Raw genomic sequence first — 72,089 nt, 5'->3', positions numbered from 1 at the left:
ACTAGACATCTAACTTACAAAGCATTATAAGTGCCCTTGTGGTAGCTCAGAACCTCATCAGATCTTACCCTTATGCTTTGTTTTACTATCCATCATTACTCAGCTCAAATCACTAAAATTAGCTGCAAATTTTGAGCAAAAGCCAAGCTCAGTTTCACTCCCTGGTCCATCACACTTTCTGTAACTGCGCAACCTGGATGCATCATACCTCTTGTGTGTTGCAGGTGAGATGCATCCCTATTTCCCTGTGTTGCAGGTGCGATGATTGAGTGATACTGCTTTCTTCTCTAAAATTTGGTTTTTTCCTCTTTGTTTTCAGCTTTATTCAATAGTTTTGTTGTTCATGATCAGTACCTTCTTGCTAAAACCTTCTTCCTTCACATATTTTAGCCTCCATCAGTTGGGAATTGTAAATTTTTTTGTGTATTTGTCAATCATTTACAATCTTCCTTTGTCGAAAGTAGCCTAATCGAACTGTCGTTTTGATGCAAGTGTCGTAATTGTCATTTTAAATCAAAAGAAGAGTGTCGTAAAGTCTTCCTCTTCTAGATAGTTGATTGTACTTTTTTCATTGTACTTGATTTGAGTTATTAGTATTTGAAGTGTCGAAAAATATTTTTTATTTTGGAATCGAAAAGTGTCGTCTTAGTCTTCCTTTCATTTTGAAAAGAAATTGTTAGAAATGTCGCTTTGAAAGAAAATAGTTCAGATATGTACTTAGGTTTCCTTTCTTGACATTCACACATTAAGGAAGCAGAAAACAAATACATGCATGTGCATATGCATTTTGACTGCATGAAAAATTTGATTTAGGAAAGTGCATTTAGTGTGTGCTCTATTCTCTCTACTGAAAGAAAATCATAATCTTCTTTCCTTTGTAGCTAGGATTTTCATTGTGAAAAGAACATAAATGACTGTTTATCATTTTAGATTGCATATTTAGGAATTTCACATCTACATCATGCGGTGAACCTTGAAAGACAAACTTCTAAGCAAGATCAACTCTAAAATAAACCTCAATGAACATAAAAATGCTTTGGAACCTAACGCAACACATCTAGAAGTCTAGGCTAGAGATGTGTTCTGGCGTTGTAAAACCTGGTAACTATCATTTTCATCGAAGGTTGGATGATTCCTCCTCTTTGATATGAAAAGTGCTAGTACGGACTTGTGTTCCCTGTACCGTCGAGTATATATTAGGAGACCACAATAGGCTAATATCATTTATCCTTAGGAAGCCGTGTTTGCCGCCCTATCGATCGTAATGCACCGAACACAGCATTCAATAAGGTTGACTACCATACATAAGTCCTTGGTAATTTCTCTATCATTTATCACCAAGGTGTATTTTGCAGTTTTACGATCGGTTTGGTAAACCATCTGCCTACACTTCGAGAGCAGTCACTTTCATTCCTTTTCGACTCCTTAAAAGAAAAGGTCCATCTGATCACTTGTCACTTCACGCTCATTAAAAATCGAAGGCGACTAGAGTCACCTTTAGCTTTTTCTCGACTTTTAAAAATTGAAAAAGCAAGTTGCATCAAAGTGTCTTAAAATTCATTTAAATCGGAATAACATTTTTCCCCTTTAAATTTTTAGTTGATCAAGTAATCCACAATCGTGGAAAAAAGTCAATCAAAACCCCGTCATTCACGGAGGCTAGTGAGTCAACCGTATTTGACCCCGGAAATGAAACCATCCCAGTCAAAACAGTCTCATTTAACTGAGTCCAATTCACTTGATTTATTTGAAACTTGTGTTTCAACATCGTCAGAGACTACAGTTACTCCAATTATCTCTGGTACATCTGCCTTTACAGAAGAAGTTTTGCAGTTACAAGAGGACATTAGAACTAATCCTAGTGTAATGGTAGACACCTCTATTCCTGAAGCAGCTCCACCTAGGATTGATCCAGAAACTAAAGTTCACTTGCCTGAACATCTGGAAGTTGAGTTCCGGAATTCAGAAGGGTTCACCCCTCCAGTATCTATTACTATAGAAGCTACACTTTCTTCGGCTCCAGAAATTTTTTAGGGACCTGACGGTCTACCTCTTCCACCAGGATTGATTTCCATAGAAGAGAGTAGAGGATCTTCCACCTAGTACTCCAGTGCATTTTGGAATTGGGATCCACCTACATTGTTCTATTATAGAAGTTAGTCCTTGTAATCATCCTTCATCGCAAGTTCCTGTCGAATTGCTAGGAAATCTTTTGGATAGACTAAATATGTCTGATCAACCATCAACATCAAGGACTGTGTCAACTGACACAACTACGGTGGAGCTTCCTACTATCATTCCTACAATTATTGTTGGTATACCATCTGTCTTGGCTAGTTATAAAAAAAAAGCCGGAGTCCACTCAGGGACTGTTTCGACGACATGGTCCGTTCCTATTTCTTCATCTGGAGTCTCATCTGGTATTTCTTATGTTGAAACTCAACAAGTTGATCCAATATGTCTTCAAAGGCCGATCTACCCTTTAAGCACTGGATTTCCACCATATGGGGGACAATATGCCTTTTCATTATTCCCTCCTGGAGAATAACCATATGAGAGTTTACAACAAAATTCAGGTCAAACTAGAATTACATCCAGTGGTTGGGTACCAATACTGCCTCGACAACCAAGGGTTGTATATTCAATGTAACCAGTCCAACCTGTGTTGAATATTCCCACTACACTTGCTATTGTGACTATATCGCAAGTACAAGCGCTACCTGTTGTGTGTCAACCTCAAGTCTCTCAGGTTGCAATACAATAGCCTCTTGTCTCTGTGATTCAATCACATCCTCAGGTTAGTGCCGACTTACCTGGAATGACTCAGGCTCAAACAGGTACTATCACTCCGCATCTTGGTCAATCATCTAGTACTGGACAACAGAAAATGGTTCAACAACCATGGCTGGTACAATATCAACAACTGCAGTTCCAGCAATCTTACCAAGGACCTGAGCAACAAGGATTTGTAAGTAACGGGTAACCACATTTCCAAAATGGTTATCAACAGCCATACTATAATGGTTATGCCCATCAACCTTATCAAATTTACCAGCATCAGATACATTATGCTGGTATGCAAAGACCTACTGCTCAGGCAACTCCATCTTATCTTGGGTATGCTTCGCCTAACCTGAATCAACAATTGCCTTTTGTAGCAACTCTAGAATTACCAGATCTGAACCGGCTGACGAATAATCTAATTGCTTATGCCCCTTGGTGGCCAGTGATTCCTCATAAACTTCCCTCTGATATCCCTAAATTCAATGGAAATCCAGGTGAAGATCCATCGAATCATGTAATAACTTTTCATTTGTGGTGCTCATCTAACACCCTAAATGATGATTCGATTAGGCTTCACCTTTTTCAGTGAACCTAATTGGTCTGACAGAAAAATGGTATATTAAATTCCCTAGAGCCTCGTTTGATAACTTCAGCACCCTCACCACAACTTTTCTAACCCACTTTCAGTTACCCATAAGGTACGAAAGAGGAACAGAACTCCTTACCAACTTTCAACAAACTACAACCACTCACATATCTGATCATATTCATGAGCAGTGACATTGTCGTTGGATGGTAAAGACATATGTTCCTGATTAGCTTCTACTTGAATGGTTTATTAAGTCATTATTGCCTTCTATTACTGAAGATGTGGTGAAGGGAGGAGTTGTCACTGAAGAGCAAGTCATTGCTCATGCACAATATTTAGACTTGATCTATACTCAGTCTGGCATGCTCTACGATAAAATTCATTACGCTCCTAGACCAGAATTTTCCATTCCTGCCCCTCCTAAATCAAACAGGGACTCTCATGCCAGCAATGGTGTGATTGGTACCTCATGTACACAAACCGCAAGGGCTCCATCCAGTAAATCCCTTTCAGTTTCTAGTAGAAAAGAAAATGATAAACTTCTTGCCTCGGAGGTTAATGCCGTGTCATCTGACAAGGGCAAAAATCCAAAGCAACCAAGGGACAAGAATAAAGGGAAAAATAATAAGAAGAAACAAGAAAATTCACCTCCTAAAAAATCTTCTAAAAACCCAACTGGGCAAAAGAAACCTCGTTATCCATGTTACATATGCGACGACGAGCATTGGATGAAATATTGTCCACATAAAGCTGAAGTTATGAAATTTTTAAAAACTTCAAGTACTTCAGCGGTGTTGACTAATCCATTTCCAAGCCCAGAAACCAATTTGGTTGCTATCGATCATGCTTCCCCATCCCAAGTGCTTATGCTATCCATCTCGAAACAGAAAAATGATTCTTTGATATCAACAAGGAATAAATATTATGGGAATCCACAGTCGTCGAACAGCAAGGCTACAGATCAACCCAGTAGTTCGACAACAACTTTGCCAGAATTTGTTCCACCAATCATTCCTGAATTAACAATAAAACTACTTAAGGGAGTAGTACATAAATTGACGTTTAATCCTCGTGCTCAAGTAGCACAGAATTATAATATAGTGGAGGATCTAGCCCAATCGCCATCCGCTATGTTGACACTTGAAGCACTGCAGAATTGCCCCTCCCAAAAGCAGGCTTTGTTATCAGCGATAGGTGGGATTGATCCAACGGATTCCAATCTAGTGGCCTTTAATCATAAAGGATACGAACCTCAGTTACCAGCCCAGCTCGCTTTCCTTATACAGGTAAAAACCCTCAACAAAACTGTTCATCAAACAATAATTAATGAGGGGGAATCTACCTGTATTATGTCAATGAGTTGCTGGAAAACTTTAGGCTCTCCACCCTTGTCACGATCATCAACGACATTAAAAGCATTCGATGGAAGAACATACACGCCATATGGGATATTAAGTAACTTGCAAGTTGAACTAGGGGGCAAGACAGTAGAAATTGAAGTTGAGGTCATTGATGGAAACCTTGACTACAATATCTTGCAAGGAAGGCCCTGGATTTATGCTATGGCCGCTGTTATGTCAACATATTTTAGAAAGAGTGCATTTCCCTTCCAAGGTGGAATTAAAATTGTTGATCAACTAACCTTTTTCCCAAATAGTTCGCAACTTAATGGAAGCGTTCCATTGATCCATGAAAGCTCTCAATCGCTTCAACATGTCGGAGTAGGTCTCCTAAAAGACTCGTCCTTAATGGGTAATTTTTCCCTCCCTCCTCCAAGTAATCTGGCGGAAGTGGCCACACTGGAAAATTGTCATATGATATCTTCTACATCATCAAATATTAAGAAGGACTCTGACCATTCTGATAGTGTCGATCACAGCGAGGTTTTCATAGTTGAAAATCTGACTGACATGACTCAGTTAAGTGATGTGGTACAATATGTATTGGGGGCAATGGAACCAAGTCTTTCCTTCATGACCCCTTATGAGTTGTGATCAAAGGTCACCAAAGGATAGTTCATTGACTAGTGTCAACCTCATTAAAAAATGAAACAAAGGATGTGAGCAGAATTCCTTGCCTTGTGTCAAGATCGTTAAAAAATGAAACAAGAGCAAAGTTGCAGGTCGAGTCTTTCACTTGATCTCGTAAAGGAACCTTCATTCCATCCACCTAATTACCGCGAGGACTCTAGTGAATGTAACGAAGCTTAGGGGGCATGCACCCTTGTCTATTTTTCAGACAAACCCAGCTGTAGAGATAAGTTTCCCTGTAAGTTATGTGATCGGTCTGAGTGACCTTTCACCTTTGTCTATTTGGTGGACAAAGTGCAAGAAGTGTTTTGTCTAAGTATTGACAGAAAATCATCCTGCTTAACCACAGTAAGTTTCCATATGGTTACTGAAGACTTTTTTTATGTTGGGGGCATGCAAACCTTTTTATACAAGCAAAAATGACCAATTTCATTTTTTAGCTTTTTAGTGTTTTTAGCTTTTTGGCTTTATAGTTTGGTCGTTCCTATCTTACATAAAAAGGAAAATGAGCAATGTTTCTGCAAGGTTCAAGCTCATTAAAAAATAAACTTGCCTATGAGAAATGTTTCCTCAAGGTTCAAGATCGTTAAAAAATAAACCCGCCTATGAGCAATGTTTCCGCAAGGTTCAAGCTTGTTAAAAAATAAACCCGCCTAAGAGTAATGCTCCCGCAAGGTTCAAACTTGTTAAAAAATCAACTTGCACTGAGCACATGTTGGCACAAAGTTCAAGCTCATTAAAAAATAAACCCGCCTTTGGTAAATAACCTTTGTGATCACTTTCTTATCAGCCCTTTTTGAACCTTGGTTGTGTTTCTTCCATCACCTCCATTTCATTCGGCCGACCATATGCTTCCACTTGATTGTTTACCCTTTCGAGGAACATCTGCAACGAGTGATTCTGATTGCCACCTTTTTCACACTGCCATGTTTTGAGAAATTCCAAACTTACCTAGAACCAGTTGCTACCTAGAAATACCACTCATTCCTCAAAAATGAGTCTCTTTTAAACTCCTTTTAGACTCGTTAAATATAAAAATATTATCAAGCTATTGGCCTTTCCAGATCGTTAAAATAAATGGAACGCCATCCCTCTCATATATTTTAATCTTTTTGGACTTGATGGATTATTAAACAAAAAGATCGATCGCTTGTCTTTGTCAGCTCGTTAAAGCTATCGAAAAGTCATCCCTTTCATATTATTTTATACTTTTCCGGAGTTAAGGGATTATGCGATGAAAAAGGACTATTGGAGTCTCCTTTTCATCCCTTTTCAAAATCTCTAAACATGAAAAGGACCGAGTTATTTTTGTCGTTAAACTCGTTAAAACAATAGCGATAAACTTGTCCACCCAGACAAGAACGAGTCTCACTGATGCTAGGCTCGCTAAACACAAAGCGATAGGTTTGCTTGAAGGGAAAATTGTAGACCAAGAATATGTTATCCTCCTCAAGCTTGTCAAAAATAAAGAGGTACTAGTCAGTAATGACTAGGGAAAAATGGGAAGAAAACTTGAAGAAATCTATTTGTAGCAGGTCACTCTTGAACATGAAACTTTCACTCCATCACCGTGATTGAGTTGGGTTGGGTTTTTTCGTTCACCGTCACCATTGGTCCGCCATACCATCCATGGGGTTAACGCTACCAGTCCATGTTAGTGTTGCCAATATGTTCAAGAGAAGTCATTCAGAGAATTCACCATCCAGCAAACGCCTCATCCATTGCATTACATGCACTCTTCACTTTTCATGGCCACCACTCCTGAACCTTATATCATCAGATCGTTTTCACCTCCACAAAAATCATTTTCTTTGTTTCACGTCGTAGATATGGGATACATCAAGGAACTCCTACAACTAGTCACTTCTTGTCGAGATCAGCTCATTATCCAAGAAGTTGACTTAGAAACAACCCTTTCAGTACTTTGAAGCTTGCATGCCTCAATGGAAAGTTTCTCACTTCCGGTGATAGGTTTACATCAATGACCTTTGACCGAAAGACTTTGCATGGTGTTCGACATCAGCTCATATATTCACACCACGTGAATTGTATTGTAGTACCTTGAGGGTCATCATCATTATTGGTGACTCCTCTCGCATCTGTTAACAGCTTACATCATTGGCTAGTAATCAAGTGATGTCTTTCCATGTTAAACTTTTGAACATCTTTTCACATGGATCAACTTCTACACCTGGTGAAGACTGGACGAGTTTTGAAGGCCCTGGATCTAGTTTCATCCATCCGGGCTGCGATATATTTAGGAAAATAAAGACATCAATTCTACATAGAAGCTACACAGATAGTCATCTAAGTTAGGGAAGATGACTCTTCATGCGAAGAATCACCAGTCTGCAACAACAGATGATTGTCTGTCTTATGTAAATGAAAATGAATTTATAAAGCTGAGCATGGGAATGCCCGCCTCAACTAGATCATGAAAATATATGATGATGATGTATTGTATTGTATCTTATACAGGTCACCTTCCAATACAAAGGTATGCTTTAGGGGGTAGTTGTTATCGACATATTTGGGCACTGCAACCCCAAACTCATATGTCCATAAACTAAGGGCTCCTTAAGTCCCTAAAAGTGTTGTTTCATACCCTAAAGGATCATGGTTAGCTGATTACATCATTTCCCAGAAGTTCCACCTAAAAAACCACTTAGAACTGACCAAAACTGAACCATACAGACTGCTACATGGGCAAGGTTAGATGCATACTGACTGCCAAACTGGCTAGGTGTGATGCATACTAAAATGGCTTTCTGTGGGGAACGATGAGCGAGAATAGACAAATGACAGAGACATTTTGCAAGGTGGATGATCATGGAATCTTCCAAAAACTTGTCCTATGACACTTGCCTCTCTGAATTCGCCCAGGGATGAGTAAGAGATCATTGAAATATCCAAGTGGAACCAAGAACTATCAGTGGAATGATACTAATCAAAAACCCAGAGCTGACTCACACCCTTGCAAGACATCTATAAATGGATCCCTCATCTGAGAGATCTAGGAGGTTGGAATTTTGTATTTTGTAAGGAAGTGCTATTGGTTTGTTGGTGAGAAGAGACATTACCTTGTTGGGTGATTTTCTTGTTCATGAGGTGAAGAGGGCTTCTACAACTGGGAGGATGATGTTGGATCAGACAACTGGGTTGTAATCCTCTCTTACATTACTATTAATAAAGTTCTTTGAGTTTTACTCCATATAATCGCGTGTTTATGAATCTTATTGTTTATGAATGCAATTGTACGGTCAATGTGTTTCTGATTCCACATTGTTTATGATGTCTTAGATGGAGATGCTTTGATGGTTTTCTGTTACTTTGACTCTACAGGTACTCTTTGAAGCGGGACAAGTAGAAGAGCAGTGGCAAATTCTATCAAGGGAGAGAGAAATCAAGCAAGGATCCAAGTGAGAGATCTAGGTTGATCCTATTTTCTTCCCTCTAATCTATCACACTTAAAGGAATTCTTAAAAGGCTTTGATTGTTTGTTGCTAAGATGGCTACCCGTCTTAGTGGGACTAGTAGTTCGAATCAACACTAGTTTTCCCTGAAACACATTTCACATAGGATACCAACCTTTTTTATGAAATTCTTTATCAATAAAGAATCTAGTGCTCACTACCTTGATATGGGGCCCAACATTACCGTGTCATGCCAAATCTATCTTTAAACTAAATCAGGATACTCAATCAACAAAACATTTGATGCCTAAACTAACATCATCTAAGACCCACTGCCATGTCATATCTCTACCACTTTTCATACATCATATCTCTAGTTGGTCATCCAAAAAAGCTAGGAATGAGTGCCATGTGTTTTTTCTTAAGGTTGCCACATAATCAATCATATTAGCTATCATCCACATCACTTATGTGTTAACTGGGTACAACCTGTACATTCTCTATCCAGAGCAAGAATATGAACTTTAGGTAGTTTGGAGAAGTGTTTCTTTGTGTATGACTAGATAAATGAATCCGAAATCCAATTCTTGTGAGTACCTAGATATGAATGTGGACCTAAATGACCCAGATTCTTGGATACTAGGATAACCATTTATAAATTTGGATTCTTTCTTTCTATTAAACAACGAACAAGTGGAAGGAGTCCATAATCTATGTGAAATTATGAATTCACTTGCTGCATGATCTACCTACTAAAGTTGCAAAAAATTTAACAAATTTGAGGTTTGCACCAAATTTCCTCCTTTACATTTTTTTTGTTACTTGGTCCCCACCTGCTCGATCTCGAGCCAACGTCCTCTTGAAATCAATGAAAAAACTCATCCCACTCCATAGGTTTCACATAAATGATAACACATTATCCAATAGTTTGTGGACTCTTCCCAACAAATGTCACATTGCCTATAAAGGAAGTATATTATACACTGGGATCAACAAGAATCATATCATGGAAAATGCCAACAAATAAAATTTATATTACTTTGTCTTAAAGGTACATAAAAATGTAGAATTTCCCAGTGATAAGATCAATCAAATCGCATACTTAAAATAATATATTCTATTTTTTCCTAGACCAATCAACCCTTTACAATGAAAGCGGGTTATTATATATATTTGTTTACATAATGGATATGACAAATAGGGAGATTCCATGAATCCATTTTCTGGTGCATGGGATTCATCCAAACATATCAAGATTGATTAGAATAGACAATCTAGATGGATTCTTTTACAACTTTAGGATCAAACTCAACCATACAAACTGAAAATCATTTGTTTGCATGTTGATACTGGGGAATTGTTGTGTTGGCTTGATACTCTCTTTGGGAACTCCATTTCGGGGCTTATTGACCATTTTTTGATTATGAATATAAAATATTCTTGAAGGTGTTAGAAACAGAACCCATTTCATAGATTTCCCTGTTGAGACATGCAACCATATTAATTATGGAGAAGGATTATGGGATGTTGTGTGGGTTACAAGACCTAAAATAACATCGTCATTAGTGGAAATTAATCTCAATTAATCCCCTTTAACCAATTAATACAATGGAATCAATAATAAATAGAAATAATTTATCTCGAAGCCCCTTCAAGTTACTATTTTCCATTAACGGTGAGAAATGAAAGATAATGATCAAATAAGAGTGAGGTTTATAGGGTGAAAAAGGGCTGACTAGAAGTAATAATAATGTCAATTCATAGCCCTAAGAAAAATATCAATTAAAAGTATTCAGAGTCCCATTAAATGTAATTAGAATGCTATGAAAAATAGAGTGATACTAGATTTGTATTTTTCCTTGAATTGAAGTTACAATAGTGGGATGATGCACCTCTACAAACATATGCATGCCACTCCATTAAAAAATGGTGGCCTTTATATATTCAAATAAAAACATATCGATATATATGATGTATGAAACCCACTTGTGAAATTTAGCATATTGAATATTGGACTCGTCTTGGACAATAGATGATACATTTTTTGAGCAAGGATGACCTCACTTGTTAAGGTGTTTAAACTAAAATGGTTCACATTTAAATGTGAGGACATTCAAATCAATTTTTAAGCTACCACTCCATTTAATTTCTTTTTTTTTCCCTTTTGAGCTAAGGGAACTCTTCTTCCTCTTCAAAGATAACTCAAAACCACCCAACCCAAGGGTGAAATCATAATTCATAGTATGAATATTATTGGCATCATCCAAAAAATATTAAACCATACCAAATTAACTATCTAGTCTTGCTCAAACTAGCAACAAGACTGTTTGAAGAGGGTTTGAGTATCCAAGCAAATATTCCTTGGGAAAGTGAAGCCATTCAACATCTACATCAACATTTTGACTAACCATAACAAATTTTATCACATATGCATAAATGTGAAATATAACAACAATACTTATTATTCTCATAAAATCTCAAAGTCAAAATATTACAAGTATAACTAACGAATAATTCCAAAAAATGAGCTTGAATTGCAAGCATAAATTAAATTTGGAATCCTAATCCAATAATGGTTTTGGATCCAATGAGGGGAAATACAACTAATACCCCTTTATAGCATTCTTGCAAATGTTTCCATGAATACCCTGGGAAAACACAAAATAAAAATTTATGGATGTTAGGTGACCTGATACTTCTTATGATATTTACCTTGACTCATCACCCAATATGTGTGAAATATGATCTCATGAGGGCTATAATCACTTTCTATATTTTTTTCTTTCTTTTTCTACTAATGATTTAAACTACTCTTTCTTTTCATTATTCGAATATCCTCCCATTTCAAAAAATTCGTTGAACCCATAATAGGGGTCAACATTTTTTAGGAGGATGTGGAACATCTAATCCATCATATCAACACATTTTCTTCTTCTATTAGATGGAAAGCTTGCCTTCAACTAAATTTGGTATGAATCCACAACGTTATTTGTATCCTAATGGGCATGAGGAAAATATCACTAGCCTTATACCCACATCCCAAAATGTAAAAACTACGTTATTCAAGATATAACAATGTAAACTATCAAATGAGAACTATACCAAGTACCCATTTTTTGAGGTAGCAAAAAATCATCCAATTTTGAAAAGTGTTGATTCAGAATACACCTTTTTTAAGCATATTTTTGACACTTTAAATTTTCTTATGTATTAAGTATGAAAATTATTTTTAAAATGTTAGTGATTTTCATGTTGAGTTTAAAAAGTGTTGATGCAACATCAACCCTTTTCTTAGAAGACTTATTTTTGACACTTTAAATTTTATAATGTATTAAGTGTGGATAATTATTTTTTAAATTTAACAATTTTTGAAGTAGCCGTCTTCTTCTTCTTCCCTGAGATGTTTATTTTTAAGTGTTTTTTTTTCCATTTTTTTTTTGTAGTGAGATCTTCATTTTTTTGCATAGTATATTTTAAAGTTACGATTTTCTATCTTTTTATCTATCATTAATTAATATTTCAATGTCCATCAAATAATTGTCACTAAAAAAACAATAATTTTTAACATTTGACATCAAATACACATTTTGAATATAGATATAACAAAAAAATACATATTTTGAGAGCCTTTTGCTAAAAATGACATGTCAAATAAACAATTATTCTGGGAAAAGTTTAACAAAAAAAAAAAAAAAATAACATCTTTTATGAATTTATGTCAAAATAATAATAATCATAGTTTTTTTCAAAAAATAATGATTCCCTTAAAAATTAAAGTTAAAATCACATAATACAAATATTAAACATATAACAACAATAAATGAATACTTATTATTCTCATAAAATCTCAAAGTCAAAATATTACAATTATAACTAATGAATAATTCCAAAAAATGAGCTTGAATTGCAAGCATAAATTAAATTTAATCAAGAATATCATACAATCCATGCGCATTATCTTCTAGAGTTTCATTATTTTCCTCTTCCATAATATTTTACGCTTCAGTTTGGTTATTTTTCTCTTCAGACGGATCTTTTGATGTCTGCAAATATTACAAAGTATCCCTTTCCAATGGTTCCGTGTAATGGTGGTTGAGGTTCCTATGCCTTTTTTCCACGTGACTCCCTTTTCTCAAACCAACTTCTTGCATTGCATTTGGAAGAAATTGAATAACATTAATTCTTGGTTGAATAAAATTGCATTGTAGGGAGTATTTTTCAATGACAATGCAATTTCTTCCTTTTTGTAGGCAACATTCTATTGTTGTACCTAATCATCAAGTACAAAAGAAATAATTAAGTAAATTAGTATAAACAGATAATCTATTTTTTATTGAAATTCAATATTACATAATAAAACTTACATGAGCTTAAGAATACATCCAAAACCCAATCTCCTTCATTTGAACATAAATCTATAGGATAATTAATAAATGATTGTGGTTTTTGATAAATGTTAACTATATCTCCTTTTGCTTCTTTATCTTCATATGTTAGCTTTCTTATAACAACATCATGAACCAATACTTGGCTGTGACTCTTTTCATCTACCTAATTCAAAAGCATAGACTTATATCTATCATCTTTTGTTGAACATTCAATATGAATGAACTCACAATCAATTATAATTGATTGATCTCCACAACCAATAAGAATTGACTTTTGCCTATAATATGAAATAGTAAAAGTTCAATTAACTTGTACATGAATATTTTTTTAACATTTTAATCAAACATACAATTTTCATGTCTTACCAAGTAAGTTGCATCCTTGAGTTTGCTTTTCCTTTGAAGCTTGGTAATAACCTTGCAAATTGTGTGTCTGAATGAAATGTCATAAATCTCCAAAATGGTGATGTTGTGACTTCTAGAAATCCTGTAACCACTTTACTAAAATCTTGATAAGTATAAGGCTCACTATTTTATGCAATGTTTGAGATATTGAAACCATGAGGAATATCTACAATAACTAGGGAATAATTCCTTTTAGATATGAGTTTTGCAATGCCTTCATAATCTTGTATTATTTGATATGGGATACTATTGAACCCATTTTAAATGAAATGATTAAGACTAGGATAAAGTTCAACATTCCTAAGATGCTTCTTCTCAAGCTTTCCAACTTAATTTTTTCAATAAATCTTTTGAAACTATCTGGTACTCCATTTGCATCCTTCTTCGATATCTTCAATGAAATAAACAAATATATGTATAAGTTATAAAATAAAAATAGTATACATATGGACAAAAATGAATGTATAAATCAATGGGATTTTTAAATGCAAGATAAAAACCATTTAGTGTTGATGTAGAACTTGAATCTGGGTAGTTGCGTACAAAATCATCCCAATTATCTTCATTCAAAATTTAACCATATGTTCTTGTATTTTCATATAAACCTTGTCACTAAATAAATAAAGTAAAAAATGTTAATATAATGATATGTATAACAAATACTATGAACAACAATATGTTATATTTAAAAAAAATTATCATTGAAAAATATGTAAAAATAATTCAACAAACTTACTTTTGAAATTCCTTGCACATTTTGTCTAATGATAATTCACCTGACTTAACACAAGATAATATTGACTTGACAATTTTTTAATCCTTCACTCCTTGCATTGTTATCCAAGGTGTGATAGTCATGTCATTTGGACGGTGCTTGATTTCAGGACATGATTTACTGTTGTTATATATCAATGGTTTAGACTTTTTAACCTTCTGGATTTTTATTGCAATGTTCTCCCACATGTCGAAAATATCATTAATCAATTCCCATATCTCTCTAGTTCTAAATGCCAACTCGAAAATGTTATCCATACCTCTGAATATCTCCGAATTTGCTTTGCCATCTTTTGAATTGATTTTTTCTTCAATTTGATAACCTATTTCCATACAACATTCATTCCGAAAGGCTGGACTAACCTTTGTCTTATCCCCATCACATTTTTCTTCAAATTCAGTATGAATAAATCTAACCCTTTGGATGCAAGTCATAGACATCCTATACTCATTATCTGTAAAATGGCTCCCTCCAATTACATAATATTTGTATTTAAAACATTTTGAATTCTCAAATACCTCTTTGTTTGGAACTTGAATTGGATCAACAAGAACCACATAATAGACCACATGTGCATATGGATTGCACGGAGCAATGTTTTCAAGTTATGAACATGCAGGTGTTGTGGCTTTCTAATTTGATATCTAAATTGTCCTTCATTTGGCTTATAAAATAGGCTGGCATTAAGTTGAAATGTACATCTACCCTCAATTAAGTTTGTCTTTATCAACTGATTTCTAATGGAATTCTGTTTTGTTTTCATAATGCCATCCTATAAATCAACACCTAGTGTTATGATTTCTCTACTTCCTTTTGAGCTTTCACTTTGATCTTCACTGTTACCCATGATTTTCTCAGAATGACCAACTTTTGTTTTCTTCCTCCTATCAGCTATCATATTTTCTTCTACATAAGCAATCTCTTTATCATCAACTGGAAGAGAGATATTCTTGGGCATATTTGTTTTTGGTCTTTTATGGCATTTCTCCTTTCCAATATCAGTTCTAATCCCATTCTCAGTAATGGAAACATACTCTTCAGCTTCAAATTTCCCATCTTCAAAAGTAACATGTATAGATTTATTAGATTGATCCACTATATGTATTCTTTGCTAATCCCCTATATGTAGTCTTGTATCATCATGAAATAACTTTTTTTCTTGTTTCTCCTATCTTCTTCTGACTCTGTGTGGAAACCGCCAACCACGTTCATAATATCTCGCTCTATAAAATAAACTCCCCGCAACATAAGTCAAACACCCTCAACAAAATCCTATCAAATCTAATATGTCAATAATGAGTAAGTTATTAAAAATATAATGATACAGTTACAATAACTCAAAACACATAAATATAAATAAGAAAACTTACGTTGTTTTGTGCGATGTTGCTTATGATTTGTTTACATATCCTTGTAGGATATTCATCTGTGTCATACATTGACAATGCAAAACAATATCTAATCTTCTCGTGTGACTTGCGAGGTTTTGTAAGCACATAAAAAACTATTGTATTTGGCCCAAGGCATATGTATAGTACTTTTCTCGGCACCAAATAACTTCCACCATCGTAAATCATACCAACATATAGATATATCTGCATATCTTCTTTCATTTCTATATCTTTCACATACCATGCAAATTTTGTACAATTCATTTTACGTGATTTCATCCAATATGAAATCATATTCCTTTCCTTTGAGGAGCCGCTTTCTAGATTTTTACCATGTGGCTTAGGTCAGTTTCATTCAACAATGTTTTTTTAGGATCCACCTACAACTTTAGATGATGTAATTGATGGCTTTGGTTTAAAAAGATCCACAAATACCTTCCTTGATGTCATTTTCCTACAAAAAGGATATATATATATATATATATATATATATATATATATATATATATATATATATAGAGAGAGAGAGAGAGAGAGAGAGAGAGAGAGAGAGAGATTTGAAAAAATACCATATCTTAAGTAAACAAAAAAACACCAGAAACAAATAGAACAATTAAGAAAAAATTGTTAAAAAATAATTAGAATTTAATTTTAAAATTTTAAACTTAAAAAAAAAACAAAAACTATTATAATTTAACTTTAAATTTCAAATTGAAAATTTGAAAAAAAAAAAAATTATAACAAAAGAATTAGCCCATACTCAAGCCTGCGACCCACGAGGCCTACAGGGTCAAGTCTGATTCCAGAAATTAGACTTGGCCTACCCACCCAAGGCATGCAGCTCGCTCCCATCCTACCTATGCCAAGACTACAACGTAGGGGCTCTAGGCCATGTGCTTGGGTAGGGGCGTATCACCTGGTCTGGCCAAGGGGCCCCTGGGCCACGTGCCTGGGAAAGGGTGCATCACCTGCCCATGCCCAGGGCTACGACGCAAGGGCCCCTAGGTCATGTGCCTCGGCAGGGGCACTTCGTCCACCCATGCCCAGGCACACAACCCAGGGGCTCTCGGTGCCTAGGGCCCCCGGGCGATGTGCCTGGGAGGGGGTGCCATGCTCGCCCACATCCAAGGCTGCGTGCTTGGGTGGGGGCACCTCGCCTGCTTGCACCGACGGCCCCTGAGCCGTGGTCTTGGGTTAAAGTGCCAACCTATGCCTAGGCCTATGACCAAGGGGCCCTGGCCACCTAAGAAAGCGACCCAGGGGCCCTTGGCACCCAGGTTCATGGCCTAGGGACCTTGGGTTCCTAAGGCACCTAGTTGTTGTGCCTCACCCACCCGCACCTAGGCATGTGACCCAAGGGCACATGAGCCACATTCCTAGTCAGGGGCACCTCGCCTGCCTGAGCAAAGGCATGTGGCCTAGGGTCCGGTTGTGCTGTAAAACAACCCCCCATTTCGTAAAAATCTTAACGAAAATATTAATATGAAATGGGTCCCCTTTTAAATAAACTTAGGCAGATTTGTGTGTCCACAAATAAAACTGGTATTAACCTCATAATAAAGAAAGTCTTCATCAAAAGGCCCGACGTAAATAAATCATTTTATAAAACCTTATGATTAAAAACAAAGTGTTCATTTAAATATTATAAAACAATTATACATTGCGATAAAGCGATCGGAGATCGTATATCACAATGACAAAGGGACAGACACAAAACAAAGCCCCATCGAATTCTCCGATCCGAAAAGGAAATTGTAATCGGCAATCAGGGAAACCAAATGCCAAAGGTACACACACAAGGGCTCATCATATCTTCCAATCCGATATCACAATCGGTAATCGGAGATATTCATTGATAAAGAGACATACGTAAAAGGCTCATGATGCAATAAAGTAAAATCGCAAATCGGAAATCAGCGGAGCCATATGACAAAAGGATAAAAGCTTAAGCCAAGCCCCTACCGCAATCAGTTAATTAGGCGCGCATCTCAAAAGGTAAATATACGTTGAAAAACGGTTTGCATGCATAAATACCCCTCTCCATTATATTGTAATATTATCTTTTGGCAATCTGAAATAGTCATTGCAAGTGTTGAAGCCCTTCCCTTTGACACTCCCAATTGCGATTTGCGATCTATCACCTATCACTGATCGATGAAATCTAAAGCACGCATGAAATAATCATTCAGTATACGATTGACAAGATGGGTATTTATGATATTAATTCACCACAATTGGCGGTTCGAACAACTGTTTAATATTACAGTTAAGGATAGATCCTTTAAAAGATTTCATCCATGGTAATTCTTAACTGTATTTCATTTATCATATGTCAATCACCACAATTCTATTCATTATCATATTAGCTTGCGGCAGCACTATGTCTATGTTACAATTTGCAACTGTTTGTGCAGAGTCTCTCTGAATCCAGGAATCCAGAGAAAATGGGAAAGAAAACAAAGAAATCCACAATAGTTCCTGCAACCAAAGATCTAGGACCGAGCAAGAAAGGATTAATCTCAAATATGACATGCCTTGGTCTAGGAAATACTAGCTGGGAAAGCATTTATAATCTGATAGAAGTAGAGGAGCTCGAAGAACTAGAAGAGGAAGTCACTGCAGATTCAACCAATAAGTCAGAGGGAACTCTAAAAGAATTGGCTTGTTCTTATCTTCATAGGATAGCAGCGCGAGCTAAAATCCTGCCATATACTGATGTGGTGAGATGGGTGGTAGAAAAAATTCCAGCGTCAGATAGAACATTTTCCATGGTAGATGGAAGGATATTTGGCTCATTCAAGCCTGAAGATCTCAGGAAAATGTACCATTTACCTCCGCCCGAGAAGCGATACAACAAGGCGTTCCTAGAAGCATTTGCAAAGGAAAATGACTCAGAGTTAGCCCCGATAAAGCAATGGAGGCATTTCCCGGAGAAACACAAGCACGAGTCATCGGGTAAGTACTCTGTTGACTCATTAGCTTCCCCTTATTGCTATGCTAGAGCTATGATGTGTAGATTATGGGGACAACATGATTCTGCCAAATTCACTATAGATATGGTCCCGCTAATGGAAGCAGCAATTAATGGTTATGTTATGGATTGGGAAAATATTTTGTCTGATAGACTAGCCACAATGATTTTAGAGTACAGAACAAATGCATATAAAACTTCCCGGACCATTCCCCCTTTCTACTACAGTGCATATATTATGGATACTATTTGTTTTAATTCTGAATACCCGGTACTCGGATGGAAATTGACTGTCCAAACCCGATTCATATTTGTCATAAGCAATTGTGGAGAGCAGACTACAAAAATCACTTGTACAAAATTTGCAATGGTTTTGTTCTACCTGTATATTATTCTATATTCAATAAGCCTACCCCCAGGATATCCCAAGAAGCAGAGATTGACTTGACAATAGTAGGTAGTTGGTTCGGGGAGGAGAAATTTACCTATGTAAGGCTTTTTGTCAGCCTCACTAAACCTCATGTCATCCCCTTGTATGTTCCTGATAAATTGTTAGCACGGGAATTATCATATCAAATAACTATTGAAGGGACATCAAGAACCCTTAGGGACTTCAAGAAACAAATGTGGCCTGTATTTCCCTTACGATGTGGCATTTTCACCCTACATGGCTATAAGCATGGTGAGAAAGAGGCAGAGAAGATTCAAATGCTAAATCTTGCCACCATTCCTAACAGGCAATATGACCCAATAAGGTTTCCCATAATGTCACCTCTCAAGCTAAATTGGCCAAATTCGATCATGAAGCGGATGACTTTGATGATTTATTTTCTTCGGCTGATACATTTGTTTAAGTTAAAGGATTGGCAAGAATTAGGTATCAAGAATAAGGGTTAGAAACGTTCAATAGGCTGAGAGACCAGAGGTTGAAAAATCTGCCTTTAGACCTATTAGCTACAACCCCTACATTTTAGCCACCAAGTCAAACTGAACAAAGAGCTATTGATAAGACTCCTGTAGTGGAAAAGATCTCTGAAAAATAAAATACGCCAAAGCAGGAGCAGGGACAAGGAAAATGCAGTGAACTCATTGATTCAGATATTCATATTGACCCCAAACTGCTCAAAGAATGGCAACAATTTGACTCAATCATCAGTAGTACTGAGAACCTACAAGCATTCAACACACCTGAGGTGACAACTAGTCAAAAGACAACAGCTAATATAGTTCTGACTGAAGGAACTAGTGGCCCACCCATGATTGAAAATGATGTAGAAATAATCCCCGAGAATCCATCTGATAAAATTGTTCTACATATAGAAGAAATACCACTCTTGGATGTCTTCTACAGCCTTAAGCATAGGGCTGTAATCAAGAGACAAAGGAAAAAGAGAAAACTTGATCAATCTTCTCTTTTTCCTTCACAAATGGAGATAACAAATGTGGTATGGAGAGAAGAAGTCAACCCTTCTGAAGATCTCACTAAACTCTCTCAGTATGCTGGAGCATACACAATAGCTACTATGGACAAAGCATTGGAGGTAAGCAATTTGCTTAAAGAAAATGATCAAGCAATTATTTTGCTAGAGATGCAGGTACAAGAGAAGCAGCAGAGGATAGAGCAGTTGGAACAGCAGTTAGCAGCCCAAAGGCAGTCAAATGATCAATTAAATGAGCAATTTCTCAAAGAAAAACAAAGGATTGATCAAAATGCAATTTAGAAGCAACAAGAACTATCACAAGCATTGAGCAAGCTGCGATTATTAAATGAACAGTTGAGTAAATCAAAAGAAGAACAGATCACTCAACTATCACTGCAAATAGAAAGATATAAAGGATATCCTCAAGTGGAAGAATTCAAATCAGAAGCCCTCCAAATTACCAAAGCACTATCTAATCAGTTGAGCTTATTATGTCACAATATCTCTCTCGTTTTTCCCTTATGCAAAATTTCCTCTTCTATGATTGATAAGTCAGTAGATGCAAGACATAAATTGGAGCAAGTAGATGAAAGACTAACAGAGTTTCTCTCTTGGAAAGACACCAAGGAAGGAAACGCTGCAAATCTACCCCAAATTCTTGAATTGCATAAGGAAATCCAATTCCTTGAATGGCCATCTCAACTGATGAAGGTAGAAAGGGCGATGTCAAGATGTAGATCGACAACTAGTAATCTAGTTGAATTAAATAATGATACTCTTTATTTATCAAATTTAATTTCAGAATGTTCTCCAGGGAAACTTCCATCTGTGAAAGCATTGGAACAGACATGGAAACATGAGCTGGAGTAGAGGGAAAGATTGATCGCAAGTATTCAAACTTTAAAATGGGAAACCTTTTGGTTCTTCCTTGTTAAGCCTCATAATCAGAGGACAGTGATGAAATGCCTCATCGATGCAATCAGTTACATGATTCCCGAAATTATTGATGCCACATATACTGTCCAGTTACATTCGTGCATGAGTCATCCTCTAGAACTGCAACTGATGCTCTCCATTTGCCAGCTCAAGCCACAAGATAGTCAGCCGAAACAGTGACCATTCTGACCGACTGCAAGCGTGCCTATTTCAAGGAGATTTTCATATATTTTTTATTTGGTTATACCAGCACACAACATTTTTATTTCATGGTTTGTTACTTTAGATAGTATTTATCGACCTTTTTATGTTTTAGAAAGGGTCCTCAAATTTTGTATTAAGACTGGCATCGGAGGTTGCACTACTGTGCTTCCGATATATATATATATTATAAAACTGGACCTGAATTCTGAATTCTGTTGAAGAATACTTTTATGTGACATGCACTATTTCTTCTTGTAAAAGAATTTCTATGTTGAAAGGTGGGATCTGAATGCAATTCATCAGAGGAGATTCAAACACATATGGTACTATTATCTATGTTCTTGCTTCATGCTTTTATGTGAATCAACATTTATTCGTTTTTGCTATTATGGATGTATGTATATGCTTTCTTTTAAGTTATCACTATTGAATGTTTAAGAGTTGTTATTTTTATACATATGTATGTCAATGATATATAAAGAATAGTGTAATAATGTTTTAATTATTACTTCGTTCAACTACTTGAACAAATTAATTATTATATGAATGAATATATTTGTTTATGAGTAGAGTCATCTGTATGCCTACTTGTCAATAAGAACCATCAAAAGTTGCACTAAGAGAAATACTTCCCGGGATAGATTAGTTATTTATGTTATTGCATTTTAGAATAAATCATCCATCATTACCATTAGATATTAGAATATCAATCACTTATCCATCCCATTTATAAATTACTGGGAAACTGGTCCCATTATATCCAGTCGGAACCACCACACCAAATGGAAAAGGAGCTGCTTTTAAGGTCTGGACCGGGTGGTTTTCCCCGATGTTGATGTAGTGATTTTCAAGGCATCAACATTTTTGGCACTAGAAGGAGAGAATGAACTATGAATGGCAAGAAAATCCAAATCTACAATCCATTCTAAGAGTAAATCTTCCTCCACCTCACCTCCAACTTCTCCCTTGCATTCTAAAACTCCAGTGTTCAAGCCAGAAGTTGAGGAAGCAACCACAACTGCTCAAACCGAAACCTATCAGATAAATCAACTCTAGAATCTCCTAAAGTACAGTCTCTAATCCACAAACTTCAAGGATTCTCCATATCACCGCAGAAATCTTAGTCATCACAAGGCAGTGTGACTTCGCAATTCATTCATTCTGACCCCCTCACCAGACTTCAGAGTGAAAAGCTTGGTATTGAACCTACTGAGTTACCTTTGCCTAAAAGGAAAAGGGCAAGGAAGAGTACTGAAGGATCTGATAGTGAAATTTTCTCATCATCATCCTCCATTTCATATTCTCCATTACAAGACAACCATCCACTCCTCCACTTCAGATTATTGTTCAATAGGGAATTGCAACTTCAACATCTGTTTCACATCCATCTCAAACTCCAACATCTATTTCCCAACCATTTGGAACTTCATCTGTGCTATCATCCATTAGTAGCTCAACAATGGCACAAAACCCATGGAGAAACCCTGTTGCAGTTGCCATGCTTGCACCTTTGAATGCATTTCTAGCTCATCCTGAAAAATGGTTGCCAAAATTCATTTCAAATGCAGGCATACAAGCAGATGAACATATAAATAATTTTATGTTGTCAGTCAACTTAAAAGGAGTTACTGAGGAAGATGTGGTTGTAAAACGTTTCCCTTATACCCTACAAGGATCAGTTGGGTCTTTGTACTTTTCCCTTCCATCAGGATCCATAGCTAGTTGGAATATTTTCCAAGAACAGTTCTTAACTAAATACGGTGATGACAAATCTGTAGCAATGTTAATCAATGATCTTTCAAATCTTAAAACGGAATCTAGAGAACCAATTAAAGAGTTCAATTCATGATTTAATAAAATCTTAAATAAGATTCCTACTACCTCTAAAATTACTAAACAAGTTAGAAGTGAAATGTCTATAACAACTTTACCTTCAAACATAGCTATCTTTGTAGATAGAGCTAGAAAACCTACCCTAGCAGAAAATATGAAAGAGGCAATTGCTGTGGAAAAACGTATCATCGCCTTAGAAAAGAAAGCTGCTCTTGAAGATAGAAAATCTAAAAAAGTCTCCTTCAAAGATGATTCAAAGAAGAAAATGGCTAAAGATCCATACGATATGGAAGGTCTCCAAAAAGTTCTAAAGACTATGTCAAATGAAATGATAGAAATCAAGAAACAAGTAGCTGAGACTTCAACCAAAAAGCCATTTAGAAACTTTACGAAGCCAGAATCAAAACCATCTAATGCTATATCCAATGCAGAGTCAGACCCCAACGATGATGAAGAAGAAGATACAGTCTTATCATCCAAAAAAATCGAAGAAGAGGCAACAGTAGAATGTCATGGGATGTGGGACTTCATTTTTCTCAATTCCGATATATAAAATGAACATGAAGCTTTTCCAGTAAGTACCAAGAGTAAAGGCACTCCTGAACCTATTCAAACAACTCAGAAGAAAAAGAACATGGGTAATACAACTAAATAAAACGGTCCCACAAAGAAATCTACAATGACACCTACTCAAAATCAGCCATCAGCTTCCAATCCACCTTTAACATCTAAAACATTAGTAGTTGCAGATTCTATGGATTACAACATTATTGAAGACATGAAGAAAATGAAGGCAAATATCACTATGTTTGAGCTTAGTAAACTCAAGCATCAACAAAAATTGCTGCTCAAAGAATTAGATGCAGTACCTTCTTCTCCTCTTCCAAATGTTGTATTGTCCAAAGCTGCTAATGAGACAGGTAAACCACCACTTGGTAGAGTGGAAGCCACTGATACTGTTCTAATCAGAGATAGATCAAATTCCCATACTCCTCATTTTCTCTTGACCTATGAGATTTATAATAGAAATCTGCACAATTGCTTGATAGACTCAGGGGCTTCATCAAATATAATGCTGGCCTCGGTTTGTTCTAAACTAAATATTGAACCCCAAAATTTTGATGTGCATATTGTTAAGTTGGATAGAACTAAGGCCCAAGTCTTAGGAGAAATCAACTTAGTTACCATCAAGTTATCAGCTAATGCAAGAGTGGTTCAAAGAAATGACATATTGATTGCTGATATTCCTGAGTTTTATGGTTTGATTTTAAGTAGAGACTGGTCTGAGAAACTTCATTGTTATATTTCTACCAATTGGTCTCACATGGCTTCCCTATAAAGGAAAGCCAAATTAGATTAAGATTGATCGAGAGAAGCATATGACTCATACTGTGATAGAGTTTAAACAAGAAAACCAACCTATAGCATTCAGCAATAACATTCTTGGTAACTACTCATCTGAACCATTATTTCGTAATTTTATTGCTCAATCATCACCTTTCTCAGTTAATAATTTCACATCTCAAATTGAAATTTTTTCCCAAACAGATACATCAAGGTGTGTTAAAATTGCTGAGGAAATTGTAAATAAAATCGTAGATAAACCTTTATTTTGGTCATTATATTTTGATGGATCTAAAACTAATGAAGGTGCAGGGGCAGGGTGTATTTTAGTTAATCCCGAGGGAGGAAAAACTATGTTATCATGCAGATTAGAATTTGAATGTACAAACAATACTGCAGAATATGAAGCCTTGATTCAAGGACTTTATAAAGCAATTGGTCTTAAAGTACAATATTTGAAAGTGTTTGGTGATTCAAAAATTGTTATAAAACAAGTCACAAAGACTATACATTTTCTTTCTAGTCACCTTAAACATTATCAATCATTTGTAGAAGACCTTGTATCTCATTTTCTAGCATTTAATAGCTCCCCCATCCCTAGATCCCAGAATGCAGCAGCAGATTTGCTAGCCAATGTTGCTTCTAAGCTCTTTCCATCTGAAGATTACAGTCCTGATAGATTTTCAGTAGAGTTAATTTTTAGACTATCAATTCCCGATAATGTCATTAACTGGCGAGTATTCAACCACAATGATGATATTTTAAATTTCTTAACTTCTGATAAGTCCTATGATGATCAAATTATTGATGAAAGTGAGCATGATCTTCAAATGAAGGAAAAGTTTGAAGAAAATTCAATACCAAAACCAGTGGTCAAACTTGAAGATCTTTATGACATCAAAGATAGGTTTAAACAGGTTACTAATTCAAAGCTTCAAAGTTCTACTTTGAGATTTGAATTAATAAACCTTGGTACAGAAGACAAGCCACAAAACATCAATCTGGGATTAGGACTTACTTCAGAAGAAATAATTGCATTTATTAGACTATTGCATAGATATAAAAATGTCTTTGCTTGGAAATATGATGATTTGAAAATGTATGATACATCTATCATACAACATACAATTCCAATGATATCTGAAGAAAAACCAGTACAACAGAAATTAAGGAAAATTCATCATAACCTAGAGAGTCAAATAAAAGCTTAATTAAACAAACTCTTGAAAGCTAAGATAATTTTTCTTGTTAGACATTCAAATTGGGTGTCCAACATGGTGCCAGTAAGGAAGAAAAATGGTGACATTAGAATTTGTATTGATTTCAGAAATCTTAATAAAGCAAGTCAAAAGGATAACTTCCCTTTACCAACAATGGAGCAAACTCTCCATTCAGTAGTTGGTTCCGAATTAATGTCCTTATTAGATGGTTTTTCAAGGTATAACCAAATTTTGGTGCACCCCAATGACAGACTTAAGACTACTTTCAGAACTAAGTGGGGAACTTATGCCTATCAAAAAATGTCTTTCAGATTAATCAATGCTGGAGCCACATTCCAAAGAGCGATGGACATAGCATTCAAAGGTCTAATCAATAAATCAGTAGTTTTCTATTTGGATGACATTACTGTTTTCTCTAAGAAAAGATCAAATCATTTACATGACTTGAAACAAATTTTTGAGCGCTACAAAAGGTATGGCATTTCACTCAATCCTAAGAAGTCCTTTTTTGCTCTTGACCAAGGTAAACTCTTGGGCTTCATTGTTTCAAAGGATGGTATTTATATTGATCTAGATAGAATCAAAGAGATTTCTGATATTCCATTTCCACATAATAAAAAATCAATGCAATCATTTTTAGGTCAAATTAATTTTGTAAAAAGATTTGTTCCAGATTTTTCACAGATTGTTTTACCATTACAAACCATGATAAAAAAAAAAATTAGTGTTTAAATGGGGGCATATAGAAAGAAAGGCATTTGATTCAATCAAGCAGTCAATCATAAATGCTCCTGCTTTAAGCACTCCTAATTTTTCAAATTATTTCATTTTATATACTCTTGTATATGATTCATCTTATGCAGCAGTGCTGACACAAATCAATGATCAAAACTTGGAAGCACCAATTTCATTTTATAGTTCAAATCTTCAAGGTGCTGAACTTAATTACTCCGAAGTTGAAAAGAAAGCCTTTGTTGTATATAAATCCATTAAACACTTTAGGCCCTTTCTCTTAAAGTCTCACACCAAATTTATAGTTATTTTTTCATCAGTAAGACAGTTGCTAGTTCAAAGGGAATTGGGAGAAAAAAGGGAAAAATAGGTCACAACATTACAAGAATATGATTTGGACATTAGACCAGCAAAGATTGTCAAAGGCCAACGTTTTTACAGGTTTTTAGCAGGAGCTTCTAATATTCAGGAACATGAAGTTACAAACAAAATCGAAGAAATCAATGAGTTAAGTACCATTAATCCTGAATCCCAATATGCAGATTTGATATTCTATTTGAAAAATGGATATGCTCCTTCTAATCTTTCCTATAAAAACAAACGTGCCATAAGACTGAAAGCAAAAAAATTCATGATTGTTGATGATGTGTTGTTTAGGCGGAATTATGATTCAATTTTGTTAAGATGCTTAGAAAACCCTAAAGTGCAAAAGGTCTTGCAGGAACTACATGATGGTCTATCAGGAGGACATTTTGGAGCTAACACCACAGCCCACAAAATTATTCATGCTGGATATTATTGGCCTACATTATTTAGAGATACTCATGAATATGTAAGGAAATGTAGAACATTTCAAACTACCAGTGGAAGGCAAAGAAAGCCAGCTTTTCCTTTGCAACTAGTCAACATTGATCGGCCTTTTGAACAATGGGGATTGGATATCATTGGAGAAATTATTCCACATTCATCCAAACAAAACAGGTATATCCTTATAGCTATTGATCGCTTTAGAAATTGGGTAGAAGCAATTCCTTTGAAGACAACAAACTCTAAGGTGATCATTGAATTCATAGATTAGTTCATCGTTACCAGGTTTGATGTCCCAAAAGCTCTTATCTTTGACAATGCATCTTATTTTTCTGGTAATTCCATACTTGAATTTGTTATCAAAAGAGGATTCAAAATGAAATATTCTGCAAAATACTACCCTCAAGGTAATGGTTTAGCAGAATCCACCAATAAAAGTCTTATTAAAATCATTAAGAGAACTATTGATCGGAATCATAAAAACTGGCATAAATCTTTGATATTTGCACTATGGGCAGACCGTATAACACAGAAGGCCTCAATAGGTACTTCTCCATTTAATCTAGTGTATGGAAAGGAGGTTGTCATACCAGCAAACTTAGTACTTCCATCACTAGCCTTAGTGCAGTTTATTGAAGAAAACCCCTCATCTTCTATTCAATTAAGACAGAATTAGATTTTGAAGCTAGAAAAAGAAAGGGAAAAAGCCCGAATTAAACATACAAAACATCAACAAATTATTAAATATTCTTTTGATACAACTTCAAGCAGCTCAAAACATTTACAAGTCGGTGATCTAATTTTGAAATGGGATAATGCCCATGAGGATAAAGGAAAACACACTAAATTTCAAAAAATGTGGCTCAAACCATTTCAAATCAGCGAGAGGATAGGCCCATCAACATTCTTATTGCAGAATCTATCAGGAAAGAGAGATTATCTTCCTGTTAATGGGCTTATTTTGAAAAAATTCTTCAATTGAGGAGGTAACCCCTTCTCACTTTTTAAATATTCAATTTTCAGCTATATTTGTGTGAATAATTAGTTTATTTTCTGTCTTAGGGAATAAAGTTGTAAATAGTCTTATATTGGTCTTTACTATTTTGAAAAGGTTACTCAAAAGAAAATAATCTTAATATTTACTTTTGATAAATGGAAGCCTTGAAGGAAAAGGAAAAGTTCTAGGAAATTAGGTATAATTAAACTCTAAAAAGCCATTTTATTTTTGTGAAATCTTCTCAAAACTTGAAAATACTATAAATCATTCAAAGTTTTAGAAGCCTAAAAAGGTTATCAATAGAAAGCAAAAACTGATCCAATCTTAGCATCTTCAACTCTCAAAACTGTCATCCATGCTCTCTTAAAGAGAAAATTATTCATCTGATCCATCAAATTTTATACTTTCTCAGAATGTAATTCTAAAATATATTTGATATAAAAGATAAGAGGTCTTATCACAAGCCTGCTTACTATGGTCATAGGGGACTAGTTCAACTGACATTACCAACACTGCATACCAAAACAGGGTAATGGCTTATAATTATAAGACAAGGGGTCTCATCACGAGCCAACTTCTTGAGTTAAATTACAACCAATGAATGGCATTATCAACAGCTGGCCACCAAACCAAGACAAAGGCTTTTTATCTTTCAAAATAAAGAAATAAGGAAAAAAATTGCAGTACAAAAAATGTGGAAACATATCTTTTGGATTCATTCTTTTTAATTATACTCTGAAATGGATGGAACAATGAATGATTAAATGGTTAAAAGGTAACCCTGCCGAGACTATGGATGTTTGCTAGCAGCAGTGGCTCTACCTGTGACAAAGGAGTTATTATACACGCTAAGTTGGAGAAGTCTCTTGTTTTACCATTATTAACCAATTAAGGTTTACTTAAAACTTAGGATGTATTTAATTTTAAGATGAGAAAGAGATAGCATAAACACTTTTCATTATATTCAGAATTTATGATTACCTAGTTATATTTGATTTTCTCTATCTATTAAGGTTTTCAGATTAAGAAAGTTAAAGTATTATATTACTTTCTCAGAGATAACTGTTTCTCCCAATGAATCGCCAATTGTTGTGTTTTACAACAACCCCCCATTTCATAAAAATCTTACACAAAATCTTAATATGAAATGGGTCCCTTTTTAAATAAACTTAGTTAAATTTGTGTGTCCACAAATAAAACTGGAATTAACCTCATAATAAAGAAAATCTTCATCAAAAGGCCCGATGTAAATAAATCATTTCATAAAACCTTTTGGTTAAAAACAAAGTGTTCCATTAAATATTATAAAACAATTCTACATTGCGATAAAGTGACTGGAGATCACATATCACAATGCCAAAGGGACGGACACAAAAAAATCCCCATCCAATTCTTCGATTCAAAAAGGAAATCACAATCGACAATCGGGAAAATCAAATGCCAAAGGTACACATGCAAGGGCTCATCATATCTTCCAATCCGATATCACAATCGGTAATCGGAGATATTCATTGATAAAGAGACATACGTAAAAACCTCATCAAATCTCCCGATGTGATAAAGTAAACTTGCAAATTAGCAATCAGCGGAGTCATATGACAAAAGGATGAAAGCTAAAGCCAAACCCCGACTATGATCAATTAATTGGGTGTGCATCTCAAAAGGTGAATATACGTTGAAAAATAGTTTGCATGCATAAATACCCCACTCCATTATATTGTAATAGTATCTTTTGGCAATCGGAAATATTCATTGCAAGTGCTAAAGCCCTTCCTTTTGACACTCCTGATTGCAATTTGCGATCTGTCGCCTATCGTCGATCGATGAAATCTAAAGCACGCATGAAATAATCATTTGGTATACGATTGACAAGATGGGTATTTATGATATTAATTCACCATGATTGGCGGTTCGAATGGCTATTTAATATTACTATTAAGGATAGATCCTTTAAAAGATTTCATCCGTGGTAATTCTTAACTGTATTTCATTTATCATATGTCAATCACCACAGTTCTATTCATTATCATATTGGCTTGCAGCAGCACTATCTCTCTGTTACTATTTGCAACTGTTTGTGCAGAGTCTCTCTAAATCCAAGAATCCAGAGAAAATGGGGAAGAAAACAAAGAAATCCATAGCAGTTCCTGCAGCCAAAGATCTAGGACCGAGCAAGAAAGTATTTATATTAGATACGACATGCTTTGGTCTAGGAAATACTAGCTGGGAAAGCATTTATAATCTGATAGAAGCAGAGGAGCCCAAAGAACCATAAGAGAAAGCCACTACCGATTCAACCAATAAGTCAGAGGGAACTCTAAAAGAATTGGCTTGTTCTTATCTTCATAGGATAGCAGCGCAAGCTAAAATCCTGCCATATACCGATGTGGTGAGATGGGTGGTAGAAAAAATTAAAGCGTCAGATAGAACATTTTCCACGGTAGATGGAAGGATATTCGGCTCATTCAAGCCTGAAGATCTTAGGCAAATGTACCATTTACCTCCGCCGAGAAGTGATACAACAAGGAATTTGTAGAAGCATTTGCAAAAGAAAACAACGTAGACTCAGCCTCGATAAAGCAATGGAGGCATTTCTTGTAGAAACACAAGCACGAGTCATCAGGTAAGTACTTTGTTGACTCGTTACCTTCCCCTTATTTCTATGTTGGAGCTATGATGTGTAGATTATGGGGACAACATGATTCTGCCAAATTCACTATAGATATGGTTCCGCTAATGGAAGCAGCAATTAATGGTTATGTTATGGATTGGGAAAATATTTTGTCTGATAGACTAGCCACAACGATTTTAGAGTATAGAACAAATGCATATAAAACTTCCCGGACCATTCCCCCTTTCTACTACAGTGCATATATTATGGATACTATTTGTTTTAATTTTGAATACCCGGTACTTGGATGGAAATGGACTGCCCAAGATCTAAACCCGATTCATATTTATCACAAAGAATTGTGGAAAGTGCACTAAAAAAATCACCCGTACAAAATTTGTAATGGTTTTGTTCTACATGTATATTATTCTATTTTCAATAAAACTGCCCCTAGGATATCCCAAGAAGGTGAGATTGACTTGACAGCAGTAGGTAGTTGGTTCGGGGAGGAGAAATTTACCTATGTAAGGCTTTTTGGCAGCCTCACTAAACCTCATGTCCTCCCCTTGTATGTGCCTGATAAATTGTTAGCACGAGAATTGGCATATCAAATAACTGTTGAAGGGACATCAAGAACCCTTAGGGACTCCAAGAAATAAATGTGGCCTGTATTTCCCTTACGATGTGGCATTTTTACCCTACATGACTATAAGCATGCTGAGAAAGAGGCAGAGAAGATTCAAATGCTGAATCTTGCCACCATTCCTAACAGGCAATATGACCCAAATAAGGTTGCCCATAATGTCACCTCTCAAGCTAAATTAGCCAAATTCGATCATGAAGCGGATGACTTTGATGATTTATTTTCTTCAGCTGATACATTTTTTCAAGTTAAAGGATTGGCAAGAATCAGGTATCAAGAAGAAGGGTTAGAAACGTTCAATAGGCTTAGAGACCAGAGGTTGCAAACTCTGCCTTTAAACCTATTAGCTACAACCCCTACAGTTCAACCACCAACTCAAACTGAACAGAAAACTATTGATAAGACTCCTGTTGTGGAAAATATCTCCGAAAAAGAAAATACGCCAGAGAAGGAGAAGGGACAAGGAAAAGGAAGTGAACTCATTGATTCAGATATTCACATTGACCCCAAACTGCTCAAAGAATGGAAACAATTTGACTCAATCATCAGTAATACTGAGAACCTACAAGGATTCAACACACCTGAGGTGACAACTGGTCAAAAGACAACAACTAATACAGTTCTGACTGAAGGAACTAGCGGCCCACTCATAACTCAAAAGGATGTAGAAATAATCCCCGAGAATCCATCCGATGAAATTGTTCTACATATAGAAGAAATACCAACCTTGGATGTCTTCTACAGCCCTAAGCATAGAGCTGTAATCAAGAGACAAAGGAAAAAGAGAAAACTTGATCAATCTTCTCTTTTTCCTTCACAAATGGAGATAACAAATGTGGTATGGAGAGAAGAAGTCAACCCTTCTGAAGATCTCACTAAACTCTCTCAGTATGCTGAAGCATACACAACAGCTACTATGGACAAAGCATCGGAGGTAAGCAATTTACTTGAAGAAAAGGATCAAGCAATTATTTTTCTAGAGACACAGGTACAAGAGAAGCAACAGAGGATAGAGCAGTTGGAACAATAGTTAGTATCCCAGAGGTAGTCAAATGATCAATTAAACGAGCAATTTCTCAAAGAAAAATAAAGGATTGATCAAAATGCAATTTAGAAGCAACAAGAACTATCACAAGCATTGAGCAAGTTGTGATTATTAAATGAACAGTTGAGCAAATCAAAAGAAGAACAGATCACTCAACAGTCACTGCAAATAGAAAGATATAAAGGATATCCCCAAGTGGGAGGATTCAAATCAGAGGCTCTCCAAATTACCAAAGCACTATCTAATCAGTTGAGCTTATTATGTCAAAATATCTCTCTCGTTCCTCCCTTATGTGAAATTTCCTCATTTATGATTGATATGTGAATAGATGCAAGATAGAAATTGGAGCAAGTAGATGAAAGACTAACAGAGTTTCTCTCTTGGCAAGAAACCAAGGAAGGACAAGCTGCAAATCTACCCCAAATTCTCGAATCACATAAAGAAATCCTATTCCTTGAATGGCAATCTCAACTGATGAAGGCAGAAAGGGCGACGTCAAGATGCAGATCAGCAACTAGTAATCTAGTTGAATTAATTAATGATACTCTTTATTTGTCAAATTTAATTTCAGAATGTTCTCCAGGGAAACTTCCATCAGTGAAAGCATTGCAAAGAACATGGAAACAGGAGCTAGAGCAGAGGGAAAGATTAATCGCAGGTATTCAAACTTTAACATGGGAAACCTTTTGGTTCTTCCTTGTTAAACCTCATAGTCAAAAGACAACGATGAAATGCCTCACCAATGCAATCGGTTACATGATTCCCGAAATTACTGATGCCACATATACTACCCAGTTACATTCGCACATGAGTCATCCTCCAGAACTACAACCGATGCTCACCATTTGCCAGCTCAGGCCACAAGATAGTCAGCCGAAATAGTGAACCATTCTGACCAACTGCAAGCATGCCTATTTCGGGGAGATTTTCATATATTTGTAATTTGGTTATACCAGCACACAACATTTTTATTTCATAGTTTGTTAGTTTAGATAGTATTTATAAACCCTTTCATGTTTAAAAAAGGGTCCTCAAATTTTGTATTAAGACTGGGATCGGAGGTTGCACTACTGTGCTTCTGATATATATATTTTTTTATAAAAATGGACCTGAATTTTGAATTTTGATGAAGAATACTTTTATGTGACATGCACTATTGCTTCTTGTAAAAGAATTTCTAAGTTGAAAGGTGGGATCTGAATGCGATTCATATCAGAGGAGATTCAAACACATATGGTACTATTATCTATGTTCTTGCTTCATGCTTTTATGTGAATTAGCATTTATTCATTTTTGCTATTATTGATGTATGTATATGCTTTCACAGCAATTCTTTGACTTATCACTATTGAATGTTTAAGAGTTGTTATTTTTATACATATGTATGTCAATGATATATAAAGAATAGTGTAATAATGTTTTAATTATTACTTTGTTCAACTACTTGAACAAAGTAATTATCATATGAATGAATATTTTTGTTTATAAGTAGAGTCATCTATATGCCTACTTGTCGATAAGAACCATCAAAAGTTGCACTAAGAGAAAGACTTCCCGGGATAGATTAGTTATTTATGTTATTGCATTTTAGAATAAATCATCCATCATTACCATTAGATATTAGAAGATCAATCACTTATCCATCCCATTTATAAATTACTGGGAAACTGGTCCCATTATATCCAGTCAGAACCACCACACCAAACGGAAAAGGAGCTGCTTTTAAGGTCTGGACCAGGTGGTTTTCCTCAATGTTGATGTAGCAATTTTCAAGGCATCAACAGGTCCCTCAGTGCCGAGGACCCCTATGCCACATGCTTTGGTGCCCAAGGACCCTGAGTCGCGAGTCGAGGAAGTGCCCCCGCCCAGGCACACAACCCAAGGATTGATCCCCAGAATTGGCCTTGGGCACCCAAGACCCCTAGGTCGCATGTCTGGGTGCGAACAGGCGAGGCGCCCCCACCCAGGCACACAACCGAGGGGACCCAAACACCCAAGGAACTTGGGTTACGGGCCTATGCATGGGCATGCGAGGCACCCCTGCCTAGGCAGCAAGGGCCTATGGGCAATTGGGCGTGGGTGGTGCTGGGTGAGCCTAGCCATGATTTTTTTTTTTTTAATTTTTAAATTTTGAAAAAAAAAATTATTTATTTAAATAAATGTAAGAAAATGATCGAATAGGTTTTTTTGGGATCCCAGAGGAACCTAACAACCCACCTAACATGTAAATACTAGTAAACCTCTTGGGGTTTATGACCTATCCTCAGTGGGATTTGAACCTAGGCCTGCCTTATTTCAACAATTTCCTATATTTCGATTTAATGAATTGAGTTGCCCCCCAAGACAGAGAAAAAAAATGATTTATTAGCATAAACCAACCTATTTTCCCCAAATTCCTCTTTAAAGGGGACAACAGAAGGGAAAATAGCCTTTGAAATGCAATAATCTCTTATTGAATGTCTTGTCGATGATAATGTAGCTCCTCTGCAAAATTGCTCCAAGATTTTTAAAGAAATCTCCAGAAGACTTGATGTGATGTAAGGAATAGTAACAACGAAAGTTATTATATAGAAAATATTATGGGATTTCTTTATCTCTTCTTGAATTTGGGATTAAAATTAAAATTAGAAAAAACTAATATATAGTTAATATTATGATGATACACTAACTTTGTTAAATGTGGGATAAAAAAAATAATATAAATTATAAAAATTAACTTAATTATCTAGTAAATGTTAAATAATAAGTAGAAGATTTATTTTGATTTTTAAGGAATGTATTAAAGGAAAATTTGTGTGAAATTTTTTAATCGAAAGTAGGTGAAACCTTGGAGGGAAATTTTCATTCTTTAAGCTACAAATTGTCATTGGAAGAGAGTGCATTTGTATCATTCAACACATTTTGTTTCAAATTCATGGATTCTTTTGTTAGTGAAGTTTCTCTTTTTGGAGCATCAACATCTTTGTCACATAACAACTCTATTCATATTGTTGAATATAACAAGAATTATTTCACTATGAATAGAGAGTCGAATTTTTGACATAGTCCTAATCCTAAGGACTATGAGACCAGCATTGACTAAGGGTGGGATGAAGAATTTCGAATAAATAGAGAGTCACATTTTCCACTTAGTCCTAATCCTAAGGATTATGAGAGCAGCATGACAAAGGGTAGGATGAAGAATTTCTAGTAAATAGAGAGTCACATTTTCCACTTAGTCCTAATCCTAAGGACTATGAGAGCAACAGTGATGAAGGGAAGGATGAATAATTTCCAGTAAATAGAGAGTCACATTTTCCACTTAGTCCTAATCCTAAGGACTATGAGAGAAACACTGACGAAGGGCAGGATGAAGAATTTCTAATAAATAGAGAGTCAAATTTTCCACTTAGTCCTAATTCTAAGGACTATGAGGGCAACACTAATGAAGGGTAGGATGAAGATGATGAAGAATATCCTCCAAGTTAGTATTTCAAAAGCACAAATGATGGTAGTGAAGAATTTCCTGCAGGTGAGGATGGTAATGAATATTTTCCAAGCAATGATGGTGATGAATTTCCTAACTATGTTTAGAATGATCATAGTGAGGATAATATTCCTCCTAATGATGATGAAAATGCTTATAGAGAGGATTAGAAAATTATGGATATGTTGCCAGCAAATATTGTATCTAGGAGTATGAGTAGACCTTTTCGTATCAATCCAAGATATTCCAGTTATACAAGGGGTAGGACAAAATATCTCACGAGAAGAATCTCTATCAGTGATCTAATTTCAAGTGAATGTTGTCAAAATGATTGCTTGAAACATATGGATTTCAAGTTTTCATTGGAGAAAAAGGAAAAGGTTTTTTCCAATGAATAAAAGCATGCAACATTCATATTTTGTGGGGTGCATGAAATCTACATTGTCAAGTTATGATTGTGATTTTGGATCTGTATTGCTATGTAAAAAGGCTTTCATAATGTTTCATTCAATCGGTAATTTTCATTGTCAAGAATCCAAGAAAATTTGGAAAAAGATCCCACATTTTATTCAGAAGTACGTCATAGATGAGAGTTTGGGCCATTAGCAAATATTGTAATGTCATGGATGCAAGACTTATTTTCAAAGAACAAAGAGTGTATGCCAAATAGAGTCATAATACATATTACAGATAATTTCTCAAGATGAGAAATCTACAACTTATACAAAGAATATGCAGAAGGTGTTGAAGGAGATGGTAATTTTATTGCATATCAATATTTTGTGAAGATATGGAGGAAAGAATTCAACAATGTCTGTATTCCTAAGAAGACAAGGATGGGGGTTTGCAATACATGTGATTCTCTTAAATTAAAAAGGGATAAATGTTAAGGGGAAAAAATAGGTAAGAATTTAAAAATTGTATAGTTATCAACTACGAAAATGTATTTATTAATAGGTTTCTTCTACATTATGTGCAGATTCCATTGTCAAAACACTTAAAGAGCATCACGATCAACAAACAAGCGAAAGGAAAAATATGTACAAGAATAAAAAGAAGTGTTATTATAATCCAAATAAATATTTGGGTTTGATAATTGATTGTATGGACCAGAAGAAAACACTTGTACCAAATTTTTTTCGCACACCAACAAATTTACAAGAGGAAAATTTTATTCAGTTTCACTTGGTCGGATGTATGGTCTTTAATGGGAAAATGTCGCCAAGGGTTTACTTCACACCTCCAAATATTCATAATGATGCAAATCTGACAATAACCATAATTCAATATGTGATTTCTCATTGGTATGGTAATCTTCTAGAGGTTTTGTATCTGCAATTGGACAACACTTATCATGAAAACAAAAATTAGATTGTTTTTGGAGATCTAAACATGCTTTTTGAATTGGGAACTTTTTAGAAGATAAAGTTTTGTTTCCTTATTGTTGGGCACACTCATGATCATATTGATCATCTGTTTAATCATTTTTCAGTATCATTGAGGAGGAATGATGTTGGGAGCCTGCCATCATTAATTGAATGTATTAAGAAATCATACATTCCCAAGCTTATCTTTCATGTGTTGGAAGAAACTATTGACATGAAAAGATTTATTCTAGGATTGCATGATGAGGAGAAATGCATTAAACAACTTAATGACATTATCTTCCAACATTAATTTCATATTAAAAAAAATGATGGGAAAACACTTATATGGTGAAAGAAGTATTCAACTACTACAGAATGGGTACTGTCATCAAGTTTGACATTTTTGAAGTTCATTCTAGATCATCCAATATTTGCATCAAAAATATTGTTATTACAAGCAATTACTGAAATTCATAATGCATGAAGGGAGAAGAGAGATATAAATTATTCTGAACGCATGGAAGAAATTAAAATATCTATTAGATATACATAAGAGTACTTTGATGTTGTTGTTTATGTTTGGTGGGAGTATTTTTTCAATAATTAAAGTGATATCATTTCAAGATCAACAAATGAATATATACTTTTGAAGATTCCATTTATTTGGCCACAAAATGTGTCAAATGAACATGTGGAAAGAAACATTGTTAAATAACAACAATCTCAAGGTATTATCAATTCTTCACGAGTAGAGGAAAGAGAAATGCATATTGGTTCCAAAAGGTCTCATGCACAAGGTGAAGCCATGGAAGACCTTTACATGACTTCTATACATGATGTTAAGGAGGGTTGCATGATCACAATGTTAGCAGATTGAGATCCACATGGCTATTCATTTTAGGCTGCAAATGTTATAAAGGTCATTAAAGAAAATGAAGATGTTGGAAGTGTTGAAGTACATTGGTATGCCACAAATACACACCTATTCAATGGTGTGTACAAGCCAAAGATGGTAGTTGATTAAAAAATTAGCAGAAAGAGAAAAAGAAAGGGTACTGTTAGGCCCCTATACTACTAGTGTAACCCCTTATTGTTATTAGTACAAACTACTTATTATATTGATGTACCCATGTAGTGCCCATATTGTTACTATTGTGCCCCATAGAAGCCCACTATTGTTATTATTGTGCCCTTACATTATCATTGTTATGTCGGCTCTGATTATGTTATGACCCCTTAGACTCCTATATATAGAAAGGAGGTCTTTTCATTTGTATCATCCAATAATTGTTCATTTATGTAATGTAGAGGAGGTTTCCCCCTCGAAGAGGCTGAATTCTAAGGCGTTGATCTATCTTTTCTATCTTTTCTTAAGCTGGTTTCATAACATTTGGTATCAGAGCTTTGGATTCTAGGGTTTCACTGCTCCAAACAAGTCATCGTGGCATTTTCGCTATAACTTTTTTCTGTGACGTTTCAGAAGTCGCAAAAAAAACCCATTCGAGAAGAAATCGTGTTGAACCTTGGGTCCAAATTTCAGAGCTTTTCACGTGATATTTTTGGAGATATGATCTGAGGAAGTTGGTCTTTTTGCAGACTCCTGAATTACATTCAAAACAGGTGACCTGGGGAAAATCGTCATAACTTTCTATCTGACCATTGGATTGAAATTTCGTAAGAAGGTACAGAAAGAGGACAGACTGTAGTTTCTTTTATATCTATTTCAGAGCCAAAGGTAGAAAAATTGACACGTGACACTTCATACAAGTTCGCTCTTCTGGAAAGGTCTATAATCAGGTCATCTTGGGAGCTTGTGCATAACTCTTTTTTGGAGAATCCAATTTGGATCAGACCGGTGGCATTGGAAAGAGGTCAAATAGGGCTACTACAGGTAGCAATTTCAGAACTTAAATATCTGCAAGTACAGAGTTACAGTCATTTCAAGTTCGGGGTCCTAAAATCAAGAAAAAGCAAGATGAGGAAGTTTGATGGCAAGGATCCGGTAAATTGGATACTTCAGATGGAGCAATATTTTGATCTACATGGTGTACCACTGTTACAAAAGGTATGTATTTCATCTTCATATTTAGAACCAGATCAATTTTTATGGTATAAAGGGCTTTGTTCTCGTAAAAAACTTGTTACGTGGTCAATTCTCACGGAGGAAATGATAGCACATTATGAGGATACAAAGAGCAACACCTTCTTTAGAGCAACACCACAACAATTGGAAAGAGTAAAAGGGCTTTGTGACATATTTGAAAGTAAAATTATGGCAAAAAGGAAGTCTACCCCTCACAACAATAAATATGGACGTGTTGTTCCTCCTAGCCTTCCACAACCTACAAGGGTTACACCACAACAATTGGAAGAAAAAAGAGAAAAAGGGCTTTGTTACAATTGTGATAGCAAATGCACTAAAGGTCATAAGTGTGCTGAGAAGAAATTATTTTACATAGAGTATGAAGAGGAGGAAGAAGAGGATCAAGAAACATCAAAAGAAGACGATATATGCCATGACCCGACCCCAGAGAAAGAAGAAATGAATCAGAACATATCTTGTAAACTATTGGCAAGAATGACCACTCCTCAAACTCTCAAGATAGAAGGAAATATCAAGAAGAAAAAGGTGCAAGAAGTGAAAGATCACATCAAGAAATAAGAAATGAATCCAACCATATCTTGTAATTCACTGGTCAGAATTACCACTCCTCAAACTAGCAAGACAGAAGGACATATCAAGAAGAAAAATGTTCAAGAAGTGAAAGATCACATCGAGCGTCAAGAAATGAATCCGGCCATATCTTGTAAAGGATTGGAAGAAATTACCACTCCTCAAACTCTAAATATAGATGGATATAAAAAGAAGAAAAAGGTTCAAGCAGTGAAAGATCACATCGAGCATCAACAACAAGTTCTCCAACTTTTAAAGGATAGCGCCACTTCGGTGCAAAATCAAATGAAATAACAGGTAGATAAACATCATAGTGAAAAATGTTTTGATGTAGGTGATTGGGTATTTTTACTACTACATCTAAAGCAAGCTATTTATGAGAAGGAAATGTTGGCAATACTACATGCACTTAAAAAATGGCGACCTCACCGAATGGGAAGACTCTTCAAGGATGAGGATGTGGAAGCATTGTTTTGTGCTATTTCTATTATCCAACCAGATTGGATAAACGAAGCAAGAGATGAATGGAAGAAGGACAAATAAGTATGGCCACTTATTCAAAAGTTGCAAAAGATCCCAATTCAAACAATATTGCCAGATATTGAAAAGGAAGGAAAAATCATATTGGAACCTGGAGCAGTCACAGAAACAAGAACCCGACAGCTACGAAATCGATTAATTTCAGAGTATCTCATCAAGTGGAAGAACTTACCCGCTGAAGATTCCACATGGGAGGACAAGAATTTTATACAGAAGCATCAAGAACTACTCAAGCGTTGAGGACAACACTTTTTGAAGGAGAGGGGCATGTTAGGCCCCTATACTACTAGTGTAAACCCTTATTGTTATTAGTAAAACCCACTTATTATATTGATGTACCCATGTAGTGCCCATATTGTTACTAATGTGCCCCATAGAAGCCCACTATTGTTATTATTGTGCCCTTACATTATTATTGTTATGTCGGCTCTGATTAGGTTATGACCCCTTAGACTCCTATATATAGAAAGGAGGTCTTTTCATTTGTATCATGGAAGAATTGTTCATTTATGTAATGTAAAGGAGGTTGCCCCCTTGAAGAGGTTGAATTCTAAGGTGTTGATCTATCTTTTCTATCTTTTCTTGAGCTGGTTTCATAACAGGTACAAATATAAATCATCACCGCACAAGACTCTTAAAATTTGAGGATGTTAATATACCTGTTTATGACTTCAATTTAACAAAGAGAGGAACTCTTCACTTCAGGACGATAGAGATTCTAAAGAGGTTGCTACCAAAAGAAACAATGTTGAGATGGGAGTCTACTGAACCCAGTCTTAGATCTAGAAGGCTTGACTTTTGAATCTTGAAATGGTGGGCATGCATGTTGACTTAGATGTGGCACTAGTTGATGAAACAAAAGAATATGGGTCATCTTCATTTGCATCCAGTGATTCATCTGAAGATGTTGTAAATTTTGATGATGTGCCAGAACATATGAATGATTTTGAATAATTATCTAAGATATTTTATGTAAATGATGTCTACATGGTAACTTGAAATAAATATTTTAACTTCCATTTGATATTACTTGAATTTATGAGTCATTTTTATGTTTGTTGGATTATATCTTTTAATTATGATGAATTCATTTGTTTAGAATATCCACAATGCAACAATAACTTAGAGAAATAATTTACGTTTCATTCAATCTACATGTATTGAATTTTGATTAAAAGTAAAAATAATATTAGAAATTAAAGTTGAATTTTTAAAGTATAGAGTTATATTGCCATGATATTATTTATTGTTATCATTTGATTAATACCATAGTTAAAAAAAATTGTTGCAATTTTAATCCCTCATTAAAAGGGGATACTTCATTTTGATAGTTTATTTTTATGTTTTTGTTGCAATGGGATAAGTTGTATTTGGCTAAGATTTGAAAAAAACTATACTTTTAGCCTTTAAAATTAAATTTACTCTTGGAATAATGACTTTTTCATTCACGTGTTCATTTTTAAAGTATTTTTTAGTCATATAATTTATTCATAATGTCATGGTTGAAATATGTTTAAAACTTAAGGATTTTTAATTCCATGATTGAAAAATTGTCAAAATTTTAAGGTTTTTTTGAGTTACGATATATTTTCTTTGATGTTATATTTGAAAACAATTAGAATTATAGGGTTTTTTAGAGTCATGATATTCCATCTTTAATGGTATGGATGAAAATTGTCGGAATTTTAAGGTTTTTCGGGCCCCATTATTTTACCTTTAACACTATTGCTAAAAAATGTTGAAAATGTACCCCAAAAAAAATGTTATTCTAACATCAACACTTTTAATTTTCAGTGTGTCTTTCTCATCTTTTTTGCACCAAAAAAATTGGTTTTTACTGCGATTTTTAAGAAATGCTGAAAATTTACCCTTAAAAACAAAACATCATTCTCAAATACACACTTTTCATCTTTTGGGTTTTTTTCATGTTTTTTGGGGGTTTTTTCGCTAGAGTTCTCGCTTCAGGTTTACTGTTCCCATTTGAAAGTTTATGTTTCTAAATATCCCCATTATGGAACATAAGAAATTAAACATAAAAAGGGCATGCGAACTTATGAATCTTATGACTAACAATCCAATTCTTGTGGAAATAGTCCAAGGGCATCTTCTCATTTACAAATTTGATGAAAAACTTGTCAATTAAATTTCTCATTTCATCATAAAACAATTTTTCATGATAGAAACTAGCTGACTAAACATTTCATTTGATTTTTCTAGAATACTAGCTAATCTTTTCACTTTTTTGGCCATGCACTCCATACATGCCAAAAACACAAGATAAATTTCTACCATTTTATTCTCCTTCCAAAGTCCGTTCATTTCAAGTGTGGCATTTTAAGAATAAATACAAGTTATGATGTAGAACAAGAATATTGAAGTTACCTCAAAGTAGTGATTTAAGTCAATGCATCATTGACCATGAATACATTGACTTTCCAATCAAGACAAATTTGGTAAGACCTATACATGAGGTGCTCCAACCATAGTGTAATATCTTGCGATATATTATGTGGTTGCATTGCGCGTTAACATCACCAGCATGTGCAATTGAGATCACCATATTTAAAAAGCATATGAAGCGAATTTTCGGTCATCGACCATACTGAATCACTACAAATCAATTTATTGTACTAAATCAATAATTGACAACATATCACCCCATATTTATTTATATAAAATGTTGAATTCATGGCTATTAAGGTATCTCTTCACCATGGTCTCTGATATCCACTTCATTTGATTCCAACTATAAAAGTGATCTCCCCACTATGGGGCTTTTGGTAAAATAAAAAGTTATCCTAGTGGCTTTTATAGCAAAGGTTCACAATTGTTTCATCCTTTTGTGCAATTGATAGTTTCCTATCAACATACAATTATATATGTTGACAACATCTCCACTGCATAAGAAGAAATCCTTATTTTAAGTTTTTTAATCCACATCAAAATATTTCTTATTGTTAATTTTACACGTTGATTCAATTAACACTTCCAATAAGAAAAAGTCTACATAAAAAACCATGTCTATTAATGGATTTGGCTTATGTAGGTACCTAGCATTACCTAATGTGTCAGGTTGGCCATAACAAGGCCATTGTTCACCAACTTCATGACCATACATGTTTTATCTTAATATTGTTATTGCATGTATTTGAACCATAACCTTTTACTATGAAATGGTATTGACATCTTATCTTTTCAAAAATGAGTACCTTCATTTCATTGTATTCCTTCCTCTTTTTTCCTCTAGTTTGCATGAGTAAGCATAACTACATAAGAAATTTTCAAATACCAACACATATGGCAAATGATAAAGCAATAGTAATCCCAACATATAAGCAATAAATACATAAATGCTTACACGTCACATTGCAAGCAAGCACCATCCTTTGAATTTGAGCATTAGCTTCTAGATTCATTTCCTCTTTTCTAGTTTAGTCAGGAAGACTATATGAAGCAATTTTTTCAATCCAATCAATATTATTTCTCTTTACATATACTTCAGTGCATACTAAATATTTACTAGAAAAATATTATCTTTTCTTTAATAACTTGCATTGGAAGGCCCATGATAGTCTGATGTTTCCCTTGCTTTCCCATTTTGCATTAATTTCTATGAACAATGCAAAAACACATTGCTAAAATTTTCATTCAATTCACAATATTTTCATTTTGAGCCTTTAGAGAATTCAAAATGTCCATCTATTATAGAATTTTCTTGAACTAGAATTCAAAATATCTTTTTGGATTTTTTTTGCTAAAATTTCCTACACAGTTTTTTATAAGATCATAATGTTATGTTGCTTAAATTGCATTTTTTAATACAAAATGGATTCAATGTTTTAGAATACCATCCAAGTACTTAAATTATTCAAATTCAACAACTTAAAATTACAATTTTTCTTTTTTTCACTGATTTCTGAGTAAAATGACAAAAAAATCTAATCGAAAAAGTGTCAAGAAGTGATCTCGTTAGATTATTGCCTATATATATTGAACTCTTTTTGAAAAAAAGAGGATCCACCTCAAAAGGACAACATTGTGCATGAATGATAGTATGCAAATGTTATGCATGAATGATGGTAGTCTTGCTTATTTTATGTGCTTAAAACATATTGGAAGATGAAACTTTGCTTTTATAGAAAATTGTGATCAACCTGCTAATTAATTGATATTAAGATTATAGAGTTATATACATTCACATATATAAAATAGACTTTTGGAACGTTTTGAAAATAAAATCAATTCTATAAAATTACTTGATTTATGTCACAGGTAAAAGATTAAAAGTTTGAAAATCCTATTAATTTACTCAATTTTAATAGCAAATAAAAAATAATAGCAATTATATAAAAAAAAAAAAGGACTATTACTTTACAAGCTATTATATAATTAATGGAATCCAAATGCCGAAATAAACATAGAGATGCAAAGGACATGCACACCTCTCCTTAAACTTATATAGCAAAATCAAAGTTTACAAATCTTTTCAACATGCATTGTATGCTTCTTACAAAATGCTGTTCACGTCTTCCTTTCAAAGACTTTTTAACTTTTTAAATGATAAGCCCGCTAAACTTCATTTAGCGAAGTGTAAGGATAAACTAATTCTAATAAAACTTTTTATGCCATAGTCAATAATCAATATGTTTGTAGGTAAAGACTAAAACTCTTGGAGCTCCAAAGAAAATACTATTAAAATTCAATAGCTTACATAAAGCTATTCTATTGTAAAAGGCTGGATCTGTTAACGTCTTCTTTCAACGATTTATTATATTTTTAAAATGATAAGCACCCTAAACTTCATTTAGCCAAGTGTAAGCATAAACTAATTCTAATATATCTTTTTATGCCATGGTCAATATGCTTGCATCTAAAGACTATCGCTCTTGAAGCTCGAAAGAAAATACTAATAAAATTCAATAGCTTATAGAGAGCTATTCTATTGTAAAATCTTTGGGGTCATAATTGCGCATTTTATCGTAAAATACTGGAGTCATAATTGGGCATTTAGTATATACAATTCCTTCAACATTGCTTCATGGACAATAGGTACTAGGAAGCAATAGGTACTATACTAATGTTACTTTCTATTGGACAACAAACAAATTCGTTGTTGAAATTTATGAGGTTGAATTGTGACTTTTATAGCAAATTCACTCAATTCAAATTTATGAGGTTGAATTGTGACCTTTATGGTTATGTCTTTATGCTTATTTCGAGTTCATACTTAATAGAAAATTTATCATTGAATCAATAAAATTGAAAATAATGATAATATTTTGAAATACATATTTTTAAAAGATAAAAAACAAATATTATTTTTAATTGTATTTTTTCTTATTTTTTACAAGTTTACTCAAACATCAAGTTTAGACATTCATTTGAATATAAAATTGAATTCCAAATCCAATAAATATCCACTTCTATAATTTTTTTTTATGACATTTCAACTTAATTGGTTTAGATAGATTTTAAATATTATTTGCTTTGAAACAAAAGATCCCTTGTAGAAGGAATAGGAAGGGAAAGTCATTGGCAATCCAAAGCAAGAAGCTTACCAATATAATTGAGAATTAGTGTTTGACAAGTTTGTTTAAATTTGTTACCCCTTTTATCTAAGCTTGCTATGTACCTTTCTTGGCTTTTATTCATTTTATTTCCTTATCATAGATAAAGCACTTTAATAGTTAAATATACTTATTTTCTTGTCAAAACATTACAACAATCTTGTAATGTTGATTTGAACATGTGGAAAATTAGAGATATATTACCTTTGGTTGAGAAGGATCTTAAATATTGCTTATGGTTTTAGGATACATGGAAATGGGAGATACCACAGAAGCTCAAATGCGTTTGTTGGTTGGCACTTCACGACTGCATCCTTACCTGGAAGAATCTTCAACATAGGGGCTTCATTGGTCCGATATTTGTCCAATATGTAAGCGGGGGTGTGAAGATGTTGATCATTTGCTGCTTTATTGTCCATTTGTTGTGGCAGTCTAGGAGGAGGTTCTGGATGCTATCTGTATTGCTCCTTATAGGAACCATTAGACATTGAAATCTTTCTTATATTTTTGGATCGATTCTCAACTCAGTATCATTCCTTTCCCTTTTACATTATATGGTCTATCTGAAGGAGCTGAAACACATTCGTTTTTGAACAGAAAGTTGCAGTTGTTCGGGAAGTTATCATTAACTCTATGGCCTATTTTGCAGAAATTAGGTCGATTAAAAGAAGGGAGAAAAAAAAGAAAGATCAGATTCCTGCATATCTGGAAGGTCTTCTAGTGGGGTTTTTTGATGGGGCATGCTTGTAGAGAAAATGTAGATGCAAAGCATTTATTCTATTAGAGCCGGGAAACTATTATCATTTCTGGTGGAAGGGAGTTTTTGGGACCAATAGTAGAGAAAAAATTATTGCTTTATGGGGTGTCCTCAAAGGTGCAAAATGGATGGGGCTAGAGAGATTACAAGTATTTGGAGATGCTAGGGGCATCATTGATTGGTTCAAGGATTACACTCTATTTAATTCTCCTATTTTATCAAACTGGATGAGACATATTCACACGTGGTGAGTACTTTCCAACATATTGACTTTGGTCATATATATAGAGAACAGAACAAGATCATCGATCTTCTTTCAAAGTGAGGCATTACAAAGGAACCTCGTAAGCTTCATTTCGCAACATTGATACAAGATGTAATGACAAATGTTGCATGCATTAATTTCACTTAGGAGGCGACGAATGTTGTGATTTGATAACACAAGATAAGTTATGCTATAGTTATTAGGGTGATCAGATGTTAGATACACTTGTTGTAACTTTTTGTTTTTTTGGGGCAATCTAAAGGGTCATAAGTGGACAATATGTTGTATATTTTGTTATAAATGAATATAACGTAAATGAAAGATAAATTTGTTGGAACAGAAAAAATATAGACAGAAAATCTAAAAAAAACTTATAAACATATGCAAGGCCATGTACTCTCTTTTTATTTTAATTAAAAAAAATAATTTTTTTCTAAAATAAACAATAAAAATAAAATCTATACACTAAACTTGGTTATTAAACTTTTTATATTTAATTTTTAAATAAAAATAATACATTTTTTCCTTTACTAATAATTACATATTTTTATTTAATTAAATATTATCATTAAATTATTATTAATACTATGACTTTTGCTAAAATTATATATTAAGGATTAAACTACCCTGCAACACATCTCATTAAAAGTTGTCTAATCTCTATTATTATAATAATTTGCCGTCGGAGCGATTGGGGGAGTCCCAGTCTTGCAAGGCGAGAGTTCCAGAGTCCCAATCCTGTAAAACACGCAACAGAGCTTGTTCGATCGTCTTCGTCAACATCATACGTGGATTTCAAAATTATTGACGGAGCATCATGCTTCCAGAAAGACGAGTCGCAAAGATCTCTCGTTTTCAACGAACAAATAAATGAATATGAGGACCTTCCGAGATTAAGAGTCCCATAAGTTACTTCGGCACCTAGTCGTCAAGTTCAGTGCATAGGAACAAGCTACTGAACAAAGAATTTAAGATGAGAAATATTCCAAGTTCAAAGTGTCCCACAAGTTACTTCAACGCCCAAACGTCAAATTCAATGCTAGTACAGATTGCTTCTGGTTTGAAGGAACATTGCCAACTTAAAAGAATATAGAGAGAGATTTGACGGGAAGGCAACCAGGGATGACAAAGAAATGATGAAGGTTTTCATGTTTGGTGTACAAACCAGGCCAGTGAAATTTTATAATGCGGTGCTATTTGTTGTATTTGTGTACTGTTGGTGGCTATGCAGGCTTACGGCGCCCATGAATGTTCCTCAAAATGGGACCGTTGATACGTGTGGAGGACATGCACACAGAGGAGGGTTTGGATGTATTACCAGAAGGACTTTGCATTCGTGTCGGCATTCAACTCGATATGTGGATCTGAGATTGAGTACTCAAGGACCTCTTGCTAATGAAGAGAACGTGACAGTGACAGTGAGCGGAATTCAGCAGCCCACAGGCCATGACTGGGTTGCTCTTATCTCGCCTTCAAGTCCGAGGTAGCCATCTTTATTTGGATAATAGATTTTTAGAATATTTCAAAATCAAGAATTTTAGAATATTTCAGAATTCAGCAGAATTCAGCATCTCACAGGCCATGACTGGGTTGCCATTATCTCGCTTTTTAGACCAAGGTAGCCATTTTTATTTGGATAGTAGATTTTTAGATTGAGAAAGCATCACATCTAACTTAACCTAATGTATTTCGAATTAACTAGTATGTATTTCGAATTAACTAGTATGATTCATCATCAGAACTAGTTGGTTCGAAACGGGTCCACAAATGAAATTCTATGTGATATGCGCGGAAATCTTTCTCTAACTTGATATAGATCACAGAAGCCTAAACTCTATTATTCAACCTGATATAATTTTATGTCATAGAATTTCACACTGTCTTCGGGACGCATTGAAATATAAGGAAACTGGAGATTTGAAGTCACATCCTCTGTTATGCCACTACCCTGTCAAGGTATCCATTACTACACCATCATCATTTAATTCAGCAACTTATGTGACCCAATAAGAATTCTCTGCTAATGTGTTTGATTAATCAGGCCCAGTTCCTGAACAACGATCCTTCCTATACTTCATGTGCTATTAGTAGCTGCGAGGGGAGAATTGGGCAGAGGTGCTTAGTCAAGACGTGCACTGGTTCTATAACATTCAATGTTATAAACATCCGCACCGATGTAGAGTTTGTAGTGTTCAGAGGTGGCTTTCGTGCCCCCTGCATACTCAAGAGATCCAAACCTCTCAAATTTGCTAACCCAATTATGCCTCTATATAGTCATCTCTCCAGCATGGATTCCACAGGCACGGCAGTAAGTCAAGTACCATTATTTTTTTAACCTAATGTTCAATATCGTCGTTTTTTATAAAAAAGTTTTAACAGCTGATGGCTCATTATTAACAAAGGGCTCTGAAATCCATTGCTTCACATTCGCTTTTGATATATCATAGAATTTCTGGATTTTTGATGTCATTGTTTCTATAGAATGGTTTTGTGTTGTAGAGAATGCCTTGATTTGATACCTGCGATTGACTGAGTAGATGAAAATATCGTGGATCAGCGGGAGCAAGCAGACTCAATATGTAAAATATGGAAAAGGGTTGGTGGCAGAGTCATCAGTTTCTACCTACACTCGGAAAGATATGTGCGGTACGCAAAGGCAGAATAATGATTCTTTTAAACAGTAGGTTAAAATCTATTGCAAACGTTACAACGGTTATTTTCTAAAATTATAGTTCATTTTCAGGACAAGATTAAGTTAATGTTGAATCTATATAAAAATAGAAAAAAGTAAGTTCTAGGTATAGTGAAAAATTATTTGGTAAATGTAGAGCAAAGTTTAATTTACAATTCCATAGCTAAAAAGTTAAAAGTTAGTATAATATATATTACCATATCTGGCACACGAGTGCATGATGTAACGGTTGGGGTGGTCAGTGGTTGTAATTTAATCATTTCGATGTGACGGTTGGGGTGGTCAGTGGTTGTAATTTAATCATTTCGATGTGACAGTTGCCTGTTAGGTATATAAAAAAAAAAAAGGGCCCCTGATGCTTCTAAATAAAATTAGCCCTTCCCATTTAAAAAAATATATATATTACCATATAAATTTGATGTAATATATTATATTAAATTAAAAATATTGTAATAATAAACTTGTTAAATTATTTATATATATATATATATATATATAATTTTTATATATGTAAAAATATAAAGAATCATATTATGGTAAAATATTAAAAATAGTAAATGGAAACTAATTTCCCTTTAGTGTAAGTTTTATGTTGATATTTATTTGAAGATTTAAATTGTCTAAGAAAAAGAAAAAAGTTAAGGTGTTAAAATAGTTTGATATTTTTAATTATCAAATTATAATTATATTTCTATTATAGAGGATAAAAAATAAATTATTTTAATTAGAGAAGAGGGAAATTGTTTTTAGTTTTGTGTTTTTAGCACTTGCTTAAAGATAAAATGTTTCTTTCTGGGCCATGAGGTTGATTTTTCTTTTTTAAAAAGATTTTTTTAGAAAGATAATTTTAGATTATAAATAGTTAAAGTGCATTTAATTTTCTCTTCTTAATATTACCATTGGTCTTCATCTATAATATTGTTATTCAACAAATATAAAAAAATATAATAAAAAAAATTAATTCAACAACTTATAATCAACCAACCCAAAAAAAACAGAAAAGAAAATTCTAATTGTAGTTCACCTAACAGAGACGATCTAGAAAATAAAGCTGTAGTCAGCAAGCAAAACCATCAAAAATAAATTTTATCTCAGCAAACAAATTCTCATTGTTCAGCGGACCATTGATTGCAATAATTTTTTTTATAAAAGTTGAAAACGAAATGATAATTTACCCCTCTATATAAGACTTAATGATTATAACAGTTAATGATTACACACTTTATATAGTTTTTTAATTGATTTCAATCTAAATGAAATTAAAGTATTTTATTTTAATTTTTATTGATAGTTTGAATTGTGTTGTTACCCAAATTGAAATTAATTAAATATTTAAGAGAAAAAAAATATAAAATAATTATTTCAAACTTAAATTATTTAAAACATCTTAAATATAAAGATAAGTAATAAAAATTTTAAAATATGAACATTTAAAATTAATAGCCGACGTTCACATGAAGTATTGAATTATAATGATGACTCTGATTTTAAATCTGTTGACCGTTGTTTTCAGGCACTAAAACACTGAGCGCAGCAAGAGACTTTGGATGGCATGATCCTGGTTATATTCATACCGCCCAGATGACAGGACTACTGCCCTCTCGAAGCTATCTCTACACTTATGGAAGGTATCACGCAAACTCTCTGACAGCGACAGGGTTCGCAATAGTAATCGTTCTTCCCTTTGTTTCTTTATAAAAGATAAATTTGTTGTTTCAGTGATCAGGCGGGTTGGAGTAATCCTGTCCGACTTCGGACTCCACCTTCAGCCGGTGACAGCGTGGTTAGATTTCTTACGTTTGGAGATATGGGTCAAGCTCCTCGTGATAAATCCGATGAACACTACATACAGGTACTTTTCGATTTCTTACAGTGATTATATGACAGTATCCAGTCTTCATGTCACCGTTTTAGGCTTCATTAATTCTTTATTGGGAAGTTTTTCTAAATTTTCCCAGTAATGGATATTGAATTTATTGGGGGTATTTCCTTACACCAAAACCCCAAAACCCCTTAGATACAGTAAACTTGGAAACCATTACCATTTTGTGATATCAAAATTTTTAAGTTTAATAAATTTTTAAATGGTTATCATTATCATTATTGATTTAAGGCTTCTGTGATCTATATCAAATTTTTAGAAATATTTTTTACAATAATCACATGAAATTCATATCTTAAATGGCTAGTTAGACTTATGTTATCGGATGTTAATCCTATGTTGTGGTTGTTAGTTTTAGTAATCACATCGAAATTCATATCTTGAGTGGCTAATTAGACTTATGTGATCGGCTGCTAGTTCTATGTTGTGGTTGTTAGTTCTAGTAATTGATTCTTAATGAAATTAGTTTGACAATTACTCCAACACTCAAATTCAAATTCAACTAGGGGAATAAATTTTGGGCCAAGGCTCTGATACAATATCGAGGTTTTCTTTACAGTAAAACCCACGTAAACTTAAAAACTTAAGAGTAGGTGGTTAGGTGGTTAGTCCAGTTCCCAAGATGGCAGTCCATCTCATTAATTCCTATTAACATAAGTGTAACAATTACCCCCAATAAAACCGGTTTCCAATCAAATAAGTATGACAATTACTCCAACCAAGTTAATTCCTTTTAATAATAAATTATTGGTTCTCTACAACGGCAAAATGAATTTTGAAGCCATGTCAGAAGAATAATTCCTGCGCAATATTTTGAATAGCTTGTGTGGGCTATGCTTGATATGGTCAGCCAGGGTCACTTGGGGTAATAGAAGCCATAAAAGAGAAAATGCTAGCAGGAGAGGTGGATTCAGTGTTCCACATTGGAGACATTAGCTATGCCACAGGTTTCCTGGTTGAGTGGGACTACTTCCTGCAGTTAATCAATCCAATTGCTTCGCGAGTACCATACATGACCGCCATTGGAAACCATGAAAGGTAATTCTCTTCTTCATTAAACCCTAATCTTATCTTCCATTTCTATATTTACACGATGATACCTTGCATCTGGCTTTTATACACCACTGAGATTAGATGTATGTATTTATGTGAAAGTGGGTTTAGCTAATTCTTTTCCTAGTATGTTACCTTACAGAGATTTTCCATTCTCTGGATCAAAATATGAGACACCAGATTCCGGTGGAGAGTGTGGAGTTCCTTACGAGAAGTATTTTCATATGCCAACAGCTGAGAAAGACAAGCCATGGTATTCAATCAGTCAGGGGCCAGTGCATTTCACTGTTATTTCCACAGAGCATAATTGGGCCAGAAGCAGTGAACAGGTGCTAAATTTGTGTGCCCTTAGACGATTTAAAGTTTCCTTTATCGGACTTAGAGAAGTGAAAAATAGTTTATAATCTTCAGTTGCAATTGACAGCTAGAATTTTGATCAGCAATTTTTTTGCTTTGGATGACAATGGCTCAACAGTATGAATGGATCAAGCGGGACCTTGCTTCTGCTGACCGCAAACAAACTCCATGGATTATTTTCTGTGGGTAAGATTAGGTCACACTAGCTAATATAATGAGAGTGTCATTGCAATTTGTACTAAATCGTACCTTTAATTTCCAGTCAGTTTTTACAGATTAGAGGATAACTCCATGACTATGAAGCTCTTATAAATTCTGGATTTACGATCAGTTATCATGACTATCAATTTTAGGACATAGGCAATTCATCCTTTTTAGGGTTTTCGTCGTTCTTGGCAAAAAAATTTATGATTGGTTTGAAAATCCAGGCACAGGCCGATGTACTCAACGGGAAAATCTGGCCTTTCTGAATTGGTGAGCCCAACTGTGGATTCTCACTTTGTCAGTGCAATTGAACCACTTCTCATGGAATTCCAGGTGAACGCACAGACTGAAGATAACTTAGATATGATTGATAAGATTTTTGTGCCTCGCGGCTAAGTATTTCTCTTTTTTTCTGTTCCCACTATTCTAATTTCTCGAGGTTAACAGGTCGACCTAGCGTTCTGGGGCCATGTTCACAACTATGAGCGTACATGCTCTGTATTTGAAAAAACATGTAGATTACTGCCAGTAAAAGGCATCGATGGAATCGATACTTATAATAATACAGATGAGTATAGTGCCCCCGTGCACGTTGTGATTGGTACAGGAGGATTCACTCTCGATAAATTTCAAAACCCTGTGAGCAATCTCTGTTGTCAACCATAATTTTATAAACACAATTCTAACTAGTACTCACTTCCAGTCATTGTCTATTTATTTTATTCAAAGGGTTGGACTTCTATAATTCTATAAACGCAGTTCTAAGTTCTAACTACTGACTTCAAATCATCGTCTATTTATTTTAGTCACAGAGTTGGAGTTTGATTCGCATCTCTGAATATGGATATGCTGACATTCAGGCAAACACCCAAGAACTATTGTTTCAGGTAAAAATTAATTTGAAGGTAGATTTACTATTGTTTCAGGTAAAACTAGTTTGATGGTAGATTTTGAGAAATACCAGTTAAGAAAAATCAATTAACCTATTTTTACTTAATTTTTAACTGCTCACTATCAGTTTAATTCGCAATTTACAACTAGAATGAAAATGACTAAGTTGTTTTTAATGTGATTTTTTGGAAATCTTTTAAATCTAATAAAAAATTATTGAAATTATAAATTTGATAAATAATCTCTACACAATCAAAATACCCTAGAAATTTTTCATAATACTGAATCTATATATACAATTAAAAAACCAATTAAAAAAAACTAACTTTATTTTCTTATTTCAATTTTATTTCCACTTATATAACGTACTTGATCATATTCTATATGTATTGTCATTGCAGTTTGTAAGTTCCAGTACACGAGCTGTGAAAGATAGCTTCAAACTTATCAAATAATGATAGGCTACATCCTGCAGTAAACCCAAAATCTGGCGATCCTCATATAATAGGAAATGCCAAAATGCTAATGCTAACTTATATGTACTCAAATTCGTTATTATTGGATTTTATATACTTACTGATTGTCCATTTGAACCCATCAAACTGGTGGTGATGTAATACAAAATGCTATTAGCAATTTTTATGGAAATTTATTATTATTGAATCCTATGCAGTGTAAAATATTTGTTTATATTTTATAAACATATTTTATTGGGTTATATTTTATAAAAATATTTATGTTTTTGTGAATTGGAATTATTTAGCGTGGGTGAGTAAAATGATTGATATCTTATTCATCTACGTTGACCTTTTGTAATTTGAAAAATATTAGGTTGAGTTGTGATATTTTAGAAAAACATTATTGTAATGATTATGGAGTATGGAGTGAGTATAATTGTGAGCTACCTTAGTTATCATTAATCTTACTTCTATTTTTAGAACATATATATATATGATTTTAATATTTTGATCTAATATTTATTAAATTTAAATATTTTAAAATTAAAATAAATTTATTCTATAAAATAAATTAAGTTTTAAAAATACAAGTTTTTAAATTATGAGTTGATCAATTAATCAACAATCTCACTGATATATCTATATATATATATATAGATATAATAAGATTTAAATTAAACAATTTTTAAAAAGGAAAAAAGAATTGTTTATGAAAAATTAATTTTATTTAAAAAAATTGTAATTAGTAAATATAATATCAAATTGTCAGATGTAGAATAGATGATGTAGTGCACTATTAAGTCATTATCTGATGTGGAGGTTATTAGTTAGAAACTTTGTGAGCAAAAATCTAGTCATGTTAAGGGTTGGGTTGGTGTGGCTCTTAGATAAGTTAAGCGTGATAATCTCTAATGAACTGTAACCCCTTGACAAACAAAAAAAATATAATATCAAATCAAATATAGTCTCAAGATCTAGTTCAAGTGGTCAAAAGTGAGATGTGAAGTTATTTGATGTTGTTACTAATTGTTGTTGATAACTCATTAGACTTGTTGAAATGTGGCAACAAGAATATTCCAATTTTAATTTGTCTTTGAATTAGAATTCAAATTTAGTCTCACTAGCTTCTTGAAAAATAATTAATTAATTCATTTTGGATTAATTAGTTGGAGAAATCCAAGCTAGAAGTCTTTGCGAAGTCATGCAATAGTTATCCCTTAAATTAAGGAGGTTATCCCTTAATTAAGGAGATAAGGATGAGTAATAATTGAGTTGTAATTAGTTAGCTTAGTTAATTGAGTTATGTCTAGTTAAATTAGTTCCAAACAGTTTGAGGAACTAATTCTGAGTTCAGTCACTTAATGCATGCATGCATCAAATTAGTGTACTCCACATCACTTAAGATTCTCTCATAAATAACTCATGCATGTCTATTCAGAGAAAGACCTAGTTGAGATTAAAGACAGGGATAATGTACTATCAGTTGCAAGAATTTTCCTATAAGGAAAACTCTTGCATGCAGAAGGAATTCATTCCTTGAGATTTGCGTAGTTTTACAGGGTGTAAGATTAGTGTGAGTGATCAGTGTTACACTTGGTAACAGCTGGATCACCCAGGAAAAATAGCACAAGGAAATAGGACCTTGGAGGGTAGAGGAGAAGGCACATGAGCAGTCTATTTTGTTTGTGACCATTAGTGAGGGATTGTACTGAGCACCGACTAGCTGTGAGAGCTAAATCTTTGTGTAATCCTGATATGTTTCCACTTTTATGATAATACATATAGCGAGGTTTTTAGTTGAGGCTTTCCCCAAAGTATTCGTTTGTGTTTCATGTACATTGATTCTTCTTCTAGTTATATGTGTTCTGCTTGATCTTGCTCAATTCTATTAAGCTTCCGAAGTTTGATTGTAGAAGTAGAGTAAAGTATTTTGCTTTAGTTATATTGCATTATTAGGTTAATCTACAATCAGAATTTCTACATGGTATTAGAGCAAAGGTTATCGGAGTTGTGAAAAATATACGGAGAAGAGAATTCGAAGTTTGAAGTTCGGGATTGCAGGTACAAATCAAATTCATCTCATACTTCAGGTTGGTCAATGGCATTCTATGGCTTGAGACTCAAGTATGCCTTGGAAGGCAGCTCGAATTACATAGCATGGAAAGATAGAATGAATGCTGTATTAGAAGACAATGGTTTGAAGGACTTCATTAATCAAGAAATCCCCAAGTGAGTTGCAGCTAAAGCAAAAGAATTGATTGAATGGAAGAAGTGTGTGGCGAAGGTGAGATGGATTCTTCTGGAGGGAGTTTGAGACCATATTGTCTTGAGTCTCCATGGGAAGGATACTTAGTTTTCAATGTGGAAGACATTGAAGGACCTATATCAGAACAATAGCTACCAGACGAAACTGGCGCTCAAGGATAAGCTTTGGAAAATCAAGATGGAGAAGGGCGATACTATTTCTACATATCTGAACAAGCTCACCACCTACAGAGATGAGCTTGGTAGTGTCGGAATAACTACTGTCGATGATGATATGGTGAACGTTGCTCTCCTCGGTCTTCCAAAGATCTGGAATAGCTACCAGGATTCTGTAAATGGAAGAGAGAAACTGCCAAATTGGGAATGACTGTGGTCGGATCTCATGCAGGATGAGATCAGGAGGAGCACTTGAGATGGTTCTTCATCAAAGAATGATGATGAAGAAAATATAGCCTTAGTGAGTAAGCCAAGGAAATGGAAAGGGAAGGCTTCCCATTCCAAATCGAATTCTTCTCATGGAGGGAAGAAGGGTAACAAATCTAAAGTGAGATGCTTTCATTGTCACGAGATGGGACATTATGCAGCTAATTTCCCATTGAAGAAGTCCAATAAGGGATCCACAAAAGGATCGGAAGGTGAGGCGTTGCCCTCTCAGTTCGAAATGGACTTTACCCTCATCTCAAGTATGGTTTCATCGATGGTGGGTTGTGTTTGGTATCTTGACAGTGAAGCCTCATTCCACATGACTGACGATAAAAGTTTATTCAGTACCTTAGAGGAGAAAAACCTCAAGATGCGCATAGAGATGGGTGATGATGGAAAGTAAAGTGTTTCAGGAGTGGGCACAGTTGCTTTTCAGAGGGAGCATGGAGCTCCTCTCACCTTGACATATGTGAAGTATGTTCCTGGACTGAAGAATAACTTGGTATCGGTCGCGATGGTGGAGGACAAAGGCTACGATGTTGTCTTCAGTAAAGGAAAGGTGTTCCAAAGACACATAGCCATGGGTAAGACTGTAGAAATTTTGAATAATATGACACTTATTCATAGATATTATCCTGATTATACACTATTGCAAAATGCATGCATAATACATAACCTCCTCTACGTTGATCATCAATTTTGCGGAATTAAAAACAATGAAACATCAATCGCATGCGCACATTAACATAGTATGTAACCTGGGGAAAGCATACAGCTGAAAACCCCACACTATCTGTATATTATAATGATTGAGAACATGTAACAATACATAGTACAATACTCCTCACAAGTACTCAGTACTATCTCCACCTGTTACACACAAAACTAGCTCAGATCTGAATTAATCACAGGTTCAAATCTCCTCCACTACTTGGCTGCCTCCACTGCGCAATCCTGCATGAGAATAGATGAGAATGGCTTATCCAAACTCGTATTTCCCTTGGCTGAACCACGCAATCCTCATTGGCAATACTCAATCCATTGATTGTGCAAATCTCATGCACAACTATAGTCACAACTGATAGCTGTCTTGCCCTTTCACTCACCTCTAACACCTGTCTCCACTGAACTGTCCATGCATTGAGTTAACTGATGTATTCTTTAGTTGCTTTATGAGTTAATAATTAGTGAATTAATTCACATCACTCATCACTAGTGTATTCTGCAGTTAGACTAAATACAACTAGTTCAACTAAGTCAAACTGAACACAACTCCATCAACTCCTCAATCAACTCCACCAAACTCAATCACTTGAGTTCTAACTGAAGTCCATCATGCAATAGCTCAAATTACCCATAAGAAAAGCGTATTTCCTTCTGACAGTTGCATGTGTCACATCTGTAGCTCGAACTGAAGTGCTCAAAGAGGATAAGATAATGTTTATAGTCCAAATATTATCAAGAGCTAATAATATTCGATTGTTCTATTTTTAGCTTGGCAGTCTAAAAATAGACTCTGCCCATATGTCTAAAAATAGAAGTCCATCTATTTTTACCAACATGACCAATCATCCACAAATAACATCCTGCAACTCATAGACCATGATCCATATGTCTAAAAATAGACTTTGCGCCAAAAATAGCCTGCGGGCCCACTTAGTGAAGGCGACTCCTTTCCACTAAGCTCCATCATCTTGTTTCATTTTCAACACTCCCTCTCAACAATATATGGATTATCTGCAACCCCTATCCTACAACTCTGGAATGTTCTGCATGCAACACCTTTTCTCGGTCCTTTTGCTCCAACAACACTTGGAACAAAAACACTCCCAACTGACCACTCTGTTGGGATAGGAACATACTCTGATGCTGAAGCTCTACCTGCTACTGACAAGTGCTCCCTCTCTAACATCTGTGCTACTGCAATATCTCCATGCATCTCGCACCATTGCACACTTCTCTGTGCCACCTAGCACTGTGCAAAACACTTGTGCCTCTCGCATTGTTGTAGCCTGCTAGCTATGCGCTGTCCTGGGATTCCCTACACTATCGCTCTCTCTGCTGCTCCATCCACATCTATCTCTACCCAATCAGTCAGTTCATACTACTCCACATCGGGGCTCCCGTAGCAAGGTCTCATCCGAGAGGTTGGGTACCTCAAGGATCCTACCCCTCCTCCTTGGGACGATCACTCTATATCACCCCACCTCCTACCTGGAGGTATGGCTGCATGTGATCCCTCAGCCCACCTGGCTCGAATTTTCCCCCTACTGGAGGTCTCTGCATGAGTAGATGCCTCTACTCGATCTCCTCTCAGCTTCCCTTGTTGTGGCTACTCCACAACCTCCTAAAGCTGCTACACCAATCATGGCTCCTCCAAAATCGTCTGAGACTTCTTCTGGCTCTGCATGTTGAGAGGTAATATACGCTCCCTCTCAACCACCAAGTCTCCATCAGTTGCCTTGCTGCTCAAGACTTTGCATGCATCTTGAACCTCAAGAGCATACAGGTTCTTGACCCGTGAACCAATCTGCTTCACCTGTCTAGTGATGATGTGTCTAAGGAAAACCTTTCCCTTACTGAAGACTACATCATAGCCTCTGTCTTCCAGCATTGCGATCGACACCATGTTTCTCTCCAGTCTTGGTACATACTTGACATCGGTCAAGGTAAGGCTAGCTCCATGCTCCCTCTGAAAAATAACCGTGCCTACCCCTGAGACATTATACTTCTCATCATTACCCATCACTATGAGTATTTGGAGATCTTTCTCCTCCAAAGTACTGAATAAACTCTTGTCGTTGGTCATGTGGAAAGAAGCTCCACTTTCAAGAAACCAACCACTTCCCACCATGGATGAAACCATGCATGCGAAGAGTGTGAAATCCAACTCAAACTGTGAAGCAAGTGACTCACCTTCAGATCCTTCCCCGGATCCCTTCTTGGATTTCCTCCGTGGACAATTTGCAGCATATGGTCCATCTCGTGACAACAAAAGCATCACACTTTCAATTTTTCAACCTTCTTCCCATCATTGGAAGAACTGGATTCGGAAAGAGAACCCTTCTCCTTCCCCTTCTTTGCTTTGGCAACCAAAGCGCAATTTTCTTCATCAGATGCCTTTGATGAAGATCCGTCCCTAGTATTCCACCTGATCTCCTCTTGCACAAGATCTGACCAAAGTCTCTCCCATCCTGGCAATTTCTCCCGACCATTGACAGAGTCTTGATAGGAATGCCAACTCTTCGGAAGACCAAGGAGAGCCAAGCTCACCAAGTCCTCATTATCAACAGTCACCCCCACACTTCGCAGCTCATCCCGGCATTGGGTGAACTTCGTGAGATACTTGGGCATACTGTCTCCATTCTCACACTTAATGTTTCTGAGTTTATCCTTGAGCCCCAACTTCCTTTGGTCACTCTTGTTTTGGAATAAATTTGTCAATGCTTTCCACATCAAGTATGGAGAAGCCTTTCCATGCAGGTTGGATACAATGTGATCCTTCACGCCCTCCAATAGAATCCTTCGACACTTTACTGTCTTCTTTTTCCAAGCCTCAACGTGAGCAGCATCAATAGGCTTTAGGACCTCAGCCTCTATGAACTCCTTCAGCCCATTGTCATCTAACACCGCCTCCATCCTGTCTTTCCATGCAATATAATTTGAGTTGCCTTCAAGGGCATACTCCAATCGCAATCTGTTGAAAGACATTTCAACATTGACACCAAGAAAACACTGATGCAAATTCAAATTCCACCAGCTCAAAACTCAACCGCTTCTGATCTAAAATTCGTGAGAACAAAGTATTTCTCGTACAGAGATTGACTGTATGGGTTTTTACCGAATATATCACCTTCCAAAATAAGGATGAATCCAGAGGCTACCTGGCCCAATTACAGACTCTACCTGAAGAAATAAAATGTAAACTCTTTCTGAATAATAGATCTGATGATCAACTCTACTCTGATACCATGTAGAAATTTTGAATAATATGACACTTATTCATAGAGATTATCCTGATTATACACTATTGTGGAATGCATGCATAATACATAACCTCCTCTACGTTGATCATCAATTTTGCGGAATTAAAAACAATGAAACATCAATCGCATGCGTACATTAACACAGTATGTAACCCGGGGAAAGCATACAGCTGAAAACCCCGCACTATCTATATATTATAATGATTGAGAACATGTAACAATACATAGTACAATACTCCTCACAAGTACTCAGTACTATCTCCACCTGTTACACACAAAACTAGCTCAGATCTGAATCAATCACATGTTCAAATCTCCTCCACTGCTTGCTTTCCTCCACTGCGCAATCCTGCATGAGAATAGATGAGAATGGCTAATCCAAACTCGTATTTCCCTTGGTTGAACCACGCAATCCTCATTGGCAATACTCAATCCATTGATTGTGAAAATCTCATGCACAACTATAGTCACAACTGACAACTGTCTTACCCTTTCACTCACCTCTAACACCTGTCTCCACTAAACTGTCCATGCAGTGAGTTAACTGATGTATTCTTTAGTTGCTTTATGAGTTAATAATTAGTGAATTAATTAATAATTAATTCACATCACTCATCACTAGTGTATTCTGCAGTTAGAATAAATACAACTAGTTCAACTAAGTCAAACTGAACACAACTCCATCAACTCCTCAATCAACTCCACCAAACTCAATCACTTGAGTTCTAACTGAAGTCCATCATGCAATAGCTCAACTGACCCATAAGAAAAGCGTATTTCCTTCTGACAGTTTCATGTGCCACATTCGTAGCTCGAACTGAAGTGCTCCAAGAGGATAAGATAATGTTTATAGTCCAAATATTATTAAGAGCTAATAATATTCGACTGTTCTATTTTTAGCCTGGTAGTCTAAAAATAAACTCCGCCCATATGTCTAAAAATAGAAGTCCATCTATTTTTACCAACATGACCAATCATCCACAAATAGCATCCTGCAACTCATAGACCATGATCCATATGTCTAAAAATAGACATAGTCTAAAAATAGACTTTGCGCCAAAAATACCCTGTGGGCCCACTTAGTGAAGGCAACTCCTTTCCACTAAGCTCCATCATCTTATTGCATTTTCAACACAGACCAAGAGGATTGGGATTCGAGTGAAGAATCTCTATAAATTGGAGGTAGATGATTGTGCTGCATTTTGTTCGAAAGAAGAACTAGTGCAAAGCCAAGACATTAGCAAGTTATGGCACATGCAGTTGGACCATTTACATCATTGGGCCTTGAAGATAATGCAACAGATATCTACAGGACTTCCCAAAGGTAAACTTGAGCAAGTTGACACATGCAAAGGTTGTACCTTGGAAAAGTATGCCAAGTCTTCCTTTCATGATTGAGACAGTCAAGTAGAAGCGATCTTAGAGCAAGTTCATACTGATTTGTGTGGACCATTCTCGACGGCATCCACAGCGAAGAAAAGGTATTATGTGATTTTCATTGATGATTATTCTCGTAAACGTTGGATTTATTTCATGCAGAAGAAGGAACAAACCTTCTCAAAGTTTTGTGAGTTCAAAGCTTTGGATGAGAAAGAATCAGGGAAGAAGATCAAGGCCTTGAGAAGTGACAACAACGGAGAATATGTCTCTTAAGAGTTTAAGGACTTCTATGTAGTGGAAGGAATTAAACGGGAGTTGACGACACCTCATAACCCACAGAAGAATGGGGTGGCTGAGAGGAAGAACAAAACGATTGTAGGGGCAACACAGGCGATGCTGCATGACCAAGGCCTACCACTTCATTTGTGGGTTGAGGCATGCAACACAATGATCTATTTGTAGAGTAGAAGCCCACATCGCATACTTGGGATGAAAACACCAGAGGAAGCTTTCTCCAATAAGAGACTAGATGTGAGTCACTTCAGGATCTTTGGCTCATTGGTATGTTGCCATGTGACAAAGGATGCACGGAAAAAGCTTGAGTCAACAGCTAAGTTGGGGATACTTGTGGAGTACACTGATACACCCCACAACTATCAGGTGTACTTGCCTACCAGTCGGAGGACAGTGGTTTCTAGAGATCTCAAGTTTGATGAGCAAAAGGCCATGAGAGTTTCCCTTGAGAGGGAGCTCCAACTACAGGCTGTGGAGGAACTGTCGGTTCCTAAGGAGGAGGAGCCTCAGACTTATGTGGAACAGCCACATGCAGAGGTTCTAGGAGTGGAGACATCCACTCAAGTAAAGTCTTCCAGAGATGGACGAAAGCGCAGAAGAGAAGCTAACATATTGTTGTCAGTTGCGAGAGAGAATGTGGGAGAACCATCTTCTAAGTGCAGACAGAGGAGGTCACCTGAGAAGTACACTAGATACATGGCCCTTGTTGGGGAATGTTTTGAGTCCAAGCCATTTTCGTTTGAGGAAGCAGTGCAGAAGCCGATTTGGGTTAATGCTACGATGGAAGAGTATGACTCCATAATTTGTAACAGTGTTTGGGATGTGGTTCCAAGACCGAAGAATAAGTCAGTTGTTAGTTCCCATTGGCTTTACAAGGTAAATCAAGCTGCTAATGGTAGTGTGGACAAACATAAGGCAAGATTTGTTGCCCGTGGTTTCTCACAGGTCAAGGGGATTGACTATGATGAGACTTTTGCTCCTATAGAAAGGTACTCATCTATCAGATCTATGTTGGCACTATCATCATAGATGGGTTGGAAGATCCATCAGATGGATGTGAAGACTGCATTCCTCAATGACAAGATTGAGGAAGAGGTGTACATAGAGCAACTGGAACGTTTTGAGACCTTCAATCATGAGTCGCATGTGTGCTGACTCAAGAGAGCTTTGTACGGGCTGAAGCAAGAACCTCGTGCTTGGTACACCAGGATCGAAAACTACTTCATTGGGTTGGGCTTCACAAAGAGTGAAGCGGATGCGAACCTATACCACATCATGGTGAAAGGTAAGCAGTTGATCATTGTACTTTATGTTGATGATCTCATATTGACAGGTGATGATCAATTGATCATGTCTTGCAAGGAGGACCTTGCAAGAGAATTCGAGATGAAAGACATGGGTCTCATGCATTACTTCCTTGGCATGGAAGTATGGCAGAAGGATGGGGAGTTGTTTGTGTCTTAGGGCAAGTATGCCAATGAGATACTCAAGAGATTCCACATGGAGAAGTGCAAGCCCATGCATACTCCTCTAGCAGGTAACTGGAGGAAGGAGGATGCTACTTTAGGAGAAGTAGTAGAAGCTACTGTGTACAGACAGCTTGTGGGTTCACTGATGTACTTAGTGAACACACGACTAGATTTGTGCTATGTGGTGAACCAACTAAGTCAAGCTATGGTTCAGCGTACCAAGATGTTTTGGAAGGCGAAAAAGCATGTATTGAGATACCTCAGAGGCACATCTCAGTATGGATTATGGTATAGACGAACTGAGGGAGTGAAGCTACAGGGCTTCACTGATGTAGATTGGGTAGGGAGTCCATCAGATGGGGAGAGCACATCAGGTGGAATTTTCAACCTTGGGTTAGCAGCAGTTTCTTGGTACAAAAGGAAATAGAGGTTGGTTGCACTCAGCATGGTAGAGGCCGAATACATGGTTGCAAGTCAGGCAAAATGTGAGGCCATCTGGATGTGGAAAATTTTAGTTGGTTTGTTTGATCAGAAGATGGATCCAACTGTGATCTATTGTGATAATCAAAGTTGTATCAAATTCTCTAAGAATCTAGTATTACATGACAGTTCCAAGCACATCGACATTCGGTATCATCATCTCAGAGACTGTGTGGTGAGGAGGATCATGTTGTTGTAGTATATTTCGACTGAGGAGCAAGATGCTGACATTTTGACTAAGGCATTATCAAAGTGTAAATTCGAGTTGCATAGAGATAGGATCGGGGTGGCAGATAATCCCTTTTTGTTGAGAGGGAGAGGGAGTGTTGAAATGTGGCAACAAGAATATTCCAATTTTAATTTGTCCTTGAATTAAAATTCGAATTTAGTCTCACCAGCTGCTTGAAAAATAATTAATTAATTCATCTCGGATTAATTAGTTGGAGAAATTCAAGCTAGAAGTCTTTGTGAAGTCATGCAATAATTATCCCTTAAATTAAGGAGATTATCCCTTAATTAAGGAGATAAGGATGAATTATAATTGAGATGTAATTAGTTAGCTCAGTTAACTAAGTTATGTCTAGTTAAATTAGTTCCAAACAATTTGAGGAACTAATTGTGAGTTCAATCACTTAATGCATGCATGCATGCATCAAACTAGTGTACTCCAGATAACTGAAGATTCTCTCATAAATAACTCATGCATGTCTATTCATAGAAAGACCCATTTGAGATTAAAGACAGGGATAGTGTACTATTAGTTGCAAGAATTTTCCTATAAGGAAAACTCTTTCACGCAGAAGGAATTCATTCCTTGAGATTTGTGCAGTTTTACAGGGTGTAAAATTAGTGTGAGTGATCAGTGTTACACTTGGTAACAGCTGGATCACCAAGGAAAAACAACGTGAGGAAATAGGAGCTTAGAGGGTAGAGGAGAAGGCATATGAGCAGTCTATTTTTTCTATGAGCATTAGTGAGGGATTATACTGAGAGCTGGCTAGCTATGAGAGCTAAAGCTTTTTGTAATCCTGATATATTTCTACTTGTATGATAATACAGATAGCGGGGTTTTTAGCTGAGGCTTTCCCCAGAGGATTCTTCTGTGTTTCATGTGCATTGATTCTTGTTCTGGTTATATGTGTTCTGCTTGATCTTGCTCAAATCTAGTAAGCTTCCGCAAGTTTGATTGTAGCAGTAGATTAAAATATTTTGCTTTAGCTATATTGCATTATCAGGTTAATGTATAGTTAGAATTTCTACAAGACTCCCCCTTACTATGGGTTTTCCATTTTTTCAATGCCTATATATATGTGTTAGATTTAATTTTAAAATTATTTATATATTTTTTAAATATATGATAAAATGATAATAATATATTTTTAAAATTAATTTTAGGAAAATGATGTATAGGTTTTTTAGAAGAATAGATTTCTCTATACAACTATTTGTTTACATGGACTGCTTAATTCTTTCTAAAGATATTGGAAGTAATGCTTTCTAGATTTCGAAGTGAATTCCCAAGTTATTAATTGTATACTATTTTCAGTAATATACATTCATTATTCTCGAACCTAGAAGTATGTGAGCTTTCAGAGATTAATAATATTGAAATATGATTTGTGTGTAAAAACTCTCTCCACTCACTTTCATATTTCTAACCTAGTTTCAGCCCTGTTTTGGCTCGACTCCTCACAAGAGGCCCTACTCACTAACATGGTTTCAACCCCTGTTTTGACTGGACTCCCTCACAAGAGGGCCAAGGAAGATGTGTTCTAACATGGTTTCAGCCCCTGTTTTGGCTTGACTCCCTCACAAGAGGGCCAAGGAAGATGTGAAAAGGTATTGAGTTTTATTACACTATAATTAAATTAGGGTAGCTTAGATGTGTGTTTGATTTTATATCGTTACGGTCTGAGATTTTCTGTGATCCTACGTGTATATCTGTGCATTGAAAGCATATCCTGTTGTGTTCGACTGCTTGTCTTTTATTATATTGTTGCACTTGCGCTCTGGGAGAATCGAAAACGAAACCTACAGTCTTTGGGCGAATTCAAGCCTCGAAGGAGCCACCAAATTAATAGATCTTGATCGGTGGGTGACATATTCTAGTCGTCGTTCTGGTATCTTGCCCTGCGTGCCATCACCAATACGTGTAAACCGCATTCCACACTGTTGTTGGCACAAATACCTCTTGAATTCTATCACATGTATCTTAAAATGCTGAAGAATCTGTGTGGCATAGCCTCTACTTTACAGCATAGCGACATGGTGCAGATCTATTTATAAGAAATAGAGTAACTTTATGAAGACTTGATTAATGAGAATTGATGAACCAGATGGGGAAATGGAAATTGCTGCCAATAGACCGCACTGTGGACAGTTTATTAATTGTCATGTTTGTGGGGATCCAAATTCAATTAATTCAACAAAGTGAAGAAGTGAATTTAGTGTGGCTGAGATCTGAATGATTTGATCCAGAGTTTTTGTTTTCACATGGAATCTTTGAGAAATAGCGGCTACAATTATTTCTGGCGCGGCAAGATATAGATCTGAGATCTGGTGCGGAGGAGTTCAGTGGTTAAAATGAGTTGCCCAATTTTTCTTCAAGCAGAGCTGCAGGTCTGTCATACCGTTGTTGTCCATTGGGATCCAAGGTCTACTGCTAGTGACCGCTGCGTTGGCGAAAAGAGATCTTCCCGGTACCATAAACAACCTGTGGCTGAGATTGCTGTGAACTTGTGTGTAAGGTTGCGTGGATTGGAGCGTTGAATCAGGTTGAACATTGCAACCGTGTGAAGATTGAAAGCGATGCACAAAACAATATTCAGTGTGAGCATTGTGGAGGTTGGAGCTGTGGATGGTGGAGCCGAGTGTCAAGTGACCTGTGCATTGAGAGCATCCGCATGGAGCCTGCATGGATTTGTGTTCAAAGAGTCGTGGATCTGTGCTTTGCGGGGTCCCTTCAAGCAGTCAAAGCTTCAAAGGTCTTGAATTCGTTGGTTGTGGTGATGGAAGACTTCTTGACGAAAGAGCCAAAGCCCACCTCTAAATTGTTGGGCAAAACGTAGATAGATCGATTTATGAGTTATTGCAACCGCAGTCAGATATTGTGGTATAATTAGATAATGCACAATTGATGCCACCGACATGCACGATTGCAATATTATTTTAGGTAGCAGAATATTTTTTATTATTATGTGTAAAAGAAGTGTTTTGTTGGTTGAGTTCTTTGTTTCATTTCTATATTGATGTGTAAAAATTATTATAAAGAATCACAAGGTTAATTATTCAACATACTAATGTACCTTATTGTGTTTTTGGATATTCAACATATTAATGACCTTTGCGTCTGTAGCATTAGTCACTTTTAGTTAATAAGTTTAAGTTGGTGTGTCCCGTAGTGTGTTTCGTCCGTACAAGTTATGTTATTATAAATTCAAGTTGTAAAATTATTTGTTAAATTCAAGTTGTAAAATTATTTGTTGAAGACATTTTGTATCTAGAATGTTATTTGGCTGTAGCATTAATCATTTTTAGTTAATAAGTTTAAGTTGGTGTGTCCCGTAGTGTGTTTAATCCGTACAAGTTATGTTATAAATTGCTACATTTTTAGTTAAGAAGTTTAAGTTGGTGTGTCCGGTAGTGTGTTTCGTCCGTACAAGTTATGTTATAAATTCAAATTGTAAAATTATTTGCTGAAGACATTTTGTATCTAAAATGCTATTCTAAATAAGTGATGAAAGCTGCCAGGAATCATAGATTCAACCACTGGTAGTCGCCATCCCATAGGATGGTTCAGTCAAATTGTAAAATTATTTGCCGAAGACATTTTGTATCTAAAATGCTATTCTAAATAAGTGATGAAAGCTGCCAAGAATCATAGATTCAACCACTGGTAGTCGCCATCCCATACGGTGGTTCAGTAAAGATGGTCTGAAGCGACATGGTGCAGATCTGTTTATAAGAAATAGAGTAAATTTATGAAGCCTTCATTTTGAATATCTTAATGGGAATTGATGAGCCAGATGGGGAAATGGAAATTGCTGCCAATAGACCGCAGTTTATTAGTTGTCGTGTTTGTGGGGATCCAAATTCAATTAATTCAACAAAGTGAAGAAGTGAATTTAGTGTGGCTGAGATCTGAATGATTTGATCCAGATATGGAACTGAGATCTGGTGCGGAGGAGTTCAGTGGTTAAAACCACAGTTACCAAATTTGGCCGAATCGGCCTCAAGAATTCGGAAATTCGGCGGTTCGGTTCGGTCAATAATTCGCTAAAATTCAATTCGGTACGAATGGTTGCCAAATAAGTTTGTTAAATATTGTTGCAATTTGTAATTTTCATGGCCGGTTATCCTCCATCACGACCAGAGCATGTTCGAGTTCGTAAGCCAGACCTTTATCGGCGGGTCGTAGTGCTAGAAGAACAGTCTACCGAAGCCTTCCCTTTCTCAAAAGATTTATGATCCTCTATCACGACCAGTCTTCGATTCATATGGTATCTAGTGATTTGAACACTACAAGTCTCCTGAAATTTCTCCTCACACCTGTGTTTAATAGATTAGAGGAAATGAAAAATAACAATAAACTCGTCATTGTGGATTTTGATTATTCAGAATATGGTGTGGCAATACAAAAATTCTTAAAACCTATTATCATATTTGCTATTTTAAATGTAAAACTAAAAGTTTAATATATAATGTCATATGCAAATCCAAATAATTTTAAAATATTTTTTTATCATTTTCAATATTATAAATTATACTTTTGAATGATTTAAAACATTAGAAAAATGATATATTTAAATATATGTAAGAGATATATTGCCGAATTTTAAAATTTGGTAACTATGTTTTAAATCATAGATACAATAGCACTGCGAATTCGGAAATTGCAATTCAGTACAGTATTTTTTTAAATAATTTGTTTTTATATTAAAAAAATTATAATGAATTGTAAATGGTAGGTTGAAAATATTACAATTAGGATGGAATTAGGGAATAATTTTTATTTATGTTAAAAAAAATTATAATAAAGTGTAAATTGTAGGTTAAGAATAATATTACAATTATGATGGAATTTGGTAAAGTGTTTTTAATAATATAAAATTTAATATTTAAAAATGGAAATTTCTATATTATTTAATTTTATAAAAAATATTCTTCATATAAAAGTTAATATTTAAATAGAAATTTCTATATTATTCAAAACATTAAAAGTATAAATTTCCAATTTAGAAAAAAAAATGTAGTTACCATCTAAAATTGTTAATAAAAAGTTTAATACTTAAATAGAAATTTTTACATTACTCAAAACATTAAAAACATAATATACAGTTACGATCTAATTTGGTAAGGATTTTTGTTAATAAAAAATTAAATATTTAAAGATTAAAAATAGAATTTTCTATATTAAAAAAGTATAGTAAATAGTAAATTGCATATTAAAAAATTACAGTTGTAAAAAACAATAAATTTTATATTAAAATATTGTAGAAAATAGTAAGTTTATACCAGTTAAAAATAATAATTTCTTATAACAAAGAATAATAATTTTTTTATAAATATTTATAAAATATATAATCTCCGTTTTTTTTATTTGAATTTCATACTTCTCTTCTTTCCCATAATAAAAAAATCAAAACCATGAATTAAAGTTTGGGTGTGCTGCTATCTACACTCTAAAGAACTCTTTGAAAAATCTACAAAGAGACATTTAGGTTGTTTTAGTTATTAATTAATAATGTTATCATTTTTAAGCCTTATGTTAAAATTTAGGATTTGATTGAGTGATTTTTTTTTAAATATATTGTAAATATAGATTTTTCTTTTTTAATTTTAAAAATAATTTAATTTTGGAAGATCTATATTTCCGAATTTTTTCCGTATTGTATTTTTGCAGGTCTCTCTCATACCGTTGTTGTCCATTGTGATCCAAGGTCTACTGCTAGTGACCGCTGCGTGGGAGAAAAGAGATTTCCCCGCACCATAAACAACCTGTGGCTGAGATTGCTATGAACCTGTGTGTAAGATTGCGTGGATGGAGCGCTGAATCAGGTTGAACAGTGCAACCGTGTGAAAATTGAAAGCGATGCACAAAAACAATATTCAGCGTGAGCATTGTGGAGGTTCGAGCTGTGGATAGTGGAGCCGAGTGTCAACTTCAAGTGAACTGTGCGTTGAGAGCATCCGCATGGAGCCTGCATGGATCTGTGTTCAAAGAGTCGTGTAGCTGTGCTTTGAGGTTCCCTTCAAGCAGTCAAAGGTTCAAAGTCTTGAATTTGTTGGTCGTGGTGATGGATGACTTCTGGACGAAAGAGCGGGAGCCCACCTCTAAATTGTTGGGAAAAACGTAGATACATCGATTTATGAGTTATTGCAACCGCAGTCATATACATAGTTACCAAATTCGAATTCGAATACGAATTCGAATTCGATTTGGTGCGGAAAGAATTCGACTACCAAAAATACAATACGGAAAAAATTCAGAAATATAGATCTTCCAAAATTAAATTATTTTTAAAATTAGAAAAAAAGACTATATTTACAATATATTTTAAAAAAATCACTCAATCAAATCCTAAATTTTAATATAAGGCTTAAAAATGATAACATTATTAATTAATAACTAAAACAACCTAAATGTCTCTTCGTAAAAGAGTTGTTTAGGGTGTAGATAGAAGCACACCCAAACTTTAATTCATGGTTTCGATTTCTTTACTATGGGAAAGAAGAGAAGTATGAAATTGAAATAGAAAAAAACGGATATTATATATTTTATAAATATTTATAAAAAAAATTATTATTCTTTGTTATAAGAAATTATTATTTTTAACTAGTATAAACTTACTATTTTCTACAATATGTTAATATAAAATTTATTGTTTTTTACAACTGTAAACTTTTTAATATGCAATTTACTATTTACTATACTTTTTTAATATAGAAAATTCTATTTTTATCTTTAAATATTTAATTTTTTGTTAAGAAAAATCCTTACCAAATTAGATGGCAATTTTTTTAATATTGAATATCATGTTTTTAATGTTTTGAGTAATGTAAAAATTTCTATTGAAATAT

General features: G+C 35.0%; 1 protein-coding gene across 1 annotated transcript; it reads left to right on the top strand.

The window, feature by feature from the left end:
* Nucleotides 1-18,219: 18,219 nt before the first annotated feature.
* LOC149236016 (putative inactive purple acid phosphatase 27) lies at nucleotides 18,220-54,709 on the top strand. The gene is made up of 14 exons (XM_089368747.1): nucleotides 18,220-18,671; nucleotides 48,242-48,658; nucleotides 49,044-49,131; nucleotides 49,217-49,483; nucleotides 49,713-49,821; nucleotides 51,381-51,495; nucleotides 51,587-51,719; nucleotides 52,600-52,787; nucleotides 52,945-53,131; nucleotides 53,278-53,345; nucleotides 53,588-53,696; nucleotides 53,811-54,002; nucleotides 54,170-54,250; nucleotides 54,656-54,709. Exons 1-14 carry the CDS (start codon nucleotides 18,220-18,222, stop codon nucleotides 54,707-54,709), a joined length of 2,460 nt encoding a protein of 819 aa, XP_089224873.1.
* Nucleotides 54,710-72,089: the final 17,380 nt, after the last annotated feature.

The sequence above is a fragment of the Pinus tabuliformis genome, chromosome 8 (genome assembly GCF_031772625.1).
Source record: "Pinus tabuliformis cultivar Carrire ecotype Pingquan chromosome 8, CPIR1, whole genome shotgun sequence".
NCBI lineage: Eukaryota > Viridiplantae > Streptophyta > Pinopsida > Pinales > Pinaceae > Pinus > Pinus tabuliformis.
The sequence above is the reverse complement of the archived record's forward strand: the minus strand, read 5'-3'. Positions and strand labels throughout refer to the sequence as shown.

Coding starts and splice junctions, on each gene's coding strand:
- LOC149236016 (XM_089368747.1), top strand. CDS start 18,220: ATGGGAAAGAAAACAAAGAAATCCACAATAGTTCCTGCAACCAAAGAT. Junction 49,132..49,216: donor TATGCCACTACCCTGTCAAG/GTATCCATTACT, acceptor TTGATTAATCAG/GCCCAGTTCCTGAACAACGA. Junction 53,697..53,810: donor CACTTCTCATGGAATTCCAG/GTGAACGCACAG, acceptor CGAGGTTAACAG/GTCGACCTAGCGTTCTGGGG.